The sequence below is a fragment of the Rosa chinensis genome, chromosome 5, assembly GCF_002994745.2.
Source record: "Rosa chinensis cultivar Old Blush chromosome 5, RchiOBHm-V2, whole genome shotgun sequence".
NCBI lineage: Eukaryota > Viridiplantae > Streptophyta > Magnoliopsida > Rosales > Rosaceae > Rosa > Rosa chinensis.
In genome coordinates, this window is record NC_037092.1 from 30,222,513 (window position 1) to 30,293,937 (window position 71,425).

A 71,425-nucleotide genomic window follows, 5' to 3' on the forward strand; every position below is an offset into this window, starting at 1 on the left:
TGGTACATTATTTGGTTACTTGAATGTATGGATTTTTGAAAAATGGTAATTGAAATGATATTGATTAGAGTATTGTTTATGTGGTAATTACTGTCCAATATTGAATCATACAACACAATACAAAACCATGTGTTGGATGACTGGAAGAGTTCAAAATTAAGGCTTCTCCTACAACAGTCATTAGATGATAGCTAATTTAGTTACAATATTCACACCACAGCTAACCAAATGTAGCTGTTGTGTGAACTAACAACCAACAACAAAAGAAAACAAAATTCTCTTGTGTGAGATTCATAACATACAACAAAAATAAAATCATCTCTGTTGTCTGAGTGAATCAACAGACAAGGGAGATAATTTCAGTTTGGTTGTGTGTTACTTATCTCAGACAACAAAGAAAAAATTATAGCTGTTGTGTGTTATTAATCTCAGACAACAAAGGATGAGTCATAGCTATTGTGTCTTATGAATCTCACACAACAAAGAAAGAATTATAGTTGTTGTGTGTTATGAATCTCAGACGATAGTAGAAATTATCTTCTGTTGTCTGAATGGCTCGACACATCCCTGCGCATGCCATGGCAGGTACCTGCTACGCAGAATTCACACAACGGAAAAATAGTTATTCTGTTGAGCCAACTACTATCAGACAACGGTGGAATTACCGTTGTGTGATTTTTCAATCACACAATACTGACTTAGACAACAGTGGACTTCTTCATCAGACAACAGAAATCCACCGTTGTCTGATAAACTTTTTGTAGTAGTGACCCTAATTTGATTCCATTTATGAAGAAACCAATTGTAGATGTGTGTTTGTTTGTTTTTGAGGCTACACCCGGATTTGAATGGGTTACTTACGTACCCTTGGAGAGGGATCAAGCCACTCGTAGTTCAAGAGTTTCAATGAGTGCATGACTCATTGGAGGGCTGTGATTTTTGAATGAGAATAGTGTTTGGGTGAATTTGGTTGAAGTGAACCAGGGATTCGATTTTGTGTTTAGAACGCAGTTGCATCTAGATAAATTTGGTTCTAGATTGCCTACATACTCTTTGCGGGATCAAACCACATGTTGTTTTGGAATTTGAGATTTAAATGGGTAGATGACCTATTTATTTTGAATTTGTGTTTGGGATAGGGTTTAAAGCCCTTGAATTTGGTTTGGACTTTATTTGTGTGATTTAGGAATTGATCTTTCTGGTGTTGGGAGAATTTGACTGGAGTCAGTGATTCAATTGGGACTGGCCAAATTTGATTGGTGGAGTCAGGGATTCTCTTTGGAGTTGCGGCTGCATCTAGTGGGTCGCTAGACTGCCTACATACCCCGTGAAGGGATCAAACCATTGTAGTTCATCGGTTTTGAGTTTTCAGTTTTGTACCGGTTAGATGGGTCTGAGATTTATGCTGCTTAACTGCTACTTTGAAATTTATCGACGGGTAATTCGAATAAGCTCGAATCTTGGAGGTAAGCGAGCTCAAGTAAAGAAGTGATCTGGACATTCATTGTGTTGGGCCTCTGGAGTTGAGCTGGACAATTTGATGATGCCTGAAACTCCAGAAAGGAATGTGTATAGCTAATTTGTACACCCATCAAGCTGTTTCGGCTTTAACCTTTGGACATTTCAAGAATTTTAGCCCCAAATATTATTTGATTTATAAGCTTGAATTCCTTCAGATGAAAGCTTGAGCGTGATCGTCATCATGAGTCAAGGATGGCCTTGGGGATATGATTAATTAATTAGTTGTCGACCAACTCCGTATATCAGTTGGGTGAGAACCCATTTTTATTTCGAATTATCTTGCACTACTAGTTCTCTCCTCCTTTTGTCTTCTTGCTCCATCAAACCACTGCTTCAAAGTTAGCCACCACCAATCTTTCAATTAATATGAAGCTTAATTAATTGAAAATTTGTCTTGGTGTGCAAGTGCATCAAACAAAAGACAAACGTGGCTGTTTAAGGTGCTTTACAACAATAATTAAAATGTTGCTTTGTCATTCCACTTTTGATGTGCATGTATAATATTGAAGAACTATAACAGCCACCTTAGCCATTACATGCATGGCTTTCAAGAAGGTTGAACATGGAAGCAGTCCCTTACCAGAGAAGCATCATCATTTGTTGAAAGCATTGCCTCGGAAGACTTTAACATGGTAGCCGAGGGGTTGCCAAATAGTCATGTTGCTATTTGCTTCTTTTCATGGTAGTAGTGTGCAATAGATATCTTTCATTTGCAGACGTCATACCAGCCATTGATTCATAGTTTTTAACCGCGCACAACTTTGAAGTTTTGACATGTGGGATTGAATGAGTGTGTTCAATCCTTCATACAAACTGGGCTTATTCCGCCGTGTCATATCCCAAACACCTTTGCAGCCGTCTTGTACTAGGAAACTCCCATCTTTCTTCCATTTTTGTGGCCACTGCAGTCTAACTTGTGAGCCATTTTGCTTTCCCGAACATGACTCTGGTGACTACTTTGCTACATGTGGAAGCAACAACTTGGCGTCAAAACACTACACGAGGATCCCTCTAGAGCAGCTTCCCCATTGTTGTGAACTAGGGAACTTTGCGGAACCGTACTTGGTGTGAACTGGAAGCCACTAGACTTTCACTTGACAAGCTTATTTTTGCCACCCATATGTAGGACGCACCGCGATACATGCATAAAAAACAAGCGCAGTGAATCCTTCTTAAGCTTGAACCTTGCTTCTGCCACCTATACGCAGGACGCATTGTAGTATAGGCATCGAAAAACAAGTGAGCATGAAGTGACACCGCAGCTGTTAATGAGGGCTTGATGTCGACTTTGTGTCTTGCCCGGAAGCCGTTGGTGAGATTTGTGAGGATGGGAGCAACGAGTGCCTCTTGGAGAGAGAATAGACCATCAACTTCTTGTTCGGTGTGATCATAGTCTTACATGATCACCTATATTACTTTATGCAATTATATAATACAAAAGAAAGAGAATACTTGTGTGAAAATTATAATTGGCAGCGTATAGAAGAAATTATACCCACTGCGCTTCTTGTGGTCTCTTCTTAGCTTCGAATTATTTTTCTCTTCTTCCCTTCCTTTTCTTTCTCTGCTCCTCCCTTGCTCACTTTTCTTTTCCCTTCTCTCCTTGCGTGTTTGTCTCTGCTAGCTGCTCTATAGCTTTTATGCTCTCTACTTTTTTTCCTCCTCTTTTATTGCTTCTGCCCCTAGCCTCTCTGCTTTTTTTTCTCTCTCTCCTTTTCGCTTCCCCCTTTGCTCTTGAGGTTGAGCCTTTTTATAGGCAGCTGATCGATAACCCAAACGGTTGGTTGGAGATAAGGATAACATGCAATTTAAATTCAAATTTTTCACTTTGAAGATGATCACAGTAGCAACAAAACTCCAATTTTCACGTTGGAAGTTTGAACTGGTAGCTTCTTTGTTTATTCAAACTTTAGATAGGTACAAATCTCTTTCATCTTGACTCGGTTTCCAGTTTGTAAGAGGTGAGTTTGATGCCTTTACGTTGAAGACTAGTTCACGTGAGGCCAATCACTTTTTTCTTCTTTCATAGACCGACTCATGCATCCTTTGTTATGATTGCATATGAATTTGAATACTTGTCGATAAGATTATAAATTCAAAAGGCTTTATAGTCAAAGCTAATCTCAATTTCTTGTTGGCTACTGTTTGTATTTCTTAAGAAAAGAACACACAAACAAATAACCAATCACACCAAGATGTGTAATTTAGTTTGGCCTACCTCCATATTTGTCTCATCTTGCTTTGAAATGCTTTGATCAAATGAATTGGTATATTTTTCTTGCTTTGGACACCAAACTTTAATAAAAAACTTGATGACAACTTACTCGTGGGAGTTCATCGAATTGGACCTCCAAGAGAAACTTTCGGTCTCAACAATGGTATGTTGATATTTCTCATACATGTTCTATATCATGTAATATTTACCACTTTGAGCACTCATGTTACCACTTTGATGACTCATATAGTAACTACAAAAAAGTCCTCATTGAGGTAAATAAGGTCTTCGTTAGAGTAAAGTAGATTCTCGATCATTTGAGTAAATGAGTCCTAAAAGTGGATATCTCAATTTTTCTATTGTTTTTCATTCCCTGCAAAGGGGTGGAGATTATCCTCTATTCTTTCAATGAGTTTCAAGTTGACTACTATATTTTGAGCACCACAATTGGGTGCATTGGCGAGCAGCACAAACAGTTCTTCTGGAATGAGGATAATCTTCATTAGTTTGTAGTAGTATTGTTTTTCTACTTCCAAGAAGTGAGCCACTAAGAAAAATGTTGGTTTGTTCATGGGTGGTTCTAGTTTGACCTCCCCATTTGCTATTTAGACCTCTTATAATGTTTCTAAAATTTTATTTCCTATTTTACTCACTAAAAAAAATAAGAAGAAGAGAAAGAATTTCCTATTCATCACAAACCCAACTATTTGATCTTCCTCGCAATGAGCTAGACCTTAAAAAACAACAAGAATTGGTCTTTGGGTATGGATCCAGGAAGCCAAACCTTCCTTTTGAGCAGCAAAATGAGCAAAGAGTTCATCAAATCATGCTTTCATATTCCATATTTTCTTCTTACCCGTAACAAATTCTCTATTTCATTCCAATTTAGAAAAGATCATCACATCATCATCAAAACTGCACCTCCCTCCAAAAACGTTCAATCTTTGCCTCATTAAACATTATTGATGCATCAAAAAACCAAATTAAAGATCAATTCTCTATGCGAAGCAATCCAATTTTGGTACCTCTCACTTTCTCAAACCCAGGAAGTACAGAGCTCATTAAACCCAATTCAATATCATGTTTTTCTCCGATTATCGTTTCAACTTATATAAAATTATAAATATGGATTTGCCAAGCCTTTAATTTGAACCTCAACCCAACCACATACTCAGCTGATAAGTCCCAATTCAATCTCAAAATCAAGAACAAGTAGTCAATGATTATGGAAGTCATTATTGTTTATATAGAGCTTGGGTGGAAAAAGAATGAAAAATAAAACTTGTTGATCAATCTCGATGGCCTTATATTAAAAGAATAGAGAACCTTTGGTGGGTTGAACAAATGAAAGAAAGAGGATTTGACTCTGTTGAGGAGAACATTTGATTAAAAGAGGCAGTTTTTATTAATTTTTTTTTAACTTATAGAAGGGGTAAAATAGGAAAAAAGAATTTATAAAAATTAGAAGAGGTCCAAATAGCAAATTGAGAGGTCTGAATAGAACCTCCCTTTGTTTAGCTTTAGGATTTTCTATAAAGAGAGGTTAATGACCACTCCTGTTGATGTTCAGGATGTCCATGATAATGATTGTAACCGTTGAGTATTTTATTTTTATATGACATTTTTCTTTCAAAAAATTAAGTCTTAAAAGTGGTAATTGTATACATGTCATATGTTAACATGTTGTAAAATTTCTTCAAAAAGTATCCTATTATTTGGCCAAGTAAAAGCTCCCAAATGGCTGTCACAAACTGTTATGCATATATTGCTTTGAAACATGAAAAATTGAATTATATTTGACAGGACGGGTGAATCTGGAAGTTCAACCCAGAGATATTTTCTTCAGTTTCATACTTATAGTCTACACTACAAGAGCAGATAGAATACAAGAAATTGCAGAAAAATAATAGTTAAGGAACTTCTAACATCATGCTTTTACTGCCTCTAGGGGAGAACAGTGGTTTGCCTGAGTTTGATCTGGACCTGCAGATCCCTTGAAGAGTAAAACTGCTAGGCTGCCAATGCAAAAGTAGATGAAACAACCGTGACAATGCGTAACAAACGAACCAAAATCTGTTCCTACAATACACTGCCATCCAGGTCCATACGTACTGTCAAAATCCTGCAAATTAATTTAAACAGGGGCAAATCAGAAGCCAGCCATATAACTTATGTAGGCAAGTAACAGAGTGTAAGAAAAAGTGGCTTAGATTTAGAAAATGCTCAGTAATTCTAATTCTCATATCCGCTTTCTAATGAGTCATTAATTAGCATAGAGACAATTCGACCACACACACTAACATCAAGGTACTTTGGTTAAACCTCATATACGCCTTTAAACATTTGAAAGAAGATAAGTACGGAGTAACTACCTTCTTAATGAAGCGGCCTATCTCAGTGGCTTCGGTTACATCGAAGAAATCTAGGGCTTTTGATGCCAAGTCAACTGCATTCTGCTGCATGTTTTGAAGCATATCAGTCTCAACAATCACGGCCTTGCCTTCTAACATGCTTAAAGAGATAAGAGGGTTTACTGAGCTCAATTTTCTTGGATAGAATTATGGGGCAGGTTGAGCTTTTTGGACCAAGTTCTGGATAAATAGAAGGTAGTGGTGCAGCTAGCTTTTTTATATAGAGATAATGGGAAAATAGGGTCTTGGACTCTTGGTCATACTGGATCTCTGCCACGTTTATGTTATACGAGTGGCTCGAGCTCATCGATCACTACTTCACCAGTAGTATACAGTGAGAAGAGTATACAGTTGGTCGTGAAATGTAGAGTTCTGGTCCTAATCGATCTAGAACAGGACGGTTTGTTCTATTCTGGGCATCATCAATGGGTTTCTGACATGTGTCAACTTGCAAGATATGATTGAGTTGTACTGTATGGTTACGTTTTGTCGAGTCCTGCAGTGTCAATATGTAGGGTTCAGTGGTTCACTACGCACCGTCGACCTTGGAACAGTGTGAATTAGATGAGAAGCTAATAAGCATTTCCATATACATGGAAATTTAAGCATTTTCAGAGATTTCATAGGAAGCTGGCAAATACTTAGATAGAGAAAAATTTCGGCACTTCCCCTGGTGTCGCACTTGTCAAGTACGGTCTGTCAAGTACAGTCCAGGCCGTCCCGTTTTTTTTTTTTTTCTTATTTTCTTCAAGTCGAGGTCCTTGACCTGTGTTGAGGCGGTGGATTTCTCTCCTCCTCAGACTGCTTTGCTCTGGGACTCGAGATTGCTTTTTTTTTTTTTCGTTGCCTACATGGATTGGTGGCTACTAGTGATTGGTGATAAAGTAATTTGGGGTTCACATCCAAAACTAATTGACAATGGATGAAGTGAATCGAATCCTTATAAACCCATAGGCAAAGTCTCATTTTTCCCATGTCAGATGTATATATTCTCAACACGCCCCCGCACGTGTGGCGAATTTTCAAGCCATACATGTGGACAACTTTGGGTGATGTGGAGCTCGTGTGGCCGTGAGGCATGAACACGTGGGTAATCCGCTCTGATACCATGATAAAGTAATCTGGGGTTCACATCCAAAACCAATTGGCAATGGATGAAGTGGGCCAAACCCTTAAAAACACATAGACAAGGTCCCATTTTTCCTATGTGAGATTTATATATTCTCAACAATTGGAAGATTTGGGATCCAGGGCTTCTGATGGCGTTTTGGAGGTTAGATCTTGGACTAGGAGTTGCTCCGGTAGGGTTTCGGTCGAATTGGGTCACTCTTTATCGCCTTGGATGGCAACATGATTGGTGGCTTCATCTTTCTTAGAAGGCGATGGAAAGGAACAATGGGGAAGTAATTTCTTCTGAGGCTACATCTTCCCAAAGAGAGAATGCCAGTGCCGTTCTAGCTTGGTTGTTTGAGTATGTGGACTTCAAGGAAAGTTATGCGAGTTATTGGGACCTGTGTCGCCTTCAGAGTTGGTGTGGCTGCAGAAAGGCAAGCTTTACTGGAGTGGTTGCAAAGGTACACCCCCTTTGGGCTTGGGCTTTTATCTGTTTTCCAGATCTGGATTTGGGCCTAGTTGGATGGATCAGTGTAGTGGGCCTTGGGCTTATTAAGGCTTGGATCCGAATTTGGGATCCTGGTGGATTTTTTATTTTATTTTTATTTTTTATAAAAATCTAGGATCCAGGACGAGTTATGTTTTGGTACCTAACTTTTTTTTTTTATTGGAATCAATACTCGCGAGGAACTGCAGGGATTATTGGTATGAGGTTGTCAGTGAGTCTATTGAAGGATTCTACATAATTTTTTTATAGTTAGTATCTTTCAGGCTGAGCTTTATTTAATAGGTGGAGTGATATTGTATGTAGCAGTGTCTCTGTCTAACGGCCTCACTAGGACAGGTCACTGTGTAATATTGTTTTTTTGTTTTCATATTGAATAAAAATGGTTGAGCTCATTCTACGAAAAAATAGAGAGCTGGAAAAATAGAGTGGTTGCAGTTTGATGATGCATATCTATGTTTAACCTAATATTTAATCAATATACCTGTTTGAACTTAAATTTGATACACCCTAAATGACAGATAGACTCGAATTCAAAAATATTTTGATGACATGAAGGGTATAAGTTGTGATCGGCATGACATTTAGTTAGTTCTTCACTAAAAAACTTACAGGTAGTTACATTTATTCATCTTAAAGAGCACCTTACATTTGACTATGTCTAGATAGATATAGTACTGATCAAACTAACACATAATCACCTAACTAAGACTGAAAATACTTTAGAACTTTTGCAGAGAAGAGATTCCGGAGAATGATTATGTGCATTCATTGGTAATAAGAACCTCTTCATATAGAGGATTACAAGTACAGAATCTGAATCATACAAGGAAAACCTAATCGAACATTGATTAGGATATCTAGAAGATTCTACCCTATTACAACTGAAACGAGTAATCAAAATTTGGGCAAGACACATATAATTCGTGCATCCTTAAACACTCCCCCAGTCCCCCTTGTGTCGCCCTAACGTCGGTGCTCCTTTCGTTGTCTCGTCAAAAACCTTGCCAAGTAATAAAAACTCAGTGGGACAAATATAACTTCGGGCGAAGAAGAAAAAGAGTACAACACACCCTTTACATTTTGAGATCAGAACATGTACATCTCCCCTTGATATATGTGTCTCCCCTTGATGACTACGATTATGGGAGTTCAGATAACTTCCGTTGACCAATGCTTTTCACATGTTTCTCGAAAGTGAATTTGGATAATGACTTAATGAATAAGTCCACCGCATTATCCTCAGATAATTTGGTTCACCTTGATCTTGAGGAGAGTTTGTTATTGCTGATTGTAGAAGAACTTAGACGATATATACTCGGTGTTGTCATTATTGATGCAGCTTTGCTTTATTTGTTCAACGCAAGCAGCATTATCCTCATTAAATGCCATAGGCTCATATGTGGAAGACTTCAAACCACTAGTACTTCGAATATGTGTAACTATTAATCTTAATTATATACATTCACGAACTGTTTCTTGAAGAACTATAATCTCTGCATGATTTGAAGATATATCAACAATGGTCTATTTTGTAGACCTCCAAGAAATCGCAGTCTTTCCTATGGTGGACACATAACCAGTTTGGAAATGACATTTGTGCGGGTCAGAGATATAACCGGCACCAGCAAAACCTTCCAAAACATCAACCATGTTTTGGGGAGGGGACAGAGGTCACTAACCGGCAGTAGAAGTGGTGGCGGCTGTTAGACCATAATTTACATAGATATGTATTCCCCTAAATATTGAATTTGACTTGTTTTTTAGTCTATTTTAGCTTTCACTAAATCATTTTCTTATTATCTAGGAATATTGCAAGAGAGTGAAGGAAACATCAATTTTAGGCTTTGAAGTGGAGAATTGGAGCTAGGAAGAATGATGGTCAAATGTGGAACAAAATGTTAAATTCCAAATTCCGTGGAACAACCACAAATGGAGGCCCACCACCACTCATGGTGGTGCCATGTATTTTCTGGCTATATTCACGGAGGAGCAAGGAGGAGGAGTAATATTGTACATATTCTATTACATCCATTCATCATCATTCTATCACAACCAAATCCCAAACATTTTGGTTCAAAATTAACTCCATCAATTTTCCCTTTTTTCCACACCATCTTAACTCTCTATATTAGCCAAAAGTCCACCATCATCATCACCCAAAAATCTTCCATGTTTTAGGTGTAATCACCATATTTTCTCCATCATTACCTACCCTAACATACACCATCACTCCCATACTCTTTTCCATTGATTTTGAGATCTATTACCACTCTCATACTCCACCTCCATGCTTCTTCCAAGGCTATGACTATTTTCTTTGCCTTCTAATCACCATTTTCACATCTCTCTCCATCTATTTAAGCATCTCTTCTCACAAGGAAGAAGACATCACCCATACCACCCCATTACATCTTTTTTCTCTCTATCTCCACCACAAAACCTCCATCTCCATCTCCCAAAATCTAAACCCATATTATCCATACTACTCTATCTCCTCATCACCACCACCACTTCTTATCCTCTACCTCCATTAACACCACCACTACTACATCATTTCTCCACTCTCTTTTCTGTCATCATTTTCTCCATCCACTCCACCTATTCACACAATACATAATACAAGCTTCACTATCTTTTATCATCATATCTTTAAGAGAAAGAAGGAGATGAAAACACTATCACCACCATCACTACCAATACGTCAGCTTGGGGACCATCCGACACACCACTAAGCCAACTCTATCCCTTTTACGCTAGATTATATTTTGGTGCTTAATTTGATTATGAAGTTAGTATATGTAATTATGAGTGAGTAGTACTTTGTTGGGGCTAGGGTTGAAAGCCCTGGCCAATCTTTTATGAATTGATGTTTTAATTTATATTTGAAGCTATTTGTGATTTTCATCTTCATATGCTAATTCAAGAAGTGAATGCATCCATTCAAACTTAACTACTTTGAATGTGTTGTGTTTGTCATCTCATGAAAAAATATTTAGGGAGTAGTTAACCTTGAGCATTGATAGCATGATAACATCCACTATGTGCATATGAAGGTTGTGAGTTAAAATCACCTAGATGTAGGATTGGTTTGCTTGCATGATTATCTAAACTCAAAGCTTTATGCATTTAGGAACAATGAATTGAGACTTAACCGGTAATAGGATTTGTTTTTAGGTAGTTAATTATAGACTTATCCGGTTAGAATTGATAACATGAAAGGAGTTTAAGCCTTTATAGTCTTGTCCAGAAGCAAAGAGGGTAATTGGGAAATTAGAATAGCATCACTTTTGTTGAACTTCAATACTTGCAAGGGAGATTAGTGGTATACAATCCAACCCCTAACTTCATCCATTATATTCCTAGTTTAGTTTAGAGTAGTTTAGTTTACATTTGAGCATTTAATTTAATTTGGTTCACCACACAATTTCACTACCACCACAATACACATACTCACTATGATCCTAGATTTCCCCGTGAATTTAGGTTTATGATTGTACATTTGCATATTCTAGCCCGCCTTAGACTAACATGTCACTCCCCTGATTTTTAACACAAATAAAAATCGATATACAATCCCATAATTATACATGCGTGATCGTTCAGTCATCAATATCAAATACCTGAAAACTTTTTCCCTTTAAACTACATACATATTGATGCCATGAACCCACTATGTCAATATTGACCTGCTCCACATAGTCATATATTACATAAGCTTACAAATTAAATTGTCAACAACAAAATAAAACGTAAATGCTCCTCAGAGCTTACTACAACGGAAGTCCAAATAACAGTAAGGTCATAAAATTGGCTTCCTACCGTTAAGCTGCAAGTATGCTACCCCAACTTCAGCCACGATTATCCTGACCTGCAGGATTAACTCCTACACCGTTTGAATGGTGCACCGAGTTGCCACACAAAAAATCCGGTAAGCTTTTGCAAGCCCGTATGAGTAACTCAAAACAATCAACATAACTCACACAAGAAATAAGGAAAATAACTCACACTTTGATTCCTTAAAACCACGCAACATATAAAACAACTCACTCCTTGGTTTCTATCAAAGCGTAACACAGAAAGCAACTCACTCCTTGATTTCTATCAATTGTAACATAGAAAACAACTCACACCTTGATTTCTATCAATCGTACCATAGAAATCAACTCACACCTTGAATTCTATCAAATTGTACCATAGAAAGTAATTCACTCCTTGATTTCTATCAAATCGTTAATAAGGAAAACAATTTGCACCTTGTCCCCTTAAAAACCGTTAATAAGGAAGCAACTCACACCTTGTTCCCTAAAAACAAGTAATCTCATGAGTTAGATATAACCTTGCCCCGTTACCCCATGAATCACAAATCGCAGATATACTAGAGCTCTAACTGAATTCGTAACCACTCGTCTGGCCAAAGACGTGATTACTTGATATTCTGCCCAAGGTCATAGACCTTCATTCCTCGAACTTTTCAGTCCCTTGGAATAAAACATTAAAGAAGTCGCACATGACTCAAAATGTTACACAAATCTCAACGCTTTTCAAAACAATCGAAATCAACATTTCCATACTCATTGTTTTCCGAAAAGCCATAACACAAAATAATAAATAAGCATAATCATGCATATTGTTTTCATACACAAATCCACTAAAACATATATATTTAACGTAAATATATATATACGTAGTCATCCGCTCAGGAATGCCTACTAATACCAGCTATAGTTTGCAGTTAATAAATCACTCTAAAAATGATAAGGGTATTCCGTTTGTAAATGAACCTTGTGAGATTACTCACCTCGAAACGCCTGATGCGTCTTCAATATAGAACAAAGTAGCCAATCCACAAAACAACCGTCCAAAAAAAATACTTCGTCAAGTGCCTAATCACATACAGTTTCAACTTAGAAACAATTCACAAACGATTTAAGTCCGAAACCCCTGTTTTGAACTAAAATCTCCAAAGTGGTGCCAATCGAGGCGAAACCACATCCGAGACCTCCCAAAGTCTCTGGAATACTTCCACAATCGATATGTCCAAACCATAAGTCGATCGGACGCTCGGATCCTCACTGATCGAATAAATCAACTGGTATGAAACCGTAAAAATCATAACAAATTCATACGAACTCCAAAATTTTCGTATTATATATTGAAATGCTTGTATCGACGAGTAGAAGATATATAATACCAGAAACAGTTCTAAATATGGCCGGAACGCCACCATAGACGGTGGTGCACTGCCGCCGGCCAAAACTCAATATCTCACAAAACTTCCAACATCAAAGATGTTCATCTCAACATACTTATTAATTTTCATAACTAGCATACTTATTAATTTTCATAACTAGCACGAAGTCAAAATCGAAGCGTAAAGGGTCAAAAACTACCTCGCATGCCATGGATTACTGTTTAATCTGAGTTGAACCAAGTTTCATGTGAATCAATCCAAACAACCACCACAGATCGATCCAGGAGGCTGCTACGAGCTCCCCAAGATTGATTTGAAGCCTCACCGACGTCGGAGATCGGAGAACCGATCGGGTCCGAATACACGAATCTTCGCCACCTTCTAGCGCTGCCGTGGGTGAGAATCGCTGCTAGAGGATGCCAGAGGGACGACCGGAGCAAGGAGGCGATCTGATCTGGAGAGTTTCACAGCCGGAGATCGCCGAAAAAGTTGGGTCGGGTCGGCCGGGTCAGACGGATATCTTCAATACTAAAGGTGCAGCCGAGAGAGAAGAGAGAGAGAAAACAGTTTCCAAAAATGGAAATTGGAATTATGAAAGAATTTTCAGAAATTCCCTATTTATACTAAAATGGAAACTTGTTCCAATGGCCATAACTTCTTCATACGAACTCCGATTGACGCGTTCTGCATGTCCATGAACTTGTATCGACGCGCTTTACAACTTTCATGAAGGAAGTTTTCCGAGAATCCCAACGTATAAAAAGTCAAACTTTGCACGACCCCCTAAATTGTGAAATTCGAATAATTATACGTACGAAAACCATTCCACTTCACATACAACTTACGAATAAAGCACAATAACAATTATTCGTAAAAACTGGTCCATTATTAATTACCAAAATTAAATAACGAAAATCCAGGTCATCACATAACACCCTAGCTAGTGAAAGGAATCCAATCCTCGTGGGTTCGACAACCTTTCTTAAATCCCTATAATATTACTCGTACCCTTATACTTGAGAGTTACTATTTGGCTAACAGCGGTGGCTTTAGTGTATGATGCGTCTGAATTCATCATGTCATCCTTCATCTTCTCTCGGTAGGGATAGAACAAGCCCATATCTATTTTACCTCTCAAGTATTGAAAGATATTCTTCACGCCAGTCCAATGGAGTCGTGTTGGCGCAAAACTATATTTAGCTAACAAGTTCACAACAAATGAGATGTCCAGTCTTGTGCATTGTGGTAAGTACAATAATGCGCATATTGCACTTAGGTATGACACTTTTGCCTCTAGCACGTCTTCGTCATTGTCTTTGGGACGAAATAGATCCTTATTAGGGTTAAGACTATGAACTACCATAGGAGTGCTCGCATAACAGAACCCAAACCAGATTTTACTCTGAAACTTGAAAGGGCCCGTGGGGCCCACCTTAGATAAAGTTTTACAAAAAATTTGGCAGAACTTCCCCTAAAAATAGACTACCCAAAATAACAGAACTTGGACATAAAGCTTGAATCCACATCACAACATCAACTTATACATTCCAAGTATACTACATTTTGGATAGTAATTCATCTTAGCACAACCATAACATCCATATTCTCAGGTACTTAACATTCCTCCAGTTTAAGTTTGGTTATCAGAGCAATTTTATGAAATTAAGCTAATATCATACAGAAGTAGGTTAAGTAATAACTTACAAGCAAAACAGAAGTGGTGGATCCTAAGCCTCGAATTCCTGAATGCATGACCTCGACAATCTGAAATCTGGGTAGTTGAAAAACCGAAGAGCCCAGGGAAAACATTAAAAACCATTAGAGTGAGTGGATGAAAATAAAGTGATTTGCTAAAGAAAAATAAAATAAAGCGAATGCTTTCCCATTTTCTTTATCTTTAAATCCGGCATGCAGGACAATTAAATAATCATTCAAATCCATCATTTTAAAATCAACAGCTCAGTTAAAACATTTGATGATTAGAGGGTATTGTCGACTAGTCATCTCATGTCATCTGAAGGGTACTGTAGACCGGAATCTAGGAGGCGGTGATTAGAGGGTACTGCCGACTGGAATATAGGAGGCGGTGGTTAGAGGGTACTACTGACTAACCACAAATAGTCAGAGGGTATTGCCGACTAACTAACTCATGCTATCTGGAGAGTACTGTCGAGCAGATGACACATCAGAGGGTACTGCTGACCGGGATATTCTGGAAGATACTGCCAACAATACAACAGCCAGGTAATGCATGCATGCATGCAACAATACAACAACCTCCTAATCATGTCACCTTTAAAAACTTAATTTTTCAATAAACAATAAATTCATAATGAGCCGAATATTTTAAATCTAGAAATAAATCCAGATTTGAAAATCGGTACTGCATGCATAATTTAATTAAAATCAAATGTCCACTTACTGATAAACCTCACAACTATGCCTGTTGCCTGCTAGGATCCTCCTCACTTAAGGGCTCACTACGTCCTATACAAATTGACAGCATATAAATAATAAAAGGAGAAAAGTTTAAAATCAATAATTAGTTCCACAAAATAAAAATAAGGACTAATTTCAGTTTGCCTCCTGTAACTTTAGAGTAAAAATCATGTTAGTCCCTGATTTTTTTTTTTTAATCAAGATCATCTGTAGACTTCCCAAATGCATCATTCATATCCAATTCTCATAATTCCCTCCAATCGTGACGTCATTTGGTGAGTTGGCACCGACAAGCATGACCCACTTTTAAGCGTTAACCCTCACTTTGAATAAAAAACTAACCCTTGCAACCACATATTCTTCTTCTTCCTCTGATTTTGCTCTCCCCACCAACCCTGTCGACCTCCCCGACGACCAAAACCACCGCCCCCTCAGCTCTCAGTCATTTCACCACTCTCCACAGTTGGAAAACCCTAGAGTAATAAACCCTAGTATGATGACTCTCCACTCCATAGTGATACAGAAGCTCTTGAGCACTAACACCCATTTAGGCCGCCACGTCACTATGCCACATCCACTTTAATTGCAGTTCACTTACGGCCACCGCAACGGCATGGCCATCATCGACTCCGACAGGACCCTCATCTGCCTTCGCAACGCAATCCAATTCATCACCACCATGGCCCAGAGAAAACTCCGCTTCATGTTCGTCAACACCAACTCCCTCTGTTACACCCCATCCACGAATACTCTCACCAAGAAGATCGTCTCCGGCTCCACTCAGCTGTTGGATTGCCTTGTCGTCTTCAACTCCAAGCGGAAGTCCTCGATGATTCTAGAGGCTTATAGGTTGCAGATTCCAATTGTTTGGCTTGTGCACTCTGACATGGCTATCGAGTATTACAACAAGATCACATATTTGATTCCATGTAATTCCTGCAGTTTGTGTACCTGTTTTGCAATTTGATCACCAAGATGTTCATGCTTCAGCAGAAGAAGAGCGACGCCGTTTGGTCGAAATTGACACGAGGTTTGTTGGTGTTTTTGTTACCTACCAGGTGTTTGATGTTTTGCATGAGTGAAATTGATGTGTGTGTTCTGTAGAAGTAATCACATTTTAAAGGAACTTGTTGTTACTCGATTGCTGTAGTTTTGGCGGAGCTAAAGGAGAAGTTCAATGAAGCCGCGAGGAGAAAAGACGTCAAGGGTTCGCAGTGGAAAAGCTTATGGCCGAGTATCTGAGAGGGGATGAGGATGTGGAAGAGAGATTTTATCAGTAAGAAAAAATATCCATTTTGCCCTTCTTATAGTCTAAAGTCTGAATAGTGGGCTATGCTTGTCGGTGCCAACTCACTAAATGATGTCACGATTAGAGGGAATTATGAGAATTGAATACAAATGATGCATTTGGGAAGTCTAGAGATGATCTTGATTAAAAAAAAATCAGGGACTAACATGATTTTTACCCTAAATTTGGAGGATTTAATAAACTGAAATAGTCCTAAAAATAAACTCAATTTACTCATAATTTTTCCTAAACTTGGGTTTTCTAATTTAGGATTCTTAATACTTGAACTCCAAGATTCTCATCGATTTAGCAATCCCCAATCCTCTTTTAACATTCTCCAATCCTGTAAGGATAACGACCAAATTCAACTTCAAAACAACAAATACAAATAACCAATAATCTCAATCTTAGCACTCTTCGCTCTCCAAGTCGAGGAATGCCAAATCGGCTGGGTTGAGCGGGCTGAGGTTAGATGGCCGCCTAGGCGGCCTATGCGGGCGACTAGGCACCTGGGCAATTGGGCGTCAGTCGAGCTTTCTACGCTGCTTGCAAAGAACGCCGAACATCCAAAACTCATCTTTAAGATCCCAACCATTCACTTTAGGATCCAAATTCCCAATATAAACTTAAGTCATCATCGCAAAACCTGAGCAATCCAAATTCACGGCGAAACTGAGGTCACAGTGAAGAAAACTATAGTTGTTCAGACTTCACTAAAAGTGTGAAAGGGGAAGAGAGAGAGGATTGGAGCTCACCTTGGATAAATTCTTCGGTATTTGTGTGCAATGGTCGACCGGAGTGAGAAGATTACGAACGAGAGAGAAGTCGGGTTCTGGCCTTGAGTTTGACGATGTACTTTGGTTCTCCAGATTTTTTATTTTTTCTGGTGCCTAATTAATGTAGTTTGTTGGGTGTTTGTGTTGAATGGGGAACCCATCAGGTTATACATGTTTGACTAGCATTGAAATGTGGGAATAAAAAAATGTTCTTATTATTCTTATATATAATACGTTTATATTTACCCGTTAAGTCTATATAAAGTTTCTTCTCAAAAGACAAAAGTCTATATATAAATTTGGACAAAATACTGTTTACTCCCTATACTTATAGAGTTATAGGGAGAAGACGTTTCAGTCCCTCGCCTTTCAATTTTACCTAAAAAGTCCCTAAACTCTTCAATTTCAGCCAATTGGTTCTTGCCGTCAATTCTCCGTCAAAATCTCAGCTAAATTGCTGATGTGGCATTCTTTACATGTTGAAATGTCTATTATACCCTTACTTTATTTATTTATTTTTATATATTTTTTCTTTCTCTTTTTTTGTTTTTTTCTTTTTACCTATTCTTCTTCCAGCTCTCTCTCCTCCTCTGTTCTTCTCCGTCTACTTCAAAAAACAACCAGCTCTCTCTCCATTTCCAGACCGTCTTGCCCGCAACCTGATCTCACCTCTGTTGATGAGTTATTAGTCAATGGTGTCATTCTCCCTCTCTACCTCGTCCCCGCCCCCAAGAACCTTCTCGACTAGAACCTGCGACCCAACTCGGAAGAGATTTTTGCTCCGGACCCAGAACCTAAGCCCAAGTGTCAACTACAGCTCCGGTGGTGACCGCATTGAAGTGGTGGAGGGACATGTTCAAGAAGAAGAGTGAGGGTAGTGAGAAAGAGAAGGAGAAGAAGATGGATAGGAAGAAGGAGAACCGTTTTCGTTGAGCAGATCCACAGGAAATTCTTGTGCCCTACCCAAATTCAAACCTCCCCAGAAGGTGAATATCGTGCCGTGTTCAAGGAGTAACTCGACGGGCGAGTCCAAGTCAATGAGGAAGTGGCCCGCGAGTCTGGGTCAGAGCAGCCCGGTTTGGCAGGTTCGTCGCGAAACCTCTTCCTTGGGTAAAACCTGTTAAACCCATGCCATATGAGTTATAGAAGTGACGTTATGAATAGTGCTATAGGAATCGGCGGCAGTAGTGGTAGCAACAACAACAATCGTGAGCGGTGGCGGAGATAGTAACCCTGCTGGGGCTGGTAGTAATCTTTTTAATCTGCGTAGCCTTTTCTCTAAGAAGGTGTATTCATCGGGTTTTGGATTCCTTTACCTGATGATTTTTCAGTTTTGGCCAGTACTAGGGTGGAGGTTGAATTGATGGAGAGAGAGAGAGAGAGAGCTGGTTGTTTTTTGATGAAGACAATGGAGATAAATAGAGGAGGAGAGAGAGCTGGAAGAAGAATAGGTAAAAAGAGAAAAAGAAAAAACAGAGAGAGAAAAAAATAAAAATATAAAAAAAAATAAAGTAAGGGTATAATAGACATTTTACTGTGTAAAGAATGCCACGTCAGCAATTTAACGGAGATTTTGACGGAGAATTGACTACAAGGACCAATTGGGTGAAATTGAAGAGTTTATGGACTTTTTAGGTGAAATTGAAAGGCGAGGGACTAAAATGTCTACTCTGTATAAGTATAGGGAGTAAACAGTATTTTGTCCTATAAATATATACTCTTATTTATATTTTATATGAATAAAAATAAATTAAAATTAAAAAAACCTAAAACCGCCTAGGCACTAGTCCCTTGGCCACCATTTGACTAGCACCTAGAAATTTTTCGAACCTTGATTGTAAACTAGTAATGAGTTAAATTTTGGTACAGGATATAACATCTTATGCCATCTTTATCTTCATTAAAGCCCCTAAGCATCATTTAGTTATAAGCTGATTGGTGAATTAGGATACCATCAACACGGTGCTCAAGTTACAACTTGAGACAGAAACATTTTCTCCCAAGATCTTTTATCTCAAACTCGGATTTCAAGTGTTCAGTTGTTTCCCTTAACTCTTTAAAGGCTCCAATAATGTTCATGTCATCAAGATAAACAACAACAATTGCAAATTCGAAACTTGTTTTCATTATGAAAACGCACAGGCATAGTTCATTGTTGACATATCCCTTCCCAATCAAGTAGTCACTTAGACGGTTATACCACATCCGTCCGAATTGTTTCAATCCATGTAGTGAGCATTTCAATCTTATTGCAAATGCACTCCTTGGTCTAGAGCCACTAGGGTAATTGAAGTCTATCAGGAACCTTCATAAATATATATTTCCGTATCTAGATCCCCATAAAGATACGTTGTGACCACATCCATTAGGTGCATATATGTTCAGTTTTTTAGAAACTACCAAACTCACAAGGTAGCGGAAAGTTATGACATCCATTACGGGAGAATATGTCTCCTCGTAGTCGACTCCAGAGCGTTGAGAGAAGCCTTGCGCCAAAAGGCGAGTCTACAATCTAGTTTTTCTCATCCAGTTTTTTATTTTATTATTTTATTTTTAAATTTGAGTACTATCCTTTAAGCTTTAACCCAATGTTGAGAAACGTTCATACATTTTTAGAACTAAGCAAGAGTTTGGAGGTGATAGGTAAAATGAACTTTTTGAAAGAAAAAAAGGAACGATCTCCTTAGCAAAAATGGGAAAGTAAGATTTGGCATGTAGGTAAATTACAATTTTCCTAGAAGTAGGATCCGTTTCTGGCAAAATGGGCAAGGTAAGAAATCACGTGTAGGTAAAACAAAATTGTTACAGATCGAGTAGGTTTTTATTAGCTAAAACGGTAAAGTGAGATTTCACACTTAGGTGTGGTAGAACTTGTTAAAAATTTCACTCTTTCAGAACCTTTGCTTAATGCTAGATAAGAGTTTAGACTTGTGGCTCATATTGTCTATTGTTTAGTCATTGACTAGGTGGATACACATTTTGCAACAGATGGAATTACCAAAACCAACGACATTACATGCAAAGCACCATTTTCCATAGGAAACAACATACTTGTCGTCGGAATTTGCCGTCCAAAACTGTGAAGAAGACCTGAATGGTCAAAACCAACATCAAAAACAAGATCTGTTTCTCTTTTCAACAATATCAGCTGGCCTCAACTCCCATTGAAATTTCGCCTACACCAAGTGGTTTAAAACTTCCCATTGTTTTTCATTTTTTATTTTGGTCTGAACTTCCCCATTGTTTAGTCACCAAGAACAAAAAAAAAAGGTAACTAAAACCCCATAAGAAAACCAACAATACAACTCAACGTTGCCGGAAGGTTAGTGTGCCAGCTGTGCTTTAAGCCAACGCTAAAACGACACCTTTCCCATTTAGTTTCCTTTCCTGCCTTTCCAGCTAAATCAGGTGCAAAACTGACATCCAGCCCAACCCTGACAATCAACGTGTCACCCGAAAACCATTTCCTTGTCGGCAACGCAACGTTTTGTTCTCCCAAACCAAACCAAACCACCCCATCTGTCACCTTCCACCTCGCAACAATATTCTTCGCCACCTTTCCCTCTCCACCACCCACACCTTCCTCCCCATTTCTCATTTCCACATTACACATATCCGTCTCTTGTTTTCCATAACAAAACCAAAATCACATTTTCGTTGCATCTCTCCTTATATTCCAATCCCTCACCAAACTCTCCCACCCTGCATTCACTCCCTAGGTTTGTCTAGCTTCTCTCCCACCGTCTTTCTAGCTAAATAATCATCACCGCCGCCGCGGTCTTCCCCATTTAGGCGACGAGACGCATTACAATGGGGCGTCGTCTCTTCGCCTGCTTTGGAAAAGGCCTCTCCTCCTCCCCCTCCTCCTCGGCCACGCATGAGAAACACACGTCAGCGGCTACAGCTGACGTGTCGGCCGAGGAGCAGAGGAAGAGCGGGCCGGTGCTGGTGGAGCTGTTCTCGTCGCAGGGCTGCACCACCTCGCCGGTGGCGGAGCTGCTTCTGTCGAGGCTTGGGAGAGGGGATTTCAACGGGAGTGACGTGCCTCCGGTGGTGGTGCTGGCGTACCACGTGGACTACTGGGACTACATGGGGTGGAAGGACCCGTACGGTTCGAGCCAGTGGACCGTTCGGCAAAAGGCTTATATTGAGGCCTTGAAGCAGGACACCATGTTCACGCCTCAGGTGGTGGTTCAAGGTACGGCTCAATGTGTTGGCAACGATGAGAATGATTTGCTAACCTCCATCAAGCAGGCAACCAGATATGCTGCACCCACATTCCAGGTTAGTTATGCTTCCTCTCTTATTTTGTTGCATTATTTTAATTTTAGCTTTTCTTTTCTTTATCAAAATAATAAGTTTCATAATGATCGGAGGATTACACATTTAATGGACTTAGAAGTGACCTAGCTAATTTTAATTTGTTTTCTACTCATGCAAAGTGAGCCAGTGAGGGATGATGTGCCTCTCACGGATGAAGGATCCACACTCCTAGATTACATGAAGTTAATGTGAATGTGATAAATCTGCTTTAATCAAAGGAACTGGGGTAAAATTTTGGCTGATCTAAGTGAGTGAAATAGAGTACCATAATTGAATCTGGGTTTGTTAGATCTCACGGAGTAAAATAAAGTACTATACAAACAAAAGGACCTGGGTAAATTTTACCTGATCTAGTATCTAAATGAGTAAAATAGGCCATTGATTGAACTTGGGAAAAATTTTCTCGGATCTAAGTGAGTAAAATAGAGTACTTTACAAACAAAACATAAAAATAAAAAAAAAGGTCCCACCGAGATTTGAACTCGGGTTACTGGATTCAGAGTCCAATGTCCTGACCACTAGACCATGGGACCGCTTTTGTTGGAGTTTTTCACTTAAACTGCTTTATATATATCTCTTGATTGCAAACTGGCTGCATTGGCGCCTTTAGAGAAAATCACCAACATTTAGTTTAATTAGACGAAGAAACTTTGTTTTCTGCAGGCAACTTTCGAAAGACCATCTCCAGACTCCTTACAAGTATCTCTAACAGGAGCTTTAAGGACAAAGGTGGATAGCAATGGCGCCAATGTGATGGTGGCGCTCTATGAAAGTGGGTTAGTCACTGACTGCCCCTCGGGAGAGAACAAAGGACGCGTCCTGTCCAACGACTATGTTGTTCGAAGACTCGAAAAGCTCTGCACGGTTAAGGACGTCCCAGCCAAGAAGACCATTTCAGGGACTATTACCTTCCCATTATGGCAAAGTTTCAATGCCACCAAATGTGGGATGGTCGTCTTCATTCAAAACAGCTCGCATCAAATTTTTGGTTCTCAGAAGTTTCAGCTGCCGGATAATTGAGAAGAATTCACAGAGATTGAAATGCTCGTCTTTTCTTTGCTTTTGTGCTCAGGCAATTTGCCAGCCGGCCAAGTTCTCTGGCCATTATGTACAGGTTATGTACAGGATGTGTTGATAATAGGTCCTGGTTTGTTTTCCTTTTTTATTGTTAGAATATGGGAGAGATTTGCACTCGTGATGTATGCATTCTTTTCAGATTCAAAGTTCGAGTGTTTGAATCAATATTTCTTTGTTCGAGTATTTGAGAGATGAGGATGCACTTTTCTGTCTGATTCTCTCTTCAAATGCTTTGCTTTACTTAAGTGCCTAATTGATATGCCATAGCGAATGGAGTAGGGTGTAGTTGAGATGAGAGTTCCTTTCACCCTTTTTGAAAATTGAGTATTGTAGTATCAATTGGATTTAGGATATGATTGCAACCAGTCCAACCTCATTGGAATTTACATCATTCAATTACTGGTATGTCGAGCATGAAAGCATATATGCCAAATGGACACCAAAAATGAAATTCAAGATGAGAAAAGCACCATGGAGATCAAAGGGAAGCTTGTAGCATTGTAGATTTATAGTAATGGCCACGGTTAAAAACCAGTAGCTAATATGAAGCAAAAAAATGACAATGTTGAATACGGCACACAAAATATAGTACTTGCATGAAAACCAATCTAAGTTCTTACTACTGAAATTCAAAGAATGAAAGGGCACCTCAAACATAAGAATATACAAAAACGCTGATACCTAAAGAGTCATTCACCCATTTCATCCCAGGACAAAACTCATTATGTACATTGTACAAGAGAACATATTATTTCTCAGCTACCATAACTAAGAATGGCTATTACTTCTCCACCTTCCTCTACCACTTATCCAAAGATTGATGAGCAGAAAGAATGCAATGTTACACCAAAAGAAAATCTCATCAAAGCCAAATTAACTTGCAACAAAAGCTACTAATCAGGGTTTACGCTTAGCCTACTGCTTCGACCTGTTGCCGAGCCAGGTATTTCTCCCTTCGCTCCTTCTGAAAAAAACAACCCAAGTCACTTTAGAGAAAGAGAACATGAAAAGTTTAGCTCATTCTACTGACATATACATATCAGAGGTAATAGTTATACCCATTCATCTATTACAAGGCCTTCCCCAACATCACGAGGACCTGAATCTGCGGGAGGTTTCTTACGCACTTCAAGTGCAGCCTCAGCTTCAGCCAACTGCCTCTTCAGTTTTTCTAGAGCCTGAAACAACAGTGTCATCATTAGAATATTGAATATTCTCAATAAAAAGAAAACACAAGTACTATTAAACAAGTCAGATTTCAACTTACAGGAGTAGGGTGCTCTGCATCTAAAAATACAACCCGCAAAATTCGCTCAACTGCTACTTGATCCTTTTGCTCATCAAACTGTATCAACAAAGGATCAATTGGAAACTGGCAGTCAAATTTCCCGAAAGTGTATGCACGGACAATTAACAAGCCACAGAGAGCATAAAGCATAAAGAGGGAAGAGCACTATATTTACCAGCTCAGGAGCATAGTCCGTTTCAGCTTTCACCTTCAGACTCATAATTTTGAACTTAACCTTGGCCTTCTGATCCACATTTTTCTCATTGCTGTCAGGTTGTTCCACAAACCTAAACACTGTCATCAACATACCCATAATCAAAACAAGAAAATGGAAGCCGTACAAATTTCATATGAACCATCACTAGAACATCAATACGAATATCCGATACATAACATTTGTAACATCGGAGCAACTGCAAGGCCATTACCAGTAGCAATTATGCTCTCTCCTGGAGCAAGAATACCACCCGGAGGACGCATGTAACAGCTTTTCGGTGCAGTAGTTTGAAACTGTTGCAGCAGAGTCATTGAAGTTTTTTAATTAAAAAACAAAGACAGAAAAACAATTCAAAAATTGCAACATATAACAAATACAATGCATCCTAAATCCTTGCTTAAATTGCAAGTGACCAAAATTATCTTAATATAACAAAAATGAAAAATGTAAACGAGCATAGCTTACAGGGACTAAAAAGGAATAAAAGAATAAATTAGGAAATACCTTGAAAGCTACATGAGACTTGCTACTGTTCTTCAACCGAATCGCGCTCTTCACTTGTTTCCCAGGTTCATCTTCAAAATTTAAGACATCGATACACAAATGATCAGAGTGCTAAACTAAAAAAAAAAATTCGCTTTTCTAAGTATACTTTGAAGCCAAAAAAATCAAAAGTCATAAAATAAGTGCTTTTAGGAAGCACTTTATAAAAACGCAGGTTGAGTAAACCAAAAGTCAAAACGTAAATTGAGAATTAAAAAACGAAATTCAAGAATGTTCACAGCTTAAGATAACGTCACAGAAAAGCGGTTAAAAATTATAAAAAGTCAACAGAGGCGTTGAACTTGAGAAACGACGACGTACAGGGGAAGTAGAGTTTGCTGGCAGGGTCGAGCCGGAGCCGGCGCCGAGGCGGGAGCAGCGATCTCGCGACGGACGACACCGTTTTGGGCTTCGACTTCGATCCGTCGACGCCACTCTGTAGGATCTGAGTCGAAGAGGAAGACGACGACGTTTGGGACCCTGACTGCCAGAACGGACAGAGAGAGAAGAGGTTGCCGTCGGAGTGGGACTTGTGCCGGTGGTGGTGGTGGCTGCTGCTCTGGCTGTGGTGGTGGTGGTGGGAGTGGCTGTAGTCGTGGTGGTCCATGCTTAAATTCTTCGCCGGAATCTGACACGTGGCGGATTTACACCATTGAAATCGAACTCTATAACAAACTCGGTGATTGAATTTCTCTTCTTCTTCTCTTCTCTCTCAGAATTTTCTTCAGGGTGGTTGCAACTTGTGAGTTGCCAGGGTGTGGAGGACATAAATCTGTTGAGAGGTTCTGTTCTGGTGCCTCTCAATTTCTTGCACGTGGACACGCGTCATCTTTCTATTCCGTGTTTGCTTCTTTGCACTGCTTTCGAGGCAGCCACGTGGTGGGGGATTTCCCGTCCGATTTCACGGTGAGACTTATCCGATCAGTGAGAGGAGTTCAGTTGTGACTGACTTTTCCCGATCGTGTACAACGTGTCGTTGTTTTTACAATTCTGTGGTCGAAAGCGACGTGTCGTTGGAGTGAAATTATTTATGGTAATACGGGAATACGTGTCCCTAACTACATTACTTAATTAGTCTCCCTTTTATTATTTAATCGAATAATGCTGGTAATGAAATTCTTAGATACGGCGGCTTGTATACAACAGCTCTTTCTCATAATAATCAATAATGTGGGTCTTGCAATAATGGGTCTCAGTTTTGTGTTAGGTCCCGGGATTGCTTCATTTAAAAAAAAAAAAAAAAATTTATTCAAAATTTTAGAATTTATTATGTTTGGTAAATAAATAAAAAACAGTTTTAATTGAAAGTTATATGTCACTGACATCAGATTTTAGAAGTAGCCTAGAGGTTGCTTTTAGAAGCTGTTGTGAATCAAAACACACTTTACTCTGCAGTTGTTTTATGTATTGACAGCACTTTTACAAATATTATTTACCAAACACGAAACTGTTTTATTCTCACAACACAGCAGCATCAGTTTTTTTTTTTTTTTTTTTTTTTTTTTAAATCACAGCAATCCCAATCTAGCCCTTAGAGTATAATAGAATTTTTCGTGCTAAGATAAAGTAATAATTGTGTTCTAAGACCACTACGAATCTGTAATTTCAACTATTAAAAATGCTTCTATATATATGTAAAGGCCAAAAAACAATAAAGGAAAATATATTAATCATCATCAAAACAAGACCATATGAACTAATTAGATTGTAGACTATAGAGATACGATAGTCTGAGACTATTGAATAATTTTCGGTATGTCACCACCTTTGTAAAGTGAATAGAGTAGCCAGTTGTGCACTCTTCGCTAATTGATGCATGTTAGAATACATAGTTTTTATTGAGACTCTCGTTATTATCTCGGGATGTTCTTTCTATACTTATTGTAATTTGGGGTTCAGATTTCATGTCCCTCCCATGTATTCTGCAGTTTCATTAATGATCAAGATTTAAGAGCAACCGTACTGACTTTCTTTAAAAAAAAAAACAAAATTCGTAATTCTAAATTTCGCTTTATTAAAGAGATAATGTGGGATATATGTTGAATATTTAATTCAGCGTATTAGTGGATCATGGGGACTTTTAAGCCTCGTTAATGTGATGGAAATCATTAGTATATTTCGGTTGGGGTGGGTATGGTTCTTAATGATGGTTTGCAAATTAGGTGTGGTTTTTTGTGGAGGGATTTAAGAGTGGACGAAATTTGGTGGTGGTTTTGCACACAGCATTAAGGGACCAACAAATTTGTGGCTAAGGTTGTCGGTGAGTATTTAGTGTGGAGGGTTAGGAATTGATTAGGTGAATTATGACAATTGGTGTGTGATCAATTGAGTAGTTGTGTGGAATAAATTATAGTTGACTAGGGCTTGCAAGCTTATGATGACCTCTTTTTGGTATTTTGAGGTACTGATATGAATTATAAGGTTTGGTAGAGCCAAAGCAATTCCGACCTAAAAGTTGAGGCACTACAAATAAGCTTCTATGGCACCCAAATCTTGTGGCACACCTAATACTAGAACAATACACAACAATGCAAATCAACACATCAGAACCGAACCACAACCGTGGAACTTATAGGCTAATCTCCGTTGGAAGGAACCCGTGAATTAAGTATAGAAATAGGAACCGTGGAACATTCGGACGGGAGTACCAAAACTGGAGAATAAATTTGTGGAGATGATCCACAACGAAGTGCCGACAGAAACCACTATATACGAAGAGGATCGATAAAGGATGCCAACAGTCATTCTCGACAAGGACGCTACTAAAGAAAATTCATGGAGGATAAATAAGATCAATAAGCCGAATCTAAAATTTATAGGCCCTTGATGACATTGATATTGAGATCATCATTTGAATGTTTCAACCACTTTATTTATGTGTCACCTCATATATTCCAATGAATCCAATTGTGAGCATGTACTTTATATTACTATATTGTATGTAAATGATCGTTTAAGAACCACCTGCTAATGATCTCTATCTCATGTAGAAACACTATGAAAATGGTAGGGAAAATGATTCGTACAATACCCGAACTTTTTCTCCCTATAACTTTTGATACCTAAACTTCAAAAAATATCACTTTGGTACCTGATGTTCTTTGCCAGACCGAGGATTGGTACATATTGCCGTTACGTCCTTTACGGATTTTAAACTGAAAATGATCAATTTACCCTTTCTTTTTTCTTACTTTTTTTTTATTATTATAATTTTTTCTTTCTTTTTACAGTGAATGCGATGGTGGTGCTAGGCTAGACCGAAAAGTGGCCATGGGAGGACATGGACTGCGGCCGCGGTGCTGGGTTGGACCGAAAAGCGGCCATGGGAGAACATGGGCGGCGGCAGTGGTTTTGGGCTAGACCAGAAAGTGGCCACAACATCAAAATCCTTGTCGAATCCAGGTTGAGGGTGGGAGAGGACACGAGCTGCAGATCCTCATCAGCACCACCTCCTTCATCGCCACCCCCATCTTTGACCATCATTCCTTGGACCATGATTTCAGTTTCCACCCCAACAACTTTATCAACCCCTCGTCCTTGAACAATTTCCATCACAGTCAAACGCATTCTCCTTTTTCACCCAACAGAAATCCTGCTATCAATTATCAATTTGATTTAGGGAGAATTTCACAAATGGTCTCTCAACTATGACTCATTCGACACTTTGGTCACTGAAGTTTCAAATATATCACTTTGGTCACTCAACTATTACACTGTCAATCACTTAAGTCACCCAAAGAGTATTTTTTATAATTTTTTTAATGAAAAAAATTAATAAAGTTACTTAAGTGATTGACAGTGTAATAGTTGAGTGACCAAAGTGATATATTTGAAACTTCAGTGACCAAAGTGTCGAATGAGTCATAGTTGAGTGACCATTTGTGAAATTTTCTCTTTGATTTATGACAATTCCAATCTCTCACCATCAATATGAATTGCAACAATAGCCTCAATGATTTCAGCAAAACAGGAAAACAACTGAAGCATGAAGTGGTAACAGTTCATTTGAAAGGCAATACACACAATTTCATCCGAAGTATAGAAGCCAACCCAAATCATCAAATTCCAAACCTCTTCTTATCTTTTTGGGTTTCTTTCCCCCTTTGCTTTTCTGGATTTTCTTCCCCAATTCAATTCCAATCTCATCCCACCTAGTTAACTTGAAACTAAAGAAAAATCAAACCCATTCCTTCTTTCTGAAAACCTTATAATGCTTCTATGATGAAAACCCCATTTCTTGACCATTCTTCCTCTCTTTTTTGGTCCAGCCCAGCACCGCCGCTGCCACCCATGTCCTCCACGGGCCTCCAAGAGGACATGGGCGGTAGTTCCATCTTTTTTCATATATGATTTACAGAAGCGAGATAGGGGGGAAGAAGAAGAAGAAGTAGCTAGAAAGAGAGAGGATTTGAAGCTGAAAATCTGTTAGAGAAAGCAAAGAGGAAGAACCTGCCTACAAATTCTATTTCTTGCTGGACTAGAATCGATTCAAAGAAGAGCCAATGCTTAGGGTGGAAAAAAAAAAGCATGAAAGGACGAAAATGCCCTTCTAAAATTGTCAGCTGGTAAGTTCCGTAACGGAGGTAACGGCAATATGTACCAATCCTCGATCGGGCACAGAACCTCAGGCACCAAAGTGATATTTTTTTAAGTTCAGGTAGCAAAAGTTATAAGGAGGAAAAGTTCAAGTACCATACGGACCATTTTCCTTAAATGGTAATATATATATATATATATTAGTTTAAGAGGTTTTCACAAGCCTTAAGTGACGGCTACTAGCAAATCAAGACACACCAAATTTGTTAGAACATAAGTGAACTGAATTCCACCATATATCAAACATAAATTAATTGTTATTATAATGTAAGGATCATTATCTGTTGAGACATGAAATATTTGTCAAACGTTAATATTTGTTTATGACCTCCATGCCGTATATATCTATGTATGGTTATGATTATGAAAACATCTTGAAATGCATCTTTGTACGTAGACATAAAAATCTAGAGATAGATTCCCATAACGGTAACTAGTTTTATTCTTGTCATTTTAATAGAAATCAACATTTTTCTTGTTTTACCTAGAAAGTTATTAGGCCTTGCTTAAGCGGGACCTGAAAGCAAATTCAAAACCTTTTCTAAATTAACACATATAATAACCTGGTGATGGCATTCGGAGAACTTGAGAAATTAATGCACACCTTTGTCTTTAAGAAGTGGGTAAGACTTAACAATAATCAATTAAGAAGCCTGATAATTTCTGAACGCGGTTCACGCGCCTCTCCTTTTCTCTCTGTGAAATCAAATCCTTGCTACATCTTGACTCTGATTCTTCGACGTTGACCCTACCATCTCCGGCACCATTTGGGCTTCTTGAGTGGACTGGTGGCGACGTCGATGTTTGTCTTCTCCGCCCTTCCACAGGGAAGTGGCGGAGTTGAGGATAACTCATTTTTGCAGCAAAAAAGAAGAAGAATGGGGCCGATATTAGTGGGACCTTGAAGCGCTACAAATGGAGGAACCGGACTCCACTGTGCAACATACTTCTGCCTCAAATTCCCCTATGAGCTATGTGTATACATTGAAGAATCAGGTGGATCGATTTACGCAAACCATGACAGAGGAATTTGTGATGATGGAGGATGATTACTCCTTTTCTGAAGGTACTCATGGTCATGAATGTTTCATTCTCTGGAAAAGTTCACAATAAACTTGATTTTGATTGGCAATGTGCTATGATTGTTAAGCTAATGGGAAAACCAAATTCCACTAACACTTTCGATTTCTTGTTGAGAGGATTGAGGCGTAAATGGCAGTTAAAGGGGGGTTGGTGACTGATTGATCTTCCTAACGACTAATTTATTGTCAAATTCAATCTGGATGAGGACATGAACCATGCTCTTTGTGGAAGACCATGGATTTTATCTGGGCAAACTTTGGTGGTTCAAAAGTGGAGGCCAGATTTTGATCCTATGATTGCGAATATTGGCAAAATGGCTCTATGTGTACGAATTTGTGGGTTACCTGTTAAATTATTCAAAAACTATACTATTGCTGCCATTGGTAAGATTTTTGGGACTGTTGTTAAGGTTGATCAGGTAACAATTGGTCAAGCTAGGGGCAAATTTGCTCATGTGTGTATCGAAGTGGATCTGAGTAAACCATTGAGGCCATTTGTGGAAGTGGAAGGTGTTGCTTATGGAGTTTTTTATGATGGTATATCTATTATTTGTTTTGAATGTGGATGTTATGGTCACGTGAAAGACAAATGTCCATATGTTCATCAAGACAATGGTTCTAAAGATCAGATTAATGAAGCTGTCATAAATGAAAATGTATCTATTGTTGCTAATGGATCCCAAGCTACTGCATGAGAACAAGAGATGGAAACTAATTATAAGACCTCTGATGTTCCCTCTTTTTAGATTAGTGTGCTGAAAGGGGATATGGGGTCTTGGATGTTAATGACATACAAGAATAAAAAGAAGGTTTCTACTGAAAATGGTAGTACTAAGAAAGTTCAAATATCTGGTTCCAGGTTTAATGTGCTTCAGGATCAAAATGGTGATGAGCATACTGATAATGGGGACTCTGCTACAGTTGACGTAGACCTATTATTACAACCACCCCTCCCATTGTTAAACTTTGGAAGAATTTCCAAGACAAGGCTTTGAAGAGTATAGAATTGAAGATTATTAGTGGCAAGGTTGTTGAAAAGAGTAAGGATAAGCAGGTTATGAATGAGAAGACACAAAGGCTAAAAGCTAAAGTACCTACTAGGCTCTCAATGAAGGATGTATCAAATAAAGTTTCCGGATCATCTAGCAATCGATCTAATGCTACTGTGAAGTATCAAAGGAAGCATAGAGCCATTAATTCTCTTGGAGTTACTAACCTTGATCCTCATGTCTCATTTGTGGTTAGCCAGGAGAAGTGACTTGATGCATAAACTCTCGCAAGCATACGAATCGTGTCAAGATAGGGAAGTATTAAGCCCATAATTATCGTACCACGGGGATTAGTGGCTAACCCACAATCCTTGGGTAGTCTGAACTAAAGTCTCTAAGCAAATAAATGGAAAATAGAGTGAATAAAAATACTAATCTAAGGCACCAAGACATGCAATGCTCGACTTTGATTTTCACCAAAGCCTAATCAAAACTAAGAACTTAGTGATGGAAAGCAACTAATAAAAATGCAAAGAAATTAATAAAAGTGTAACCAAATAAATGGGAATGTCGGGTGTTTGGGAGGTTCATTCACCCAAATATTATGTGTCGGAAGCTAATCTAATGTAGATGCAAATCTCCTACTTTGGCGGTAGTCGTATCCAAGGCGGTTCAAGCCTCAAGGACCGAAATTCCCTTTCATGGTATTCCTACTCGGGTTCAATGGTCGTAGGAACTCACTTGACATGAATTAGAGCCGGTCCAAGGGTCTCTAATTCACATCAAGAGACTTAGAGATCGAGGAATTAGACTGCTAAGCGACCCGCCCACGCAATCACGCAACGGGTGTAAATCACCATGCTTATAACTCCTCGAATATGAAATTGAAGGTTTCTAACTTAGGAATTAGAGGGGGTCAAGCCTCTAACTCCGTCCTAGACATGCTGAAAATACACACCCTAGAGTTGACTAGGCTCCTAGACATGCATTTTAACCCAACAAAAATAGATATAAGCATCCATCATATGAAAATTGCATCATTATATTAAATTAAACATCTTTTACACAAAATTTGCGTTAGGGCACGCAACCCTAACCCCTAACAAGAAAATTACTCACAACCCATAATTATGAACATCAAAGATACAAAATTCAAAGGGAAAACAGTATGGAAGTGTAGGAGAAAACAAAAATAATCACAAATAGCTAAAAAGCTAGCATGACTAGTCTTGAATTACAACTCCCACAATTACCCAAGTCTTGAATCTTGTAGAGATAGTAGCTTTTGATGAATTCTTGAAGTTTTGGGTGAGTAATTCTTTTAGTCCCTAAACTAAAACTAAAACAAAATGGAAAATGGAGGAAGAAGGTGGAGAAGAGAGTGAGAGCAGCCCAAAGGCTGCCCCTGTTTTGGTATGTGTGGCTGCTCTGTGTGTGTTCCTCTCATAGTAGCAGAGATGGTTGTATATATATCTCCCTCCTGCTAAGAAATGGACGCTTGGATTCAGTGGCGGATCCAGGATTTTTTCTTAGGTAAGGCAAGATTCAAATTAAGTTAGTAAGATATTAAAAAAAAAAATGAAAAAAAAATGTTTATCAATACTAATTCAAGTCACTTGAAAATGCTAACTCCATAAAAAAAAAAAAAAAACTACATTACAAGTTTTCAATCAACGAGACGGTAATTGTCCACGGCGCGATCTCATATTTTGAAAACGCTGCATTATAGCATCATTACCAATGCTATTGAATATATCTTTCTCAATGTAAACAAGCAAACTATCATTCATCCATTGATCTCCCATTCTATTACGAAGTGGATTCTTCACAATGTTCATAGTTGAGAATACTCTTTCCACTGAAGCTGTTGCAACCGGTAGAACTAAAGCCAAAGTTAGAAGCTTGTAGACTGATACATGTGTTTTGTGCTTTCCTGTCTCCACCAATTTTTTAGCAAGACTACCAATTCCTTTCAATTGAGAAAATTCACTGTTGGATCGCATTTCATTAAGATAAATATCAAGCTTGTCTTCAAGTGATAAGACATCTCTTTCAGAAAAATCTCTTGGATAGAATTTGGCAAGACGGAGTAACTTTTGCTTATCAAAAGCGGAGAATAAATTATCTGGACTTAAACTTGCAACACAAACAAGAAGCTCAGAGTTTACCTCATTAAAACGGTCATTCAAGTCTGAAAGCTGTCTATCAATCACAGTATAAAAGACCTCCACTCGATAATGATGAAGGTTTGTTATTTTTTCAGCTCTCCGTTGGGATTTCCCTTGAGCAACAAAGACATCATCCATATTGGGAATCTTGATACCATGCTTGCCACAAAAAGAATAAACCTTGTCAAGAAAAGTTTCCCATTCACATTCGTCTTCCCTCATTGTTTGTAGTTGTTGCTTGCATGCCTTGACTAAATCCATAGCATTGACAATATCGTGATCATTCTTTTGTAATGCTTGTGATAAATCATTCGTGACTCCTAACACTTGTCTCATTAAAAATAGACAAAATATGAAGTCAAACGATTTCACTTGTGCTAACAAAAGATTACCTTCCCCTCTCTGATCAGGATATGTTCCATCTTCAATAATCATTTCAATCATCTTAATTGTGGAAGAAAACATAGAAATAATACTCAGTAAGGTGCCGTAATGTGAACCCCAACGTGTATCACTAGGACGTTTGAGAGTAGTTTCTTGATTCAACCCTTTTCCACTTAAAAGCTCATCATTGTGAAGAGCTTCCATAACTTCATTCTGTTGTTGCTCTCGAAGAAGATCACGACATTTACAAGATGCTCCAACAATGTTAACCACTCTTGTCACTAAGAAAAAAAAAGGAAGCAACGGGAACATGATTTTTAGCTAAAGCAACAAGGGCAAGTTGAAGTTGATGTGCAAAACAATGAACATAAAATGCACAATCATTTTCTTTCAAGATAAGTGCCTTAGGACCATTGAACTCACCTTGCATATTACTAGCCCCATCATAGCCCTGTCCTCGAAGATTTGATATGCTCAACCCATTTCTGGAGAATAACTCGTCTATTGCAAGTTTTAAGGACCGTGCATCAGTGCTTTTAACATGTTGGATGCCAACAAACCTTTCAATTACCTGGCCTTTATCGTCTACATAGCGAAGAACAACTGCCATCTGCTCTTTTATTGAATGATCTCGTGCTTCATCAACCAAAATAGAGAATGGTGCATCACCCATATCAAACATGATTACATTAAGAGTTTCAACTGCACCTGCATTTATAATATCTTTCTGTATAACAGGTGATGTTAACTGTAGATTTCTAGGAGCATTTTCAAAGGCAACAGCCTTCACACTGTCATTATGTTCAGTAAGAAATTCTAGAAGTTCAAGAAAGTTTCCTCTGTTGTTAGAGGATTCAGATTCATCATGACCACGAAAAGCAAGACCTTGCCGCAACAAGAAACGAACACAATCAATTGAAGCATTCAAGAGAGTGTAATAGTTATGCTTAGAGGATTCCAATTGACGACTAATAACTGACTCAAGATGTTGTTTCTGATTCATTAGAGCTTGGCAATTTAGTAAAGCTTGGTTGTGAACACTACCCAAACCTTCAACATGATCTTGAAGTCCTTTTTTATTCTTCCAATTAAAGAAGCCTTTGCAGGTAAATTTATCACCGCCTCCTTGGTCACCATGATGTGGTTTAAAGAGATAACAACAGAGACAAAACACAGCATCATTTTCTATGCTATACTCTAACCATTCAGGATGTTCATCAAACCAAGAAGGGACAAAACGTCGTTTTGTTCCACTTATTAATGTTTGGGGAAACTCATGGTTTCGAGGCTGACAAGGACCCTTGAGAAAATAATGGCGTTGAACTTCATCACGAATATTTGGATCATAATCCAAGATACGCTTTCGACGTGCAGGGTCTGAAGGAAGATTATCCAAAATTGCTTCAAGTTCATCTTTCTTTGAGCTTTCACTATCAACATTGTTCTTCGTAGAAGATGAAGTCTCCTTTGGTCTCGATACTTTTTTAAAATATCTCTTCATAACTGTTATCATTGAATTTTACGCATAAAAGATATTGCCATAAAATAATGAAATGCATACAAATGGATAAACTAATTCTAATTTGATGAAGTTCACTAGTTCAATAGCATAAATGGATTGTGTATTTGTGTTAAAGTTCAGTAGCATAATTTGATGAAATCCAATAGCATAATTGCATAAATATGGTCAGTAGCTATGTAAATGTGAATCAAAGCATCATCATCAAAGGATTCAAAGCATAATGGGTCAAGCTGTTAGCTGTCAATGTGATTATGTGAAGGATGTAGAAGGATGTAATAAGCCCTGGACTTTGAGACATTGAAAAGTTTCAAAGCATCATCATCATTCATCAAACGTCACGATCCCAAAAAAAAAAAAAAAAAAATGAAGAAAAAAACTTACTTGATTGTCAATGGATCAATTGCAATATTCAATTCTTCAATTGTCAAACAAATCTAAAGAATAGGGCTAAAGAGAGATATGGAAGCCCTCCAAAATTGGGAATTTGGGACTTGGGAGAACGATGTAAGTAGCAGACAAATCGACGTCAGTTCCAAGTCCTATTTGAACTGTGCGTTAGGTTTTTTTTTTCTTTCTCTTATTTAGTTTTAAAACGACGTCGTTTTGGCTTATCATTAATATTAAATGAAAATCTCAAAACGACATCGTTTTGAGTTGCTATCAAAGAAAAAAAAGAATGTCGCACTGTAGACGTCTTCTTCCCCAAATTCTTCTGGTTTTTGCCCTTTTCTGCCATTTTTCCATGGCTTGCCTACAACCAACCTATATAAATCCAAGATAAACAAAAAAAACCCAGCCTAGGCAAGTGCCTAAACTCGCCTATATGTGAATCCGGCCCCTGCTTGGATTATAATGGGTACAAGGGATCCCAGGAATATCTATGGCTAAGAAAACAAAAGAAAATGAAGGAATAGAGAGCTGGTGAGGTAAGGTGACACGTGCAGGCCATGTTGCTATCATCTTATGACCTAGTCTTTGCAATTAAAGCAAAGCCAACAGACCGCAAAGTGACAAGCAATTAAACAATTAAGCAATTAAATAACATAGCTGCACGTTTCCTTTGAGCTTAATTAACTAATTAAGCTTAATTGCATAATTAATCAATTGAACTGTTTAATTAAGCTTTCCACAATTTCGTCTTTTTGCTAAAAACTCTGAATTGCTCCATTTTTGCGCCATTTTGCTTTTGATTTCCGTGACTCCACTTATTTTCTATAAATAAATAACAATGGATTAATTACCAAAAATTAGTTTGAGGATTAGCATAATTCTAGTGTTTAAAGATACAATTACACTCATGGAAATGCGTGTAATCAAGAAGAATGTGCAATATGTGTTTGTTCCAACAATCTCTGGGCATTGTTCCCCTGAGGAATCCATGATTGGTGAAGATAATTCAGTAATTGAAAAGGTGGTTGTTGCTGCTGATTGCTATGCAGAGAACACTTTTGTTGAAAATAGTGATCTGTCACAAAACCATGATTCTCCTTCCCATAATGAGGAAGGCATCGTTTCTGATGCTTAGGGATCATCCCCTCCCCCTCCTTTTAGCTTCAATGTTTAAACTGTTGTGTTGGAATGTGCGTGGAGCTGGAGGTAAAAAGTTTAGATCAGCTATTCCTGATCTCATCCATTTGCATAAGATGGATGTTTTGATTGTTTGTAAACCTAGGGTTCCTTATGCTAGAGTCAAGAATTTTCTTAGAAGAAATGGATTTCCTGATGCTGAAGTTGTGGAGGCCCGCGGGTTTTCAGGAGATGTGTGGATTCTTTATGATAGGAACAAAATTGGAGTGACTTATTGACAATAATATTCAATCTATTACTGTTTAGATTTCGGTAAGTGGTTATCAAGACTGGGTTCTCTCTGCTATGTATGCTAGTCCTACTAATTCTATTAGATTCGTGCTCTGGGATTACTTATCTTCTTTTGCTAAACAATGTAAGCTACCTTGGTTAATCATTGGGGACTATAATGAGCTTTATTGTAGTGCAGATAAAAATGGGGGCTCACTTGTTGGAAAATTTGGTGGATTGAGAAATTGGGTTGATAATTGTGGAATGATTGATCTTGGTTTTCAGGGACCAGCTTTTACTTGGACTGATAAAAGGGTCAAAGTGAGATTAGACAGGGGTTTTTGCAATGACCTTTGGAGGCTTGCCTTTCCGGAAGCTTTTATTCAACATCTACCTCTAATGAAATCTGATCATTGCCCTCTTCTCCTTCATTTCAAGTCTATCATCACTGCTACTAGAGATAATAGGCCATTTAGGTTCCAAGCTATGTGGCTGAATCATGAGAATTACTTCCAGTTTATTAATGATCATTGGCAGGGTTATGATGGAAGCCTTTTGGAGAAATTGAGTTCCCTTGCTTTAGATTTAAAAGAGTGGAATGTTCATGTCTTTGGAAATTTATTCAAGAAAAAAAAGGAGAATCCTAGCTCATCTAGCTTGGATCCAAAAGAGTCTTGCAATACAGGATAATCCTTTTCTTAGTCAATTGGAAGGTGAGTTAATCAAGGAATATGATGTTGTGAATGATCAAGAAGCTCTATATTGGCAACAAAGGTCTCGGGTTAACTAGCTCCAAGATGGGGACAAGAACACAAAGTTTTTCCATATGTCTACTATGGTGTGTAGGAGAAGAAATAGTATTGAGGCTTTGTTCGACAAGAATGGCAGTTTATGTACCGATTTTAATACCATGAAATCCATTGTTGTGGGGGTTTTTTGAAAATTTGTTCACTTTTAAGGTTGGTGGAGATTCTTGATTTATTATTCTTTGCCTTTTCCCTACTTTGACTAAGAATGACTTAAGAATGATGAGCAGAAATGTCACTAGTATCGAAGTGAAAAATGCAATGTTTAATATTGGTGGTTTGAAAGCCCCGGGTGCTAATGGGTTTCCTGCCCTTTTCTATTAGAAGCATTGGAATATATATGCTAGTGAGATTACTGAAATGATGACACTTGCTTTCCAAAGTGGTAAGATTCCTATGGAACTTAATCATACTTTAATTGCCTTAGTTCCCAAAGTCTCTATTCCTCAAGATATGGCTCTTTTTAGATCTATCAGTCTATGTCAGACGCAAGAATTAGACCTTATTTGAGGAATTTTATTAGTCCTAACCAGGTTAGCTTTATTCCTGGGAGACATATATCTGATAATATAGTCATTGCTCAGGAAGTTTTGCATAAATACCAATATTCTCGTGGTCAAAAGGGATTTATGGCTTGGAAAATTGATTTGTCCAAGGCCTATTACAGACTAATTTGGGAATTTATTGAGATAGTATTTTTTGAGGCTTAGTTCCCCACTTCCATTGTAACGTTAATTATGGACTGTGTTTCAATTACAAGTTTTCAAGTTTGCGTAAATGGAGAAGTACTTACTGAGAAATTTCAAGCTAGTAGGGGGATTAGACAAGGTGATCCCTTATCACCCTATTTATTTGTCTAGTGCATGGAGAAGTTCTCACATTTGATTAATTCTGCAGTTGAAGTGGGTCAATGGAAGCCAGTTCATGCTTCTGGTTCTGGACCCTTTATTTCTCACCTATTTTTTGCAGACGATTTGATCCTTTTTGCAGATGCAAGCTGTGAACAAGCTAGGATTCTTAAGAGATGCTTAGATGTCTTATGTGATATTATTATTTGTTCTTTGGTAATCTCATTGTTTTTTTTTTTTTTTTTTTGACTTTGTCAAGGGGAACCCAAAGGCTTCCTAGGCCCAAGATAAACCCCTTCGGCGCATGTGAAATGCTCCAACTGTGCATTGCAGCACAGTGCCTAGCCACTTTGACAGCTTCGGGGTTCGAACTTAGGTTGGGGAGCACACCCAACTAGGCAGGAACCACTAGGCCACTTGCAGTGGTTGGTAATCTCATTGTTGAAGAAGCTGAATAAGATGACTCAGGTCTATTGTGTTTTGCATATTATGTGTTACTTTCTGTTTGAATTTCCTTGTGTAATTGGAAAAGTTGAAAGGCTTGTATGTATTGTTGTGCAATTCACAGTTATTGAGGAACACTTCGATTCTAGAAGCTCCAACGTTCAAACCTGAATTTCCTCAAGGTTTTTATTTGTGCTATTTTCATCTGGAACCTCACGTTTCAAAGTAATGAAAAAGGTTCCTTGAAATCAATCTAAATTTTTACCTCTTTATACTTAATTTAGTCATTCTTTCCAGTACGAACATGCTCTGGTTTTTATACGAATCCTTTGTCATGTGTACTTATTTTAGAACTTTGAACTGATAAGTTCTGTATTTCCAAAAGCCTTGTCAACCTTTGCCTTTTTATGTTTATGAGTTATTAAAGCCTAATCATTATTCCAAAAGCCTTTGAGTCGTCTAGGAGTTGTTAAAGGCTAATCATTATTCCACGTAGTTATTATATATGTTATCATATTAGTGTCATCCTTCTTTTGTGTATATATTGATATCACCATATCTTGGTTTTATATCTTATTTAGCCGAATTACTGATTAATAATTCACTTTAATCTTTGAACCAAATCTTGTTGTAGGATGGTGAATAAGAAGTAGTAAAGGCAGAGGATGTGGAACTTGAGAAGGACATGTGATCCTTAGAAAAATAGACGAAGTAAGATGAATACGGTAAAAACTATTGATAACTATTGGGGAAATTAACATCTAGGTGCAGGTTTGATCTATCTTTACTGTCACGCCCTGATTTTCAAGTACAATTAATAAACAAATACAAATACACAGGGCGTGATGGTTCAGACATCAACAATAAATACCTGTAAAAATTTTAACTTAAAATAAGTACATGATAATGTCTAGAACCTATAATGTCAATACAGACTCGTTCTATAGAGTCATATATTACATTGCACAAAGTTTACAAATTAAGTTGCGTCAACATAATTATAAGTAAACGCTCCCTAAAAGCTTACTACGAAACGGAAGTCTAAAGAAAATTAAGCAACAAAATTAGCTTCTGAACACCTACAGTTATGGCCGCACGAATCCTACTTCAGCCACGGTTTCCCTGATCGACCTGTAGAATCAACCCCTACACTATTGAATAGTGCACCGGGTTGCAACAACAAACCCGGTAAGCTTATGACAACTTGTATGAGTAAACCCGATCCACAAACAAAATAAAAGGCCAGAATACTGAAATCAAACACGAACAAAATAGTAACTGTGAGCCCCGGAAATAGTTAGGTAGTAGAGTGTAATTATTTGAGATTGAATTTATAATCTCGATAATAAGCAAAATGCTTGAGATTATTTTTCAAAATTTTTCACAAGGTTACATCTTCAATTTAAGAGTCTGATATGAAAGTACGTAATGTCACGAGTCCGTGGGAATTTTTCGGACACCTGAACTATTTATTATGAATTTCCGAAGTTTGGAAATTATGGAAATTCATTTTAAGTAAAAAGAAAATCCACGGTGTAATCTGAGGTGCCCAAAATTCCAACCGCTTCATCGTAGCCATTGAAATTCAATTAAGGGAGGCTATAAATCGAGCTGGATCATATCAAATGCCCCAGATTGATCAAGAGGTCTCTGGGCTCTTCGACCCAGATTCTCGACCCAGTAACCCGCAAAGGAGATCTGACGGAATCTTCTCTGTCCGGCCACCTCATGACGGCGTACCGGCACCTATCGCTTCCTCTCCCCGTCGCCGACGTCTTTCTGGGGCCAGATCGTTCAGCCGGCAGCTCTGGAAAGAGAGTCGACGACGTTAAGCTCTGAGTTCTCCGGAGGCTCTTCGGCTGTTTCGAGCAACGGAATGATCTGCATGAGGTAAGGATACTGTGAGCCCCGGAAATAGTTGAGGTAGTAGAGTGTAATTATTTGAGATTGAATTTATAATCTAGGTAATAAGCAAGATGCTTGGGATTATTTTTCAAAATTTTTCACAAGGTTACATCTTCAATTTAAGAGTCTGATATTAAAGTACGTGATGTCACGAGTCCGTGGCTATTTTCAGGGAATTTTTTGGACATCCGAACTATTTATTATGAATTTTCGAAGTTTGGAAATTATGGAAATTCATTTTAAGTAAAAAGAAAATCCACGGTGCAATCTGAGGCGTCCAAAATTCCAACTGCTTCATCGTAGCCATTGAAATTCAATTAAGGGAGGCTATAAATAGAGCTGGATCAGATCAATTGCCCCAGATTGATTAAGAGGTCTTTGGGCTCTTCGACCCGGATTCTCGACCCAGTAACCCGCAAATGAGATCCGACGGAATCTCCTCCGTCCGGCCACCGCACCGGCACCTATCGCTTCCTTTCCCCGTCGCCGACGTCTTTCTGGGGTCAGATCGTTCAGCCGGAAGCTCTGGGAAGAGAGTCGACGCCGTGAATCTCTGAGTTCTCCGGCGGTTCTTCGGCTGTTTCCGGAAACGGAATGATCTGCATGAGGTAAGGATATCGATCCTCTCGTCGTAATCTACGTGTTGGTGTACTTGGTTTTGACATTAATCGAGTTTTGATTGAGTTGCTGTTTTGAGTGTTCTCGGCCTTCACCGGAATTCACTGTTCACGACGACACTCCTAGCGTTTGTGGGTTCATCTCCGACGTCTATAGGCATGGATTGATTTCTCCTAGAGCTCGATTCATTGGGAACCTTGAATTGACGAGAAATTGCTATGTGGTTCGAAAGAAGGGAGTGATAACTCGGGAGCTCGATGCTCAGTCTACAAATCGTATTGAACCTGTCAAAGGTAAACTTGAAATGCTGGACAGAATTGCTCTTTGGTTTGGGTGGATTTAGAATTGAATGGGATACATGAGTTGAATGTGAATTTGGTTGCTGAACAATCTGGCTTCGAGCTGCTGCAGTAGCTAGAATGAAGAGTTTAGAATTGAGTTGATGCTTATGGTTTTCGATTAGGGAAAAATTCACCAACGGTGTCTGGATACTTAGGAGACTTTCAGAATGATACCAGAACTTACAATGTTATCAATATGATACCTGGACTTATTTTTTAGTATCACCGTCGTACTTATAACCAATTTCCGTTACGGAATTGTTAAATTTTGCATGTGCCATGCATGTGACTTGATTTTCAAGAGAAAAAATTGTCTTATTACACTTTTTATTTAAAAAAAAAAAAAAAAACTTAAGAAATTTCTTATTTCTTCTCTCTCTCTTTTTCTCTCTCTACCCTATTCTTATTCTCTCCGTTTCTCCATGCCAACACCATCGCAATCAACACTAGACCATACCAGTTGATCAGTTCAAGAAACCCAGAAACTCCCACCCATTTCAACAGCGTCTATTATCACCAATCCTGGTTTGGGTTCTTGCCGCTACAACAAATTGTCAAGGCCAGGTTTGAATCCTAGCAGCAAAAGAGCCACAACATTCAGAGCTCACCGCTTCGCATACCCTTTCGGAGTCGATTTCCGTCGGAGGACAAAGACTATCGCGTTAGTGAGAGGGAGGTTCAGCCAATTACCCCTGAAATTAGAAAAACTGAGGTGAGGGTTGTGGGATCACTGTGCTCGCTAAGCCCACCCACCCTAATATTCATTCTCTCTTGGAAACACAAAGCCACCAGACCTATCCATTCCTTTTCCTTTTCTTCCCACCACCGAAGCCACCACTTCCCCATGAACAAAGTTTCATCTGGTCGTCTATCCATTCTCAGTTTCTCATTTCAAAAGGCCTCCCATCATGGCTGCCGTCTTCCAACACTCGCCGGCCACCACCATTCCTCTTCATTACTCTCTCTTGCCCTCCTCTGGTGCTCTCTCTCTCTCTCTCTCTCTCTCTCTCTCTCTCTCTCTCACACACACACACACACACACACATACACACATATTTGTTGGATTGTTTGGGTTTTTAAATTCTGGAAAATCAGTTACTGCTCCTCCAGGTTGATAAAGCAAGCACTCAATGACTTCAACTCCGGAAACCATTCTGGGTCGGATCTCACTGAGCTTCTATCCGATTGCATCGCAGCTTTCAAGGACATTCTTCAGTACCGAGACGACCCCAGATTCCTCAAGATTTGGTTCAACCCAATTTCTAGATGCAACTCATGGATAGAAACTCAAGCTGAAACTGACTAAAGCAACAAAATTACAAAGAGAAAATTGAGAAAAAGAAGACTATTAGCTCTGGCTAGCCCAGACAATCTCATTGGTCTTGAATCTTTGATTACTCAAATCAGGGGAAGAAGAAACCAAAAAGAAGAAGAAAGAAATAAAGAAAGAAAGGAAAAAAAAAATAATAATAATTTTTGAGGGTAAATCGGTCTTTTTGTCTTCATTAAATGAATTACGTGCTCCGCACGTGCAAAATTTAATGGTTCCATAATGAAAATTTGTCGTAGGTATGACCGTGATACGAAAAAATGAGTCCAGGTATCACATTGATAACATTGTAAGTTCATGTATCATTCTGAAAGTCCCCTAAGTGTCCAGACACTGTTGGTGAATTTTTCCCTTTCGATTAAGAATGATTTTGGATTTGTGGTATTATCTGGAATTGGTTTATGAATTGTGATGATTTTATGTAAGTTTGGTTGATTGACTATGAAAATTTAAAATTGAAGGAAATGTGAGAAGCATGTAAATGTGGATGCTGATATATACAAGGAATATTGACAGAGTTGTGAAACTTCGGTAATGAAGGATTGCTAAGACTATTGTTGTTATTGGTGCCTTTAGTAATTTGGGTGCACCTAATATGAAAGTGAAATAATGTCATTAAAGACATGATCCATTGTAGTTGATTGATATTCTAGTTCCACGTAAAATGTTCGATAATTTGGATAGTTATCGAACTTGTCACGATTTGGTCAATCATGGGTCAATGTTGGTCAACTCCTGGTTAAACCAGGAAAAGTAGGTTTACTGATTTATCAATCGTCGAAACTTTAGTATTAGTTCGACGGATTATTAACAATCATTAATTATGTCGGAAATTAGGACTCCAGTTACCCGAGTAATAGAAGGTTCGTGAATTCTGGACAACGCAAAATAGTAAAGCTTCGGAATCTAGGAAGGGGACTCGGGACTCACTCGATTAGTTGTTTTTCGTATTTTATTTATTGGTGATGCATGATGAGTTGAATGGCTTGGTTATGTTAAAATGCAATGCATACTAACCAAACCGTGAGAGAATGTGTGATGGCTTGAGAGAGAAGGGTGGCACTGACTTCCTTGGGTCCGATCCCCTTAACCTCTGAAGGGTTAGTTACGCCGGTCATCTGGGTATTCCGATCGTAATTACGGACCCAGTACGTGTGTGTAACTAGGTAGTGGACGCTCTCGCTCCGCTTACCTGGTTTTAAATTATGATGTGAGGTAAGGTAGTGTAGTGGGTCTATGGGACCGGCCATCAGGTAATATATGGTACCGTATTTAATTGTGTATCATGCATCAGTTTTGAGTCAGAAAATATTCTAAAAGTTTGTCGTTTCTTTCTTTAAACAAAATGGTTTTCAGTATGTTTTCATACTGGTGTACCATTAAAATTAAAATTTTACAAATCTAGCCAGGGTGAAGCCCCTACTGAGCAGCGAGGACGAACGCTCACCCCTACAACAGTGTGGTTGCATGTGCTGTGCACTGGTAACAGGATTGTAGCGGACGGATCTGGGTGTGCGGGATTCGATAACTCTTTGTAACGAAAATCAGGTTCCGGATTTTACTCTCGATCTTTATTTCTTGATCCATGCTATTTCAGAACTTGTTGTTGAATGTTCATTGTGTTGTTAAGTGTATTATTCCTCGACTATTCGAAAATGCAAGTTCTAGACTAACAAAGTGATTTTGTAATTTCAAGATGTTTTCACCTTAAAAGTATTTCAAATCTCCGCTGTGCCTTTTACGAGAAAATTTTATCAAACAAAAATGCCTTGTGGTTCTCTAGACTGTAAATCGAGCATTCGGTTTATGTTTTAGAGACTCGCAGCACTGTGATGTGCTCAAGCTGGTGAGGTGCAGTTTACGGCATTACAGTAACCCATGCATATGATTTAGTTCAGGTGATTATATGAAGGCAAACAACAATAATCCTTGCATAAAGTTTAGTTCAAGAGATTATATGCAATTAAAACAATACAGAATAATGATAATCCCTGCGTATGATTTTAGTTTAGGAGATTATATGCACATGGAATTGCTTAAATAACACATAACTTAATTTACCCAACAATCTACTGTAAACACTTAACTAAATATGAATTACTATAAAGCTCATCGAAATCATCAATAACATCATAACCAATCCGCAATATCAATCATAATTACCACAGTTGTTCTCACCACCTTGGTTATACTATACGAAACCACACACATTTATAAGAAAATCACAATCACAACCCATATCAATTCCATACCAAAGCTCCATTATTCAAAACATAAACGCATCATTTAATTTATGTAAATATGTAGTCATCCACTTAGGAATGCTATTAATACCAACTATAGTTCACAATCACAAAACTCGAGAAACTCATTTTTATGCTTAAAACTTCATTTTCCATACCTGTGAACTGCAGTCCTATGAATTGTAGTCGATCGAGTTCATATCATTTAAAACAAATATTCATTTTCGAAAACGATTTACAATTTATCAATTAATTTAGAAAAATAAGCCAATCCATTCGTAATTGAAACCACGTGAGATTTACTCACCTATAATCTAGCTGCGTCTTCAACGAAACAATAATAATTACAGAACACCCTCTGTCGAGCACCTAAGGAAAATAAAGTCACAACTTAGCACACGAAACACAAAGCGATTAAAGTTTGAACCCTTGTTTGAACTAAAACCCTAAAAGTAACACCAATCGAGGCAGAACCTCATCCGATACCATCTAAAGTCTCAGGGATACTCCTACGATCAATATACCAAAACCACAAGTCGATCGGATAGTCGAATCCACATGGATCGCAAACCGAGATAATCAAAAATGGTAAAAACCCTAGCAATTTCATACAATTTCCAAAAATTACGTATTATATATCAAAATGCTCGTATCGATGAGTAGATGATAAACAAAACCATAAACTGTCCCTGACATGGCCGGAAATGCCACCAAGCGCTGCCACAGATGGTGGCACACTGCCGTCGAACCAAACTCAAAACTACCCTAATCGAACCATCCCAAAATGTGCACAATGAAGAGAGGAACAACTTTTATACCTGGAGCTAAGTCAGATTCAGCCTAGATCGTCCTAGATCAAGCTCCCAAGATGGATCAATCGTGGCCGTCTGATATGCAAAATCGATATGAGTCATTGATCTTCCAACCTTGATCTGTCGCTTCACACTTTGAATCGTCCTTCAAGGCTAGTATGGATGTGATATAGAGGAGAAGAGGAATCCATAAATGATAAGGATCAACCCCAGAAATTGCCGGAATCAGAAACTTCGACCGGGTCAGAAATGGAGCTCCGATCCCCCGCTTATAGTGGCTCTCGTAGCCATCGAGCACCAGAGGGAGGACGAGGAGGTAGCGGCGAAGAAGTATGCGTTGGTGGCTTGGTTGGAGGACGCTGAAAAATGCCATAAAATCCAGGTCAGGTCGACCGGGTTTGGTCGGTTCTGAGGAGAGAGAACGGAGAGACACTGAGAGGAGGAAAATATAAAAAGGGAAATTCTGGGGTTTTATGAAAAATCCGAGAATTTTTCTTATTTATATAAATTTCCCAATTTTTTCAATCACCCATAACTTTCTCATACGAATTCCGATTTCCGTGATCCACATATCCACGAACTCGTATCGACGCGCTCTACATCGTGAAGAAAGTTTCCGGAGAAACCAACTAATAAAAAGTCAACCATTTGACCCCTTGAAAATAAAACGTTTCGAGAATTTATTCGTCTGAAACACTTTCACTCCACCCCTGAACCACATAACGTAATAACAATCTATTTAATAATTTCCAGAAAATCATCATAAATTAATAATGAATTTTCGGGGTATTACATTTACAATGTCACTTTTAGATACTATATGTTAGATTGGTGGGAGCATTATCTTTTTAGTATCCTATTTACATATATTGCACTTGCATTTGCTTACTTCAAACTTTATTTTTTTATGACAATATTGATAGGTGATTTTGGTATAGGGGGTTGTTGAATTGTTTATGACCATATTGACTTAAACTTAAGCTTCTTCTCTCCTTGTGTATTATTTATATGCAATGTTCAATACCAAGATTGTCTCATGCAGTTTGGTGAGTAATCAAAACTTACGTCATATATGTTTACATGAGTGAGTCTTGATTGAAATATAGGAAACTGATAATCATATTACAGGTATGTAGATGAGCATAGGTTTTTCTTTACCAGCTGTGCTATTTAGGATTGAGATTTACTGTAAACTGCAAACAAGGATCAATGGTTATGAAAAAGAACATAATCTCATATTACAAGTTAAGAGAATCTGTTATAACTGGAGAAATATATCATTCATGATTCTTTCAGTAATTACAGTTGAGAATAAATTTTCCATGATCCACTAGTTTATTCTAGCCATCTAATCAAAATTCTTATCCTTACAGGTACTCGAATGGGGCTGCTCCAACTAGAAGTCTTATGTGGTTCTAAAGAAGCTTTGTGATTATCTCGAGTCTTTGACATAGATTAGATGTCTTGAGCTAGATTTCTGTGAACTTTCATGTTGTCTATCTTTGTGGAATTTTCCATATGTAATTGTTACTCTCATTTATAATAAACAGTTATTCATTTACTATTGGATAAGAAACTAATAATAAATTAAATATAAATAAACTCTAAAAAGCATGTTTAATTGCTAAATGGGCATGCATTTACTAAATGCAAGGAATTGTCCTTGTATATGAGTTAATCATAGTTAACCTCGGGTGCTGAATTCCTTGCAATAGAGATAAAAAATTCCTTGCGTTTCTGAAATCAAATGCAAGGAATTTTAAGTTGTTGTATTGGCTCTTTTGCAAGGGCCTCTTTGCAAGGACTCAAATGCAAGGAATATTCCTTGCCATTAGGGTAATGCAACGAATTTTCAATTTTTTACAAGAAAAAACTCCTTGCAAAATGCCTTTTTTCTTGAAGTGTCTTAATCCACTTTACCCTTTAGGATGCTCTCATACTTGGAGGAGTATTATCTTTGGTGTGAGTTTGTTTGAACAAGGTTTGAGTTGGAGAATTGGGGACAGTTCATCAGTCAATTTTTGGAATGATAGATGGTTACTTGATGGACCGCTTGTTCAATTTCTTCCTGATGTTTCTGATATTAATTTACATATGCAAGTAAGAGATTGTTGGTCTAGTAATGGGTGGAATATGGAGTTCCTAAGGTTACACTTTGATGATGATATCATTAATAAAATTGTTCAGATTCCTCCTGGTTTTATAGGAAGCAGACCTAATAAACTTATATGGGGTGGCACTGCCAACAGTCACTTCACTGTCAAATCTGTCTATCTTACTCTTGTTAAGGATGAGAGTTTTACTACTTTTCCCTAGTTATTCTTGTGGAAGCTCCCTATTCCATCCAAGCTAAAGTCTTTTTGCTGCCTTTTGTGTCATGGTAAAATTCTTACAAACGTGGAGAGGATGAAAAGAAGATTAACTAATAACCCTTTGTGCTCCCTTTGTCAAGTTCAAAATGATTCTATCCTACATCTCCTTAGAGACTGCTGAAGTGCTATGATAGTTTGGAATGGTATTATATGTCTGGATTCTATATCTAGAGCCATGCAATTGGATTGGAAAGGCTGGTTTGCTGCAAACATCCATTGTAATTTTCGCTATTGTGGAGGCATTAAATGGTGTACTGTATTTATTTTTAGCTACTGGTACATATGGAAATGGAGAAATAAGGCGATTTTTGATAGTGAGTTTTGTGTTCCTTTTAATCCCTGCAAAATCATTATTGATGCAGCCAAAGAATGGACTTCTGCTAATACCAGTGACCTGACCTCTTGGAAAAGGACTACTGTAAGTTTGCATTGGGAGAAACTCCCAATGAATTGGATTAAACTTAATGTTGATGGTCCCAGAAATCATATAGGTATGATTAGTGCTGGTGGAATTATAAGTGATCATTTTGGGTCTTGGTTGTGTGGGTTCTTTGCTAACTCCGGGTTTAGTACTGTGCTACAAGCTGAATTCTGGGGCCTCCAACTTGGTCTCAAAATGTCTATTGATGCTCATTATCAACATTTTGGTTGAATCTGATTTTGAAGTCCTTGTCAAGTTGATGAATGATGGTGTGGATGCTATGCACCCTTTGAAGTCTGTGATTAATAGTTGTCAAGTTCTTCAAAGTTAGTTTCAAATGTTAAATAGAGCATATCTACAGGAAAGTAAATAAGGTTGCTAATGTGTTGTCCAAGATTGGATTAGATTCTGCGATTGGAGTGCACTTCATGATGCAGCCTCCTCCACAAGTTACCACTATATTGTTGGATGATTTGTGTGAAACTCCTTGTTTTAGGAGCATACCTTGTATCTAGTTTCTGATTGTTTTCTTTTGCTGGGCTTTTGGCCCCCATTTAAAAAAAAAAAAAAGTAGGTAAGACTTTCATACTATAAAAACAAAAGTAGGTAAGACTTTCATATAGGTATAGTCTTCTGTTTAGTCAATGTGTTCGTTCTTTCGGACAAGCACCCGTAAATCTGTCTCTTTTGATCAAATAATTATATTCATACGGAAGATGTTAAAAGCGGTATGAATACTACAATCAAGGGCACTAACAGATTTTGTCGCAAATCCGTCTCAAGTATCATGCAAGTACTACGAAGTAAATAACGAGACATGGTGAATAAGATACATGTATATATTAATAATATTATAGTGGCACCACCTGTCATTCTGGACTAATTAAGAACATGAAAAAACAGAGAAGCAACTAATTAGCTGCATAACGGATTCAATTTCAATTGGCCTGGCTTTCTGAAGATTCATCATTCATCATCAAAAAGATACAAAAATGAAAAGCACCGGCCCTCAACCCTCAGCATCACCAAAATAGAGATTGATATATATGTATTCGACTAATTAATTTGGTCCCCAGCAAATCAAGTGCACCAGATTTTCAGCCTTCTCTATTCTTCTTCTCTCATCATCAACGGTCTTTTTCTGTGGCCGGTGATTCACACTACCCCCAAACATACGCAACGTCGTTTTGGCCTGATTATTACGAGTTGATGATGATGAAGACTCTGCTGCGGCAAAACCATTCATCTTTTGCGGCATCATCGACTTCAATTCCATCTCAAACTTGCACGTACACCTGCCTCTGTTTACCGCCCATTGTTCTCCGATATGATCAAGAACACAAAGCAGCTGATATAAAAGAAGAAAGATATAAAGATTGTGACTCGTCTGAGCTGGTGTACTTTAGTATTGCTGAGTAAAGCATGCCTGCGTGGTTCACAAATATATAGGAGGAATTATTAACTGGGGTGGGAAAATCTTCCGGAAGGTTGTGCAAAAGTGAAACTAGGAACTGGAATCGAATCGGCAGATTTAGCTCCCGGGTTTCTGGTAATGGTTTCTGAAATCAGCTGCTTTCTCTGGCTTCTGAGATGCTTTTAGCACGTGGTAAAGGGAGATTTTCATGTCTTTAACCAAAAGGGTTATTCACAACTGCTTGACGTCACATGTCGTGTAATGATGACCTAAAGAAAACAAGTTTAATTAGGTCGTGTAAAAGCAGACCAAATTAAAACAAAAGGCAGACTATACTCGAACAAAATACCGAATAATTTATGGGTTAACTACAAAACACTACCAGACAATAGATTTTTTGACAACAAATTCCACAACCTTTTCCCTTATACAATTAAGGACACACACTATTCTCCTTTTACCTCTTTTTGTTCTTTACACAGTATCAGCTTATATTTTACTTTTCCAGACTAAACACAGTATCAGCCTAAGGACTAGCCTTCAACATGCCACAACTTCACCTAACGACTTCCTGTCTAAGCGGTTACTATCAGGGCGGAATCACTGCTGCCTTAGTATGATAAGAGTCAGCTTTTAAAATAAAATAGAAAGCTTGCTACTGCTTACTAACTGCTACTGTTATCAAAACATAAATGCAAAAACAGCAAAATATTTTTGTGACGGGGTACTGAGCACAAACTGAATTTATTTATTCAAACATAAATACAGATACAGAACCCAGAGCCTCACTCTTGGGCAAACAGCTAGAAGCTGCTTAGTTACTCATAACTTGATTACAAATACTTACTTGGAATCAGAGGCACACTTGCATAAAGAGATTTATATAAAACCTGCTACTGCTGCTACTATGGCTTCCTTATTTTTGAGAGAATCTGATTCTGCTCAATTTTCGAATATTAGACTGATGTTTTCTACTTCGAATGCCTTCTAAGGGAAGCTAAAGCTCCTTATATAGGGAGCGGAACTCAAATTATAATTCAAAACAACAAAATGTACAGAACGACTCCGTGATTTCCTGCTTTCCTTAGTGCTCCTGCTGGTGGAGGTCGGCCGAGGAAAAAGCAGATTCCTTTAGGTGAAATGTTTTTCACCTGCTTTTTGAAAAGCAAAAGTCACTTTTGGGAAAAATCCAAAAGGACTTTCGGTGTTTTCTACACCTGCTGCTTCACATGTTCTCATCGGTTTCTGAATTGTGACCAAGGACAAACGAGTCGTTATCTGCCTGGGCCATCCTTACTGTTGTTGCATTGTCTTCGACATCTGTATCAACATACATCTTGTAGTGGTTGTCAGTTTCAAGTTTTTCCACCCATCGTAAGCATACCAGTGTCGAATCTATCTCTTTTCTGGTAAGAGATAGGAATAAGTCACTGCTGACTACGTCAGGATGATCGTAAGCAGTGATGATAATTTTTTCTCCTGCTGCCAGGAAGGTATTGTAGGTATCCTCAGAGATGATCTTTTTGATATATTCTAGAGTCATGGCCTTCATCCACGGGATGCTTGAGTTTGGTTGGCCATTGTACCCTACACAGGCTGGTTGAAGATATTTCCTTTGAATAATTCTTACATAATGATAAGGAGGAATATATTCAACTTCACCATTTGCCTTCTGGATCCATTCTGGAGGAGTGGATCTGAACTTCAGTCGAAGCATACAGTCATTTTTTCTTACATTTTTGACTGTATTGACAATGATAGGTGGCAAACCTTTTAGATCATCATTTGTTTTAGTCCACAGATTATGGACAAAACCATTTTCAACAAGCCAGAGCTTATGTTCTTGAGGATGTTCACTCTGAACATTAACCAGGTATCTTCCAACATAAGGACCTGAAACAATAAAGAGAGTTGGAGGAACTAGGTCTTCTGGATTATGTCTTCCTATCAGACTATGGAATTCATGCCAGTCTGATTCATTAAGTGCCATGACAGGAACTCTAGCACTTTCTGGACTTTCAAGGAAGAGAATTTTTTCTTTTCTTACAGCACTCTGCTGTATATGACTTTCTTCAAATTGTGGTCTGGCGTTCTCATATAGTTCTTCAGCTAGTGCAAAGAGTGCTGGGAACATTAGACCACTGCTTCTTTCTTGAAAAGCAAATAAGAGATTATCCAGGATTGCCTTCTGGTGATAAGCTAGTCTCCTGCCAGTTCTGAACACAGGAGTGTCAAAAGTTCTTAATTCATAATTAAAAACATTTATGACGCCAGTTGGAGTTGGTCTGCTTTTTGGCAAAGCAGCAGCCGTCAACGGTCTTGATGAGCCTTTACCGTCTGCCGTTTGAGACGGGCTAACCAATCCTTTACCCTGGGATTGATCAGTTGAGGCTAGTCCTTTAGGACTTAGCAGAAACCTTTTAAGAACCTTTTCTTTGGTTTCCATAGGATCTTCTTGAAGCTCATGTTCTTTCCCAGTCCTTTTGCTTCTGGGATTACGACCTTCGTCGTCTTCTCTCTGGCTGAACATTGCCATTTCCCTGGTCAATGCGTCTGGAAGATAATTCTTGTTTCCTGCAATTAATTCAACATTATAATCATATTGGTTAAGAAATAATTGCCAGTTTGCTAATCTTCCTCTATCAGCAGCTTTATCAAGTTTGAAATTTTTGAAATTCTTTACTCTGGCACAATCGGTGCGGACAGTAAAGGGTTTTCCAAGAAAAGCTGGAGAATTTAAAATCGTTTTCTTGACAGCCAAAATTTCTTTTTCCCCTGTGGGATAATTTAGTTCTGCAGGGCTGAACTTGCCACTACAAAATTTACAGATCTTTTCAATGTTAGTTCCAGGCGCCTTTGCCAGAACCACACCGGACCAATAATTATCGCTCGCATCTGTCTGGAGGATAATTTCATCATTCTCTTCTGGTTGTTGCAGAGGAGGGAGGTTTTTGCAGAGATTTTTTATCTGCTTCACGATTTTTCATCATCTTCTGTGAAGTTCCATTTTCTTTTGGAACTTGTCTTAGGAGATAACATCGCTGTTAACCCTGAGATTTTAGGGATGAAATCTCTCCCATAATTTATGACACCAAGGAATCTCTCTAGACTCTTAGCATCAGGAATTTTGTCTGGGAACTTCCAGATCTTTTCAAGAATATGAGGTTGGAGTTTTATTACTCCATTTTTGATGTTTATTCCTAGGAAATCAACTTCATCAAGGATAAAGAAGATTTTCTTTTCACCTAGGATGATTCCATGCTGAACTATCAGCTTTACTACCTCATGGAGGTGTTTCATGTGTTCTTCTTTGTTTTTGGAGAAGACTAGGATGTCATCTATGTAGACGACGCAAAACTCTGCCACATGCTTGAAGATGTTGTCCATCTTTCTTTGGAAGATTGAGGGAGCTTGCTTTAGACCAAAAGGCATTACTAACCATTCGTAATGGCCTTGTGGTGTTCTAAATGCAGTGAGAGGTATGCTCTCAGGATGCATCTTGACTTGCCAGAAACCCGACTTTGCATCGAACTTCGAAAAGACTTTGGCTCCTCTGAGCTGGTTAATCAATACTCTTACTTGAGCAATTTGATAACCGTCTTTGACAGTCTTTTTATTGACATCTCTGTAGTCAATAACCATTCTAGCTTTTCCTCGTAGGTTTTCTGCATGATTTCTCACGTAGAATGCTGGAGCATGATGAGGGCTAGTGGAAGGTTGAATTAATCTCTTGTTCAGGAGATCTTCAATATCTTTTCTGAATTCTTTTTGATCTTCCTCTTTGTAATGAGGAATGGCTTTAACATGGCAGATAGCATTCATGTCATGCAATTTCAATTCACAGACCACTGGGTCTTTTTCCCAAAACTTCTAAGGATTTGTATCCACATTTTGCTCTAGTGTTTTCTTGATTTTTTCAAGAGTGGGAATTTGCTGAGACTCAAGCTTGTTCTGAAAGTGTTTGAGGTTATGCTCATGGATGAAACTAGCTTCTTCATCTTCACTAGTTTCTTCTTCTTCTTCTTCTTCTTCAGAAGATTCTTCAACAAGTAATTCTTCTTGTTGCTTGATTTGGAGTATGGGTTCGAATTTTGGTTTGTAGGGGGTAAGATCACCACTATTCTGTTGCGATCTCTGATACTGAGTAGTAAAACCGGGACCGACCACAGTTCTGGCTTGTGTGAGGCGGTCTGCCCAGAACACCCGTTCTCCTTTCCTGAAGCCTATCGCTTCTTCATCCTGAATGAATCGTTGTTGGAGAATAAAATCATTTCCCAACAAGAAATCAGATCCTTGGCCTTCAGATTGCCAAACATTCTGGATGATAAATGTTCCTCCACCAATGGTGATATGAACATTTTTTGCTACTTTTTTCATGGTGAGATGGCTTCCATCAAATGTAACACCAGTAGCAGATTTTTTCTTATCTTCTCTCCAGAGTTCATCTGGAATTGCAAATCTTTTTGCAACTGTAAAACCTGATCCATTATCTACAAAGGCATGTAGATGATATTTTCTGTAATCAGGGAATTTGAGTCCAATCTCTATGTAGTTGCTGTATCTACTTGTAGAGACGACTTTCGATTGATGAAGCTCATTTTCCTGAGCTTGTTCCTTTGGAATGAATGGTTTGCATTCTTCTTTTGGAACTTTTTCTGGATGAGGTGATTTATCAAAACTAGAAGGTTTTGTATCATCCCAGTTTGTAGGAATTATCTCTTTGATGTCTGGGTCACTGAACCATGACGGAGGGTCATATCTGACTTTATAATCAAACTTGCCTGATGGTTGGCCAAGTAGATCCCATGTTTCAGTAGCCTCTTGTCGTTCTAAGAGATGAACAGTTTCTGGTGGTTTCACCAGTTCTCTATTTTCTGGTATTTCAACCAGTTCAATATCTTCATCTATTTTTTCTTCATCGATGATTTCTTCCTTTTTCGAGGAAGATGTTTCCATGGTTTCCTGGAACAGAGTTTCCACTTCTTTCGCCTTTTGTTCAGCGAAATATTCTTCATATTCTTGCTCAACCAACTGGCTGACAAGACCATTTTTGGTTTTTCTTCTTGCTTCAGCTATGAAGCATTCTTTATGATAAGTCTTCTTGGACTCTTTACAAAACATAGGGAGACCATTCTTTTCATGACATAAGCAGTAGTCACAAACGAATGTACCAGGGTTCACCTGATAAGAAGACATGAAGGATTCTGTCTTGCTTTCTTCCCAATTTTTGATTCTCAAAACATTCATTTGTCTGGATTCGAAGTACTCTACTTCAGAATCGATCTCAGACTCATCTGATGAAGTTTCTTCTTCAGACCAGGCAGAGTAGACTGACCTGTCATCATCTTCATCATCAGAATAGGCTATTTCGTAGCCTTTCATGTTTGCTACCTCTACTATTTGCTCATACTCTTCGAAGAGAGCTTTAGTAGATCTTTTACCCTTTTCAGGGCATTCATTGGCATAGTGCCCTTCAGCTTTACATAACCAACATCTGCAAGCTTTCTTGCTTGGTTGTTTATGCTGATGAGTATTCTTCTTTTTCTTGAAGAATTTCTTTTTAGGATCTTCATCCTTTTGTTTCTTGTAATTGGAACTCTTATTGAATTTCCAATCTCTTTTCTGATTACTCTTTTTGAATTTTTTAGAGTAATATTTTTCTTTTTGCTTCTTTCTGTGGAATTTGGATTCATGACATCCCTAGTTTGTGGGCATATCCAGTATTCCATAACAGAAATTTTCAACTCCTTTGAGTTGTTTCTTGGCCATCTTAGCTCTAAGATTGGCTTTGCATTGCTCCTTCAGTAATTGCCGGATTCTGTCGGCAATTCCTCCAACTAAAAATCTTTCAATTGGTTTTTCAGCTATGCTTTCTCTCACAGCTGTTCTCCATGGTTCAGGGAGTTTCCTGTGCAACAGATTAACTAGATCAGTATTCTCTAGTTCACCAATTGTACAGTAATATTCCTGAAACTCATTCAGGTATTCTTCGAAATATCTCATGTCACAGATCTTGAGAGCATAGATATTCGATTTTGCCGTTTCTTTGGCTTTTTCACTCAGATTTGAAAGATCTCCACAGAACTGATCGTACAGTGGTACTGCAAAATCATACGGAGATTTTGAATTTTTGATTTCTTCAAGCCAGTCTCTTCCTCTGGCAGTTTCTTTGAAGGATAGGTAATACTTTTTTGCTACTCCAGTGAGAGTAGTTTCATAGTACACCTGCAGATCTGGTGCTTCAAATTTGCCAAGGGTAAGTGCAGAAGCCATCATCAGGCTATCTACCCATTGGTCAATGGTTTTTCTTTTATCTAGACTCTTATCTAGATTTAACCAGATGCCATAGTTCGTGATAGGAACTCTAGGCAGATTGTCCTCTGGGACAAATCTTTGGGAATTTCTTTCTCCTTTTTTACCCGTGGGGGCTTTCTGTAATGGGAGTTTTACCTTCCCTTTTTCTCTGCTAATGAAAGTTCTGGAGCTTTCTCCTTCTTCCATTTCAATATCCTGATAAGGAAAGACTTTTCTCGTCTTTCTGATTTTGAATTCTTTCATTTCCTCGATTAGTTTTTCTAATCGTTTAGAATTTTCACAATTCTCAGCTTCTTTATAGAGTTCATAGAGCCTCTCAGCTCTGAACATATTGACTGGTCTGTTCAGATCAGCCTCCAATTCTTCTTTAGAAATTGGTTCTTCAATAGTGGGTTTTATACCACTGACACTAGCTTCCCTAGTGCTGTAGCTTCTTCTCAGAAGATTATTCTTGTTTGTCCTGAGGTTCTCAGGACAGACATCACTTTTTCTGTGATTGTCAAAATTAAGACTAATTTCTCCAGTCTTTCTACTCTCGTAGATCTTTGCTTTTGCTCTTTCCGGCTGCTTTTTTGGACCGGATAATTTCCATTCAAGAGGAAAAGTCACTTCATTCCAAGTAACCTTGTGGATCTGTTGTGAATGGTTCTTCTGATTGGTGAGGAATCCAGTAGTAAGACCTGGGATATTCGTTATCCTTGTCTTAGGGGCTACTGTAGTACTCATCAATTTATAGTATATTCTATATACTATAGCGAGTTCTTGCATATCTTCTTTCATAGATATGCCATCTGTCTTGACTCTCAGTCGTAGACAATGAGCTGCATCTTTCAAGCTGGTGGTGAAGTTGGGGAAGCAGTTGAAATACGCTACTTGATCACATAAGGATGCTTCGAGTGTTCCCAACAAACTAGCTTGGAAGTCTGTTAACCTGTTGTCCTGTAGAACACATAGGACCGAACAGTTTATGCCTTCACGTGCAAGCAGATTTATGCCTACTTGGACTGCTCCAATATGCATAAATTGATATTTTTTTGCTTGAGCTCTAGCAACTTCTGAAGGAGTGATTAATAGAAGATCAGTTTCTCCACCTGCTGTAGCGGGGGTTGTGATTTCCAGTAGTTTAAAATAATGGCTATCCATTAGATCAAACTTTCCCCTTTTGTAGATTTGTTTAAAATCTAATTTTGGGATTGAGGAGTTTTTTACCTCTTGTTCAATTTCATTGAATTCGAACTCTTCAGCATTAAGGAGCTGTACTCCTTTCTTTTTTCCAAAGATGCTTAACATTTTCATTTCTCTTTTTTTCCGGGTTTTCATACCGGATACTAGTCTGACTAGTAGATGGTTCCAGAAAAATCATGTTTGGAACACGATTTGTGTCTGGTTTTTCTAATGGTTTGAATCCATTAGTTTTCTTTTTTACTGTAGGCTCTTTCTTGTCTTTCAGTATATTTTTCATAGATTCCAGCGTTTTTTGCTGTTCATTGATTTTTCTACTGACGACTGTCAGCTTTTCTTCTTCCGTTTTTGGAATTTCTTTGATATAATCCAGTTTGTTTTCCAATCTTTCCAATTTGGTGGATTATAGCAGGTAATTTTTCTAGATGAGTTTGACATCTAGATATTTCTAGTAACAACTTCTGATATTTCTCATCAGAAGATTTCAATAGAGAATTTATTTTCTCTAATAACAATTCTGACATTGTCCCCATTAAGGAGGGGTTCTCCTTGAGCTATTTTACAAGCTCTGATACCAGTGATGTGCGGATCTAACCAATGCTCAAATAATCAAGAGGTTTTTGTTCCTCTTCCAGAACATCTAAGAGATTATCTATCTCCTCTTCTATTCTATAGATTCTAGTCTGTAGTCTATAGATAATATCCCAGTAATTGGGAGAATCTCTATTAAGATTATCTCTATAGGTTTTTAATTTTCTCAATTTCTCTCTCTCCTTTTGCAGTTCCTTAGTAGTAATTTTGCAGATAGCAATCAACTCAAGTCTATCAACAATCGAAATTATGAATGGTAAAAATAACCGTTTACCTTCGAGTATAGAGGATGGACTTATACCTGCAATATGGTTAAACAAACAAATTCAAAAGCATGGGCCCACTACGCTCCGTCAATTTTATTTTTACCAAAGGAAGAGATAACTATTAAGGAAAGTAAAAGACTTACTAAAGACAAAATGTCCTTAAGTGTAAACTTTTGTCCTTAGATGTATAAAATCAAAAGTGGAGGAGTTATTTGTGTTTTGGACTTCTACTAGGGGGGTCTTTGTAGTTTGCTAATAATTTATCGGATTTGTGGTTTTTGGGTCCGTGGTTTTGAGGCACTACAGATAAGTTTCTACCAAATACTAGAGCACTACATAACAAAGCAAATGAAACACATCAGAACTGAAGCACAACTGTCGAAGTTAGAGGCTAAGCTCCATTGGAAGGAGCTCATGAAATATAGGAATAGGGGAGTATGAACACTTGGACGAGAGCACCACAACTGGACTAAATTTGCAGAGATGATCGACAACGAAGTCGCAACAGAAAACCATGCGAAGAAGGTGTTGAGGATGTCAATGCTAGCATAAGCCTCATAGGACATGCCATATTTTGTGTCTTTTTCTCTAAAGGATATAGATAACCGTATCTAAAACTCATTGAGTATGGTGAAACCACAGAATGAAAAATGGTATTCTTTATTGCAAACTTCACTAACCAAAAAACAGCCTTTTGTATTTAAAAAATAAAAAAAAGCACTCTTTTGATTTTGGTGTCCATTTTTTTAAGGGAAGAATTCATGAATAGTACCTAAAGTTAGGGCCATTACCAATTTCTATACATTAAATTACAAAACATAAAGTTTAGTACACCAAATTACAACCCGACCCAATATATGTATACAACGTCAATAACGCCATTACTATGTGTGACAGGTGTCATAATTTGAGGGGTAATTTAGTCTCTTCAGATTTTTGCTCTAGGCACCCTTCTCTCTCTCTCTCTCTCTCTCACACACACACACACACACACACACACACACTCACTCACTAGGGGCACCCGTCTCTCTTTGTGGGCGCCCATCGCTGTTCCCCCCTCCCAATCCCAATCATGCATTCAATTCCAACCATTGCCATCAATCCACAAAAGAAGCTTGCAATGAAATACTCGCAAATTTGATTTCACATTACTTTTTACAAAGCACCAATGTTCTTAAGGCCAACAACAACCCCGACCCCATTGATGTGACCTACAGTCCCACAAGCCAATATATCAGCAAAGGGTGAAACAAGCTGGGTCACCGGTCTGAAGTCCTGTGTCCCTCATTTTGAGCCTCAATCCTGCTGTTGCCTTCCTGTTTGTAGATGGCGCCAACCCGAATCTCCTAGCAAACAACATTAGGCTTATAGTAGTCACCATTATATGAAACAAAAAGGAAGAAGATACAGTTAGCATTGATCACCGTCTAAGCTTCATAGTTCAAGTTCTTACATAGAAGAGCTTTACCAAATTGGTGGGTGAACTAATGAAATCACAGCGAGCACTTAAAACACCTCGGCTCTTGCACCTCATCGATTGAACTAAGTTCTTACATAGAGAATACAATGTACATCACTGTACATGCATGGTACTATAGTCCATAATCAGCACCTATTGGAGTCCACCTCCCCTTATCAGAAAGGCTAGGTAAGTGTGACCCCTGGATACACTGCAGGCCAACCTTCAACGACAAACCGGCCTCAGGTAGAACCGTGCTTTCATGATCCAATCAAATTTTTCCCCTTAGGAATATTCAAAAACCAACAAACTGAAGCATATCAGTCTCACATCAAAAACAAGACTGAGATCAGTTATCACTTCACCTATAAAAAGTCCATTTCTCTCCCTTCATTTATTATGCATTCAATACTTATCTATGTATACTTTGTTAACATAAATACATTGTTTGACTTTAGCATCAGAGGAGAGAAGATCGCTAACTGCGGTCTCCCCTCTTGCTGCAAGTGTATTTCATTTGACAAGTAGCAAGATTTTGTAACTTTACAAAGATATCGGAAGATTAGGACCCTCATCCACATTATCAGAAGCCGACACCAGTGGCGGTATTCTGAGCATTAACATTGGTGCTATCTGTGGGAATCCTTAAGCTAAAAGGTTATTCCCTCATAATCTACCATGACTAGCAGTAGCGGGAACGGTGTTGACGATAAGGTAAACCAATCTGCCAATCCTCAGCTCATCAACCTCGCTGACTCCATCATCGCCATCAACTGTGCGTTGTTTAACATATCTTTCAACGCTGATGGCCAACCAGTTTGCTGTGGAAAACCAACCTGGCACCAGCTATCAAGCCCCACCAGGCAGAGACCTCGCTACCATGTTGGAACTAGCATTAGCGGACCTACACAGGGAAAATAGAAAGCAAGAACAAGAATGAAAATAGAAGGCGGTAGCTCTCAATTAAGTGGCGACATTATTGTCAAAACTTGACAAGCTAAAAAGGGCATTGGAGACCAATCCAATAATATGACACAAAGTCAGCACTCGCACAGCGCAAGACTCAGCCTAAAAGCCAAAGTAAGGGTAACGCCACCAATAGTACAAATGGGGTCACCTTAAATCCGCCTGAACTAGAGGGACTGTGGCCAAACCCACCGCCACAATTGATACAGGAAAGGGTAGTGGACTCACATCCGCATGACAACTCCTTTAGCACAGGTCAGCAGAGGGGAGCGGAAAATCTCCCAGCCCCTCGGCAGCAACAACCCCTATACCAAATCAACCACACCCAAAGGCCTACTATCGATTCCACCACCCTGATCCTGGAAAAAATGTGAGACTTGGAACAAAGATTACTCTAAGTAGAAACAGGAGCCCCAGCACCAATTTCAAACCCGCTCTTCGCAGCATGCCCAGGCACATACACTGCTAGAATTTTACAAACTGTCGAACCAACATACTCAAAGACCCAAAAATTGCCCAATTTATCGGCCTGACGGATCCATTTGTCCACATGGACACGTTTAAGGAGGTAACCAATAATAAAGGTTTTGATGACATAACCCTCTGCCATTTATTCAGCGAAACATTGGATGGTGAGGCCATGAGCTGGTTCTTTGAATGCCCGCCAGGATCTATCGACTCATTCTCAGCTCTATCAAACACCTTCCTGTCACAATTCATCCTTATGACGGAAGGACACCACAACTCAAGCCAGCTATTTAGCATCAAACAAAGCACTGACGAGTCGGTAAAGGCATTAGTCAAAAGGTGGAGAACTGCCACATCGTGCACCTTTATGGATGTTGGTTCTATATTTCTTCGCTGGACCTTGTCTCTTTTGTTTTATGATCTTGTCTGCATCACCGAGCCAGCGACGCAGCAAGGAAGCATCGATGATCTTGTTTGCATCACTAAGCCGCCCATGACTCGATCTTCTTCTTCTTTGCTTCCTTGGCCTTGCTGTAGATCAGCCACAAATAGAGAACTAAAAAAAAAAAATGCTTTGGAGAATAGGAATATGGGAATGACCAAAATACGCTTCAAAATATGCTAACTGGCCGCCTCGTAACAGAGCTAATGGATCCAGGTATGAAAATTGGGTAGGGTTAGAATCTGAAGTACCGTTCTAATATTTTTGAAACTTGGGGTACGAAAATTTAGAACGGCTAAAAGGTTGGGTACTGTACAGGCCATTTTCCCTTCTCTAAACTTGAGTTGAAGGATTGTGTCCTATGTTGACAATAACATCAGATAAGAAATTAGTTTCTCTCTTAATATGATTTAGGCTAAAACTCTGGAACTGATTAGATAGACAAAAGATGTCTTTGAGAATGTTTTTGCTACTCCAAGGTGGTTGAATTAAACAATAAAAATTGTCTAGATGAAGAAATCCATGAAGAAGAGTAGCACACAGACTGGCTCTCAAAGCTAAAGCTTCTAGTAAGTTTTGCTTCTTTATTGAAAAGAAAAAAAAGAAATTTCTTAAATGTCAATTACTAATATTACTAGAACGGTAGGACCGGCGTGTTGTATAGAAAAGAAATTCATTATGTTGGCTGTAAAAAATATATATTAGTGGCAATCACTTTGACAGTAAAACCATTACTTTTGAGTTACTTTTTTACACAGCTTGTAGACCCAAACTTCTTTCTTAAAGTTATGAAGATGCTTTGCAGGTTCCCGGTTGACTTGAATCAGTGGCTAGGATTATGCCAAAAGAACTGACGGCTCGCAAAGGTTCTGATGTGCCTGAGCACCCGTCCTCAAAGCATTGAAGAATTATTCCTCACTATTTATAACTGCAGGTATTGATGTGGCCACATGGCTAGATAGAGAGATACATAACGGTACTTAGAGAGAGAGAGACGGTTCTATCTAGGTAAAAGCTTTTAGGGTAATTATCACAAATGATACATGAACTTATCCTCTATCTTATCGATGATATCGATGATACCTGAACTTCAATTTTGATCACAACCAGTACCTAAACTTTTTTATTTTATTTCAAATTGTACCTATCACTAACTTCTGTTAATGTTCCGTTAAAAACTGATATGTGCCAAACATGTGACCCACTTTTTAAGGATAAATTTGTAAAATTAACTTCTTCTTTTTTGTAATATCACTTATTTTCACTTATATTGTAGCTATAAAAAATGAGACTACCAAAAGGAAAAACTTTCAACTTAATTAAAAATATGAATGACAGGCAAAAAAAAGAATTACGAAAGTTTTGATAAGATTTTGGTTTTAAATGTTTTATAGTTTGTCCAAAAAAAATATTTTATAGTTTTATTTGAAATGTTTTGTCTGTATCTATAAAACAAATTAATTTTTGTTGAGATCTTGTTTTTAAGTTTTATTTTCATAAGAGGGTAGAGATACATTTTTAATTCTATTTTTAATTGAACTTCTATTTTTATTAACATATTAATTGATCAAAATATCTAGTAAACAAAATTATTTAAATGGGTCTTTTCTTCAAACTACTCTTGAATATAGGTCATGTGTTTTGCACATGTTAGTTTTTACAGAACATTAATGGAAATTAGTGATAGTTACCATTTGAAATGAAATCGAAAAGTTCAAGTATTGGTTGTGATCGAAATTGAAGTTTAGGTACTATCGATAAGATAGATGATAAGTTCAGGTACCATTTGTGATAATAACCAAATCTTTTAACTACAGGTATTGATGATGGCTCATTGATCTCAGCTACGAGGAGTAGGTAATGTATAAATGATTCCCTCGATCAATTACTATCATAGATTGATGAAACGTATATTGCCAAAGATTAATTGGCGGAGTAAATACTGTTGCTCAGTTCCTCAACAACCAAAAAGTTATGGTGTTCGCTACCTTCCTTGTATATATGTCCTATGCTTTTGTCTTGTCAAAGGACATTCTTCTTACCCCATTAATTTCAACAGAAAAAGGACACATTCTTCTCTGTAAACTCTAATGCACTCATGGAACGAGGACGTCACTGTTTTACTTGCATGGCTTAAGATGAAGGGAGAATTCCATAAATGGTCACTCAACTATGACTCATTCGATACTTTGGTCACTCAAGTTTCACATATATCACTTTGGTCACTCAACTATAACAATATCAATCACTTTAGTCACCTAAGGGGCATTTTATCTCACTTTAATCACTTATCCCAATTATTCTAATACATATTTATCAATTTTTCACAATTGGTTGGACGAAAATATAATTAGTATTGTGGCAAATAATTTTTTTTAATGAAAAAAATTAAAGAAGTGATTAAAGTGAATAACAAAGTTAAAGTTGAGTGACCAAAGTGATATATTTAAAAGGTGAATGACAAAAGTGTCGAATAGTTAAAAGTTGAGTGACAATTTGTGATATTCTTCCCCTAATTATTAAATTAAGTCAATAAAATATAAATAGATAAAAGTGTAAATTGAAATTAAAAATAGCCAAACCATCACTATTCTAGTATTCTATGTTCAAAAAAAGAAAAAACTATTCCTTTTAGTTGACCATTTTCCCTTAACATAATGTCACCTGCGAGAAACGCGGGCATGTTGCTAGTATTAAATTAAATAGATCTCTGATGTGGAATGGGCAAGTTAAGGTACAATCTTGAGTAAAGTGGCAGATCACTCTTGATCTTTGGCATACCTATCTAAAAAGGGGGAGAAGAAGATTATTGTGTTTCATTGAGTTTTCTGTTAATGATTATTTTTGGCTAGACTTCTTTATGTGTTAAGCTAGTAGTTGACTTTGGACATGTGTTAAAATGGCATATTGAATTGCAAATTTATGTCTTGTTTATGTCATGTATTTTTCACAAGGTGTGTGATAAGTGTTTCAGGAATTGAACGCTTCTTCCCAAGTAGGGTTCCTCAAGTACTTGTTGAGGGGGAGCGTTGTCTCAAATATGGTAGTTTTGTATAGGAATGCCAAATGGGGAGATTGTAGGTACAAGTTTCTTGTGTGTGTGTTGGCATCCCTATGCAATGCTCTAAAGAAGTCAATTTGAGTCTGTCCTAATCAACCCTACGTTTTAGGGAGTTTGTTTTTGGAAAGTATCTTTTGGTTTTCAAATATTATTGTTTTAAAGATATTTTCTAACTGGTGAAATCGTGCCATTGAAGTCTTAGTCATTTTACGATTTGTTTATTTAAATTGGAAAATTTTTTATTAAAAAGTCTTTTCCTATTAGGAATCCAATTAGGGTAAATCTTTGTGATTGAGGATTTGGTTTTTGTCCTCCATATATTCAGACATGTTAGGTTATTTGGGGTCTGCTTTTGAGACTCAAGAATCATTGTTCTTCTTGTGTTGCTTAGAAAGAATTTCATAGGAGTCTTGAGATACTTGTTCCATGTAGAAGTGTCTCACCAATCATTCATATACATGCATTGAGTCTCTCGAGATCAGTAGAGAAGATTGGTGTTGCAAGTGGAGCGATATTTGCAGATCGTTCAAGTGAAGAAGAAGGTCAAGATTCAAGACAAGCACCTCTTTAGTGAGTCTAGAGATTGTGGCCGCGTAGAGAGCTATATGTGTTTTTAAAGAACCATATCCTTCATCAATAAGTTGATTTGGGTTCTCAAGAGTAAGAGCCCCGTAGTGTTTTTAATCTCAAAATTGAGGTTTTCACTGCGTAACCAAAATTGTGCTTTCTGTGTGAATTTTTTTTTTATTTCTGTTCAGTAAGGATTGAAACGTGCCTATCAATCCCCATTTTCCAGAAAACACATTTTGTCCTTGTATTTTCATAGATAGGTAAGCATGTGTAGTTTTGCCTCCCTTGACGTCTTACTATCAATAAAAGAGAAATTATTCAATCATCTGTGTCCCGTGAGATTGTTTCTTGATCTTTCCTTTTGATTATCCATTTGTTCATCATGCCCAACATTTATATAATTGTGTTCTTGCTTGCCACTAGCACCATTTTAATATTATGTTGCTTTCATTGTGTAACGTCCCGAACCAGAATTCACCGGTTTACTAGTCATTTGGACGGTAAACGATCTTTATTTTCACTTTTATTGTCATTTCAGCACTTTTAGTGGCCCTAAAAGTTGACATTTTGTTCGGGTCAAAATTTGAGAAAATGTTCTTCATAAAAGTTGTAGAGGACGTTAAACCGAGCGCGTGGATATGTGGTACGTAAAAATCGGAACTCGTATGCACAAGTTATAAGCGAAATATTGAAGTTACTGTTCATAGTAAATTAGTATAAATTTGAAAAAGTTACTGTTGGGGTTAAATTTTTCTCACTCTCTCTCTCTCTCCGCGCGATTTTCTCTCTCTTCTTCTTCCCCGGTTCTCTCCCTCCTCTGCAGCTCCGGCTAGCCTCCGATTCCGGCCACCTGGGGTTGAACCGCGACCACCCCTAGCTTCGTCTCCTCCTTCTGGACTCGCTAGTGGTGGTGGGGCGCCGTGAATCAACCGGAAAATGCAGTTTCGATGCCGAGAAGCTTACGGTTACTGTAGCAGTTTGGGAGTTTTGTCGATTTCCGGCGATTCCGGCCGTCTCCAGCCACCAAACCGGCGTCGAAGGTTCGGTTTTTGACATAGATCATTTCTCCTAAGGTCTTTCATTTCAATTTGCAGTGTAGAGGTCGAATTAACAATTTCAATTTCTAGGGTTCTTGGAGTTTTCTGGAAAAATTTCACCGGCCAAATTGGAGCGCTTCAAGGTAAAATTGGAACTTGTTGTAGCTGTGAAAAATGTTGGGTCTGTTGTGTAGATGGTGCTGCCAAATTTTGGTGGCCATCGGAGGTAGTTGCCGGTGGCGCGTGGAGCCATGTAGGGCAGTGTTTTAATTTCAGTTTTTAGCCCATTAAATTGTGTATATGTTGTAGAGCTTGTATGTGAAGTTTGGTGAATTTTGGAGGAGTTTGGAATTGTTTGTGAATTTCCAAAGTTTGAAGTTTTGTGATGGAATTGTGGGAAATCCGGCCGTCGGATTTCCCTCGTTTTCATTGTGGAATATGTAAATTGAGGAATTGGTGTTGTGGAAGAGATTTGGGTGGAATTTGAGAAGTAATGAAGATAGGGATTTTCGGGTTTCGTTTAGGTTCGTATTTATTTTATCGGATTGCCGTTTACGGAAATATAATTGTGTACAGAGCAATGTTGCGAGCTACGGCTAGATGAAGGAACTCGTTTGCGTGGTCGCCCAATAGTACTGTGGTGGACTTTTGATTTTAAGTGATGCATGCAATATTGTTTCATAATTAATTATTACGTTTATTTATTTGAGAATATAAATTGATTTATCTCGGTTATAATTTCAGAATGATTTTGGCTCTAAGTTTTAAAAGGATATTGCGAATTTTGAAATAAAGTATGATGATTTGCTATCGGAAGTGATTTCGGATTTGTTCGGGTTTTGAGATTTATGAAATATTATAAAGTGATTTTGGGAATGAATTGTTTTTGGATTTCAAATGGAATTTTTGTCGAGGAAACGATTGATTTAATTATTCTTTTAGCGTGTGGGACACGCTGTTGATTTTTGTGACTTACTACGAGAATTTCCGGGTACGGTTGGGAATCGTATCCGTGTTTTCTTTATTCGCGGGACTTATGGGGAAGCCTTATAGATTTACTAGATTTTGAATGGTTTTTATCCGCCATACCTGGGTCGTCATATTTATTGCTAGCTAGCCTATTAGTACTCCTCCCTGCTTACTATGTGTTCGTGGGTGAGTAAGAGCAGAGCATGGGATGCTCCAGAGTGTGAGACACTCCGACCCGAGCCTGGGAGGCTCCCTTCTTTCGTATGGTGAAACTTGTTCCCCATATCTTATCGTTGCTTGACTAGCGGGGCTAGTCCGATTTTCACTGTAGCCAGAGGGGCTGGTCTTATCTTTTTGAGAAACGAGATTTCAGTTTTACGATCTATTTTTTTTTCCGAATGTTGTGGCTAGCGAGGCTAGTCGGTTTATCGTTTTGAAATCCTTGGATTTAAAGCTAAATGTGTTTTAACATTTTTGCATGCATCGAGTTTTTAAAGGAATAAATGTGGGAAAGTATGAAATCCTTCTTATTTTAAATTGTTTATTTTTGTCCACTCACGCTAACTTTTTTCGTCTACTTTCCCCTGGGCCTTTCGGTTTCTAATGCCCAGTTTGCAGGCGTTATTAGTTGAGGTCGGACGTACATGGTTCGAGGCATAGTTGACGAATAGCTTCCGCACTTCTTTGTTTGGCTCTGATCTATTGTGGGTTTCTGTTTTGGGTAGTCCACTTTAGGGGTGACTCGATCAGTTCTCGGTAGAGTTATCACAAAAGTGGGCCCCGCAGGGCCACCTCGGATTTTAGGGTGAAATTCGGGGTGGGTCCTGTCACATTGATCCTTGCAAGGTATTCAGTTAGCTGACCTGCCTAACAACAGGTGTCACGCGGATTGCAAAGTTAGGCCAGTGACACCATGTAAACATAAGTGAACCTAGTATCTTATCATAATTTGATTTTCTTGGAGAACTCTAAATAAATGAATAATTAAAATGTTCTATGAGTTATTACAATTTAACAAAAGTACATTTTTGATTCTTTTTGGTGTCCATGGGTAGGGTTTGACCATTTGAGGAATCCCGAAATTCAAAATAGGGAATGTGGTTTACTGAGAAGGATTGTTCTTTATTTATGAACTTGTAAAAAAAAAAAAAAAGAAAAAAAAAAAAAAGAGTAAGTGTTTTTTTTTTTTTTTTCTCGATAGAAGAAGAAAAAAACAACTACAAAGAATAATCCCTAATACAGCCTAATTGCATATAGTCAAACAAATGAGAGCTTCTCCAAACTTTAGCTGAAGATTGTCTTCTGTGTTGGCAACAACATCGACTAAGAAATTTGCTTCTTTGTTAATTATATGATTTAGGCTGAAATTCTGAAATTGATTAGATAGACACAAGATGTCTTTGAGAATGTTTTTGATACGCCAGGTTGGTTGAATAGAACCATGAAAACTGTCAATCAATAGTTTTGAATAACCTTCCACTTCTAGATGAAGAAATCCATAAAGAAGAGCAGCACATAGATCGTCTCTCAAAGCTACAGCTTCTGGTAAGTTTTGCTTCTTTATTGAAAAAAAAAAGAAAAGGAGATTTCTTAAATGTCAATTAACAATATTACTAAGATGGTAGGACCTCTGTGTGGGGTTGAATGAAAATTTGTCGTTATGTTTGGCTGTAAAAAATAAAGGGAAAATGATCATTTACCCAATTTTTGGGTTAATTAACCCCACGTACCCAAACACTCTAAGAGATTGCCCACTTACCTAATATTTAATATATATTTTTCCCTAATACCCAATTAAGTATTTTTTTTATTCCCTTTTATTTATTTTTGGGACAATTTTGCCCTCTCCTTCTTTGTCACTTAGAGAGAGAAGTCATCGGAGACTTTGCCGAACTCCTATGACCAGTGGCTGAACGTGGACTCCGGTAACCGGAATCTGGCGACCGATCACCTGAATCAGGCAACCGGTCACCGGAATCCCAAATTCGGCTACCGTACTGGTGAACGGATTCTCGCGTCTGATTTTATTGCCCCCTAATAATACCCTGTAATTATATTATTGCCCCCCAATAATCATATTATTGTTGGAAATTTTGATTGTATATTTCAAAATACTTTGTGTAACTCCCAATGCTTTGAAAAACTATTTACTATACATTTATGCTTAAACGTTACTACTTCATTATGTTCATAATATTAGAGCATATTAAGGTTACGGAAGTTACGATATTCTAATAATTATCTTATTAAATTTGCATAATATCTCTAAGCCTTTTCATCTACTATATATACCTATCACTTCTTGGTCTTACACACACAATGAAATTTATTATTTTCTATAGTCCTCTCCATAGCCATTTCTCTAGTGAATTCATACATATTTTAGAGTGTTCCTTGTTCTTACTCTTCCATAATGCCAAAGGAAAAAAAATCAAGCATTTCTAGGATCCAAGTTTGCGAGTGTACGCTTACAAGGATTAACGGTTGTTGTACCCTGGAGGGTAGGCGCCATAAACCTGCTACACCGAGACATTGTCTCCAAGGGGCGAAATCTACTCTTAAGGGCAGTGTTTACACGCCTCAACCACAAACTCTTTTTGAATGATCTGTCCTCCTGAAGCCTACAAATTCAATAGATAAGTGTTATGATTCTTGGTATTTTAGTCTATTATCACAATAAAATGATAATCGTTATTTGTTATTAATATATTGTATTTATGTGATTTTGTAGGAGATGAAATCCTGTGACGAAAATAGCATCCATCGACCAAATTTTCCAACAACCCCAGATTTAGGGTTTATATGGGCATCTTATTTCAAATTGCCATTTAGTTTCCAATTAAATGGATTTTCTATGAACCAAAGTTTCTTAATATGAATCAGAGAACTACCATCCACATTCAACTCTCGAAATCAAGCATTTTCCGCGGGTGGGTATGAATAGGCCATGCACCCCTACCTGGATATTCATGAGTGCTCTAGAAGACTTGCCCAAGTTTCATAGGAAGCGGCCCCACTTCCACACTCACATAGGTAAGTCCATCAAGTGTGTACTGGCATCAAACACACCACAGATGTTTAAGGGCTATAGTACTTA

General features: G+C 38.1%; 6 protein-coding genes and 1 non-coding gene across 7 annotated transcripts; 3 read left to right on the forward strand and 4 right to left on the reverse strand.

Moving 5' to 3' along the window:
- Positions 1 to 5,476: 5,476 nt before the first annotated feature.
- Positions 5,477 to 6,422, reverse strand: LOC112167417 (dynein light chain LC6, flagellar outer arm). The gene is made up of 2 exons (XM_024304431.2): positions 6,109 to 6,422; positions 5,477 to 5,858 (listed from the first exon to the last, which is right to left on the reverse strand). Exons 1-2 carry the CDS (start codon positions 6,244 to 6,246, stop codon positions 5,664 to 5,666), a joined length of 333 nt encoding a protein of 110 aa, XP_024160199.1. The 5' UTR covers positions 6,247 to 6,422; the 3' UTR covers positions 5,477 to 5,663.
- A 9,589-nt stretch (positions 6,423 to 16,011) lies between these two features.
- Positions 16,012 to 16,640, forward strand: LOC112203613 (ribosomal protein S2, mitochondrial-like). The gene is made up of 2 exons (XM_040505816.1): positions 16,012 to 16,327; positions 16,549 to 16,640. Exons 1-2 carry the CDS (start codon positions 16,012 to 16,014, stop codon positions 16,638 to 16,640), a joined length of 408 nt encoding a protein of 135 aa, XP_040361750.1.
- Positions 16,641 to 21,033: 4,393 nt separating this feature from the next.
- On the forward strand, positions 21,034 to 23,102 carry LOC112164641. Its single transcript, XM_024300906.2, has 2 exons — positions 21,034 to 21,746; positions 22,449 to 23,102. Exons 1-2 carry the CDS (start codon positions 21,273 to 21,275, stop codon positions 22,803 to 22,805), a joined length of 831 nt encoding a protein of 276 aa, XP_024156674.1. The 5' UTR covers positions 21,034 to 21,272; the 3' UTR covers positions 22,806 to 23,102.
- TRNAQ-CUG lies at positions 22,247 to 22,318 on the reverse strand. The gene has a single exon. It is a non-coding gene; the product is annotated as a tRNA-Gln (tRNA).
- Positions 23,103 to 23,448: 346 nt separating the features above from the next.
- Positions 23,449 to 25,672, reverse strand: LOC112164643 (vesicle-associated protein 4-1). The gene is made up of 7 exons (XM_024300907.2): positions 25,232 to 25,672; positions 24,872 to 24,942; positions 24,579 to 24,660; positions 24,326 to 24,444; positions 24,130 to 24,207; positions 23,921 to 24,040; positions 23,449 to 23,826 (listed from the first exon to the last, which is right to left on the reverse strand). Exons 1-7 carry the CDS (start codon positions 25,515 to 25,517, stop codon positions 23,773 to 23,775), a joined length of 810 nt encoding a protein of 269 aa, XP_024156675.1. The 5' UTR covers positions 25,518 to 25,672; the 3' UTR covers positions 23,449 to 23,772.
- Positions 25,673 to 30,797: 5,125 nt separating this feature from the next.
- LOC112203614 lies at positions 30,798 to 31,846 on the forward strand. The gene is made up of 3 exons (XM_024344551.1): positions 30,798 to 31,244; positions 31,335 to 31,514; positions 31,562 to 31,846. The coding sequence occupies exons 1-3, from the start codon at positions 30,798 to 30,800 to the stop codon at positions 31,844 to 31,846; spliced, it is 912 nt and encodes a 303-aa protein (XP_024200319.1).
- A 1,401-nt stretch (positions 31,847 to 33,247) lies between these two features.
- Positions 33,248 to 35,630, reverse strand: LOC112203615 (zinc finger MYM-type protein 1-like). The gene is made up of 2 exons (XM_024344552.1): positions 34,553 to 35,630; positions 33,248 to 34,410 (listed from the first exon to the last, which is right to left on the reverse strand). The coding sequence occupies exons 1-2, from the start codon at positions 35,628 to 35,630 to the stop codon at positions 33,248 to 33,250; spliced, it is 2,241 nt and encodes a 746-aa protein (XP_024200320.1).
- Between the last annotated feature and the right edge of the window lie 35,795 nt (positions 35,631 to 71,425).

What these genes read in the sequence shown, in the direction of transcription:
- LOC112167417 (XM_024304431.2), bottom strand. Translation starts at nt 6,246, where the DNA reads ATGTTAGAAGGCAAGGCCGTGATTGTTGAGACTGATATGCTTCAAAAC. An exon ending in TAGGCCGCTTCATTAAGAAG is followed by an intron (nt 5,859 to 6,108) that starts GTAGTTACTCCG and finishes ATTAATTTGCAG; the next exon opens with GATTTTGACAGTACGTATGG.
- LOC112203613 (XM_040505816.1), top strand. Translation starts at nt 16,012, where the DNA reads ATGGCCATCATCGACTCCGACAGGACCCTCATCTGCCTTCGCAACGCA. An exon ending in GATCACATATTTGATTCCAT is followed by an intron (nt 16,328 to 16,548) that starts GTAATTCCTGCA and finishes CGATTGCTGTAG; the next exon opens with TTTTGGCGGAGCTAAAGGAG.
- LOC112164641 (XM_024300906.2), top strand. Translation starts at nt 21,273, where the DNA reads ATGGGGCGTCGTCTCTTCGCCTGCTTTGGAAAAGGCCTCTCCTCCTCC. An exon ending in ATGCTGCACCCACATTCCAG is followed by an intron (nt 21,747 to 22,448) that starts GTTAGTTATGCT and finishes TGTTTTCTGCAG; the next exon opens with GCAACTTTCGAAAGACCATC.
- LOC112164643 (XM_024300907.2), bottom strand. Translation starts at nt 25,517, where the DNA reads ATGGACCACCACGACTACAGCCACTCCCACCACCACCACCACAGCCAG. An exon ending in AGTCTCATGTAGCTTTCAAG is followed by an intron (nt 24,661 to 24,871) that starts GTATTTCCTAAT and finishes CTGCTGCAACAG; the next exon opens with TTTCAAACTACTGCACCGAA. An exon ending in CGGACTATGCTCCTGAGCTG is followed by an intron (nt 24,208 to 24,325) that starts GTAAATATAGTG and finishes TTGTTGATACAG; the next exon opens with TTTGATGAGCAAAAGGATCA.
- LOC112203614 (XM_024344551.1), top strand. Translation starts at nt 30,798, where the DNA reads ATGAACCATGCTCTTTGTGGAAGACCATGGATTTTATCTGGGCAAACT. An exon ending in AAGCTGTCATAAATGAAAAT is followed by an intron (nt 31,245 to 31,334) that starts GTATCTATTGTT and finishes CCCTCTTTTTAG; the next exon opens with ATTAGTGTGCTGAAAGGGGA. An exon ending in GGGACTCTGCTACAGTTGAC is followed by an intron (nt 31,515 to 31,561) that starts GTAGACCTATTA and finishes AAACTTTGGAAG; the next exon opens with AATTTCCAAGACAAGGCTTT.
- LOC112203615 (XM_024344552.1), bottom strand. Translation starts at nt 35,630, where the DNA reads ATGAAGAGATATTTTAAAAAAGTATCGAGACCAAAGGAGACTTCATCT. An exon ending in TGGGGCTAGTAATATGCAAG is followed by an intron (nt 34,411 to 34,552) that starts GTGAGTTCAATG and finishes TTTTTTTCTTAG; the next exon opens with TGACAAGAGTGGTTAACATT.